Genomic DNA, 50837 nt, shown 5'->3' on the forward strand with positions numbered 1-50837 from the left:
GAGCACTGTGAGTTCTGGGCTCCACAGTATAAGAAAGACATTGAGGTCTTGCAGCACGTGCAGAGAAGAACAGTAAGGCTGGTGAGGGGTTTGGAGGGCATATCATATGAGGAGAGGCTGAGGGAACTGGGGTTGTTTAGTCTGGAGAAGGCTCAAGGGAGATCTTATTGTTCTCTACAACTACCTGAAGGGAGGTTCTAGAGAGGCTGGTGTTTGTCTCTTCTCCCAGGTAACTAGTGATAGGACAAGAGGAAATGGGTTTAAGTTGTGCCAGGGGAGGTTTAGGTCGGATATTAGGAAACATTTCTTTACTGAAAGAGTGGTGAGGCATTGGAACGGGCTGCCCAGGGTGGTGGTGGAGTTACCATCCCTGGAGGTGTTCAAGAAGCACTTAGATGTGGCACTTCAGGATATAGTTTAGTGGTTGTGGTAGCTGGATTACAGTTGGACTCTATCTTGAAGGTCTCTTCCAACTTTAATGATTCTATGATTCTGCTTGCAGATGGGAGCTAATGGAAAAAATATTCTGAACACTGAATTTAATTTCTAGGATTAAGGATTATCCTGATCTAAAAATAACATCTGGCTTTGGATTCATAGAACAATGCAATTTAAACATCCACCTTTGGAATTTAATTGTCCTTAATGTGACAATATTTGTCTTCATCAGTATTTGCAAAACATACACAGAAAAGGTTTCATTATGTGTGAAAATTAGCATGTATTACCTATAACCCTGATACAGTACTGAAAAGAATGGTGTTAGCTACTGTCATTATTTTAAGGAAAAGAACAGCTATATAAATAGAAAAGCAAAGTAAGTTGGGTCTCTGGCAGGTAATTATTTTTAATAATTTGTAACTAGGTCATTAAGTCTGATAGAGTTTTTCAGCAAAGTTAGAGAAACAGATTTGAAGTCAGAAAAAAATGTTAAATGTTAGTGGAAATACCCTTTTCTGAGAAAAGGCATCAAAATCCCTTCTGTTTGGGTTACCATCTGTAACATAGGTATATATGAATATATACCACTTTATATGGATAAACTGCAATGCTACACCCCAAAGCATCTTTTGAAAATCAGCCTCAGCACTCTGACAGATGTTTTCAAATAAATGGCAAAATGGGACAATGAAAACATTAAAAGAACATCCAGCCTAGACTCTTTTGTGCTTCATCAACTTAAGTGCTTGTGGTAGATATGGTCATACCAGCTCTGTGTACCTCCTTATTTTTTTTAACGCATAACATGCTTCTGTCTATATATAGTTTCCTGCCTATTCAAGTGTTCATTGGGCTAAAGGGCTCAACAACTGAAAAGAGGGTCAAAGTTGTGCAATCAGATCAGTGCCTTGTGCTGCCTATCTGCCAACCATGGCAGACAGCTAGGTCTTTGGCTACAGTTCATGTTGGTGCTCAGGTTGAGGGGTCTATGACTTGAAGCCTGGAGAGCAGGAGCTGTTGGAAGGCAGATATATGAAGGAGTAAGCCAGAACAATGTGCTTTGGGATACCCCACTGCATGCTGAACAGAGAAGGCAGAAATTTCCAGATCAGTCTGAAGGCTGACCATAACAGGGAGGTGGGATAGACCAGGCACTAGTCTAAAGTTTTGGCAGAGTAAAAGCAATTGTCTATCAGCAGCTTCAGTTTTAACCAATTTCTGCTGGAAAACAAATGAGAAGAAATTTCATAGAGTTTACAAGTTTGTGTACTCATAATAAACGTAGCTTGTTAATGAGTATGGCTGGAGAAAGCACAGACAAGTTTATATTAAGTGACAGGACTAAAGCAAAAATCTTTCCTGTGGCTTTACTAAATAAAATAGAGGCATATGGGAGCTCACTGAGGAAAAGGGTCTAAGTATCAGTGTAACATGAGGCTGCAGTAGCTTATGCCCAAGAAATGGGATCAAGGACATCTCAAGTCAGTGACCATAGAGGGAGCAGTGGAATTTGCAACTGCTTGTGCTCTACTTCAATTTCTACTCCTTTTTCCTGATGTTCTTGCCAATAACAGTTTTGCTGCCAGACTTGTCCTCTGGCTTCAGTAGATGATTCTCTGCTTTACTGCAAAGAAACCTTTTGATCCTTGCATGCCAGTCTCCCTGCACTGTACCTGCTGAGGATTCCTTCTTTAGCTGGCTTTATAAAAGCCTTCCTGCTTGTTTGAGTTAGGCATGCAGTACCCATTCTATTCTTGTCACCTTGGAAAAATTGTTCTTTCCCTGCATTGCCTCTCTTAATGTCAGTGTTGCTGTCCCTTGGAGGCTCTGCATCAGAGCTGGCCAAGAATGAATTGTTAGCACTAGAACCTTTCCCTTCAGGCCTTGGATTGTTGCTTTTAGTCACATCTATTGCTGTGTTGCTAAAGCAGTGATGCCACCTGATTGCAGGAGCTTTTTCTGGGATGAATTTGGGTGTTACACAATTCCTTAGAAAGAAGCTTAAAGCAAATACTTTAATGTATATTAAAATAACTCCTGCAGGAGAGGGCTAGCTCTTGAATATCTGCATATATTCTGAGATTTTAAAAAAAAAATCTGTATTTGATTTATTTTTTCCTCCTCAGATTGTTATCACTGTGAGGAATTTCCAGTTATGGAGAGTTCAGCAGTGGCAGGCAGTGCACTCATGCTCAGCACAAACACTGTCATCCCTGATCTAGAGGGAAAAGAAGACAGGAACTTGGAGAGGAAAGAAATGGAGCGGGGAAGCTGCAGGTCTGGCTGGAACTGTGGGGAGGTGAATGCTGCCACCAGCACCATTAGGATGGACACATTGCAAGAACAAATGGGTAAGACCTTAATGTATTCTGGTCACTCTGTTCTTAATTTTCTTTGTGTTTAAATTACTGTGTTCTTTAAGCATTGCTGTGCACAGAGAACTGTCACGTTTTCCGGCTGAGTATTTTAATTAATCTACAATCATTAAATGCAAGAAAACAGCTCTATTTCCCCCCTGGAAAAGCTGCATGGATTGGACTATTAAATTATCTACATTGAAATTCACTTTGGGCAAAAAATGGATTATCTATTAGAATCATAGAATGGTTAAGGTTGAAGGGACTTTAAAGATCATCAGGTTCCAACCTCCCTGCCATGAGCAGAGACACCTCACACTAGACCAGGCTGCACAAGCCTCATTCAGCCTGGCATTAAACACTTCCAGGGAGGGGCTTCCACAGTCTCCCTAGGCAACCTATTCCAGCACCTTACTGCCCTAATGGTGAAGAATTTCTTCCTGGTGTCTAGCCTAAGTCTCCCCTCTTTCATTTGAAAACCATTCTCCCTTGTCCTATCACTGCCCACTGGTGAAAAGCCCCTCCCCAGCTTTCCTCTAGGCCCTTCAGGTTCAGGTACTAGAAGGTCTCCCCAGAGTCTTCTCTTCTCTAGGCTATTACTTAAGCTGAGATGAAAATTTTCATAACCCAAGAGCCAGAATGCTGAAATGCAAATTCTGTCTTTAAATTTTTGCTATAATTGCTAAGATTCAGAAGCAAAGATGTGTTAGCCTGCAGGTTTCTATTTTAATAAAATTCATAGATTTCTGGTTTTTGTCAAAGCATATAATACTATATTTTTTCTGCAAATGAACCATAATTGATGCAGTAAAACCATGTGAGTCATAAACACTTTTTGGGCGGAAGGGTGGAGTGGTGTAGGTGGCTGTCTCTCAAAACCAGTGGCCAGATTCTTACTTCATAGTAGGCCCAAGAGCTTTCTGAATGTGAAAATACTTCAAGCAATTATTGAAAAACTATTACATGTCCTATAGCCTCGACAATGTCTTTCTGTTCACAACAGCAGCTCTGCTGACACCAGAGAATACAGGGCACAGGCATCCCAGGGTGGTACAAAGTTTCTTTAGCTTGCCAAGAAGTAAGCAACTCATCTCATTAATTAGGAATGAGGCATGGAGTTCATGTTAAGTGTTTGAATCTAATTGTAGAACTTTAAACAGCCTCAGTGTTTAAAAATGTATTTTTAGTAACTTTTATATTTTTGCTCAAATTTAATAGCAAACTATTGTTTGTAATTAAACTTCCATGGGTAATAAAATGCTTGCTCATAGTTTTTTGCTTTCTTCTAAAAGTAATAGAAATTAGGTTTAGTTTTTAAATAAATAGTACCTGCTGGATATTCATATCTCAATAAATATCTTTCAAGGCAAGACCAAATCTGGTAAAACTGAAATAATACAAGTTCATATGCCAAAACCAAATGCTAATTAACTATTCTTAACTATGAAATGATGATTAAACAATTGATAAGGTGTTGAGAAAGTTTTGAAAGTTGGTCTGTTTGTACTTCTGAACAAAACAAGAAAAAGCAGAACTACAACTAAGTATGGTCCCAGAAACTGTGGGTGACTAAAATTTATCATGTTCCTTAAATACAGTCATCCTACACTGCAGTAGATTTTAAAATCAAACAAAAACTCCCAAACCCCTGCAAACACTCAACCAAAACCCAATGAAAAAACAAAATGCTTGGGAACTGATTTTTTTGTTCTCGTATACACTAAAAACTGGCTTCCAAGGTGATGTTTTTACTGCTTACTGCCTTTTTTCTGAAGTAGGAAAATCCTGTGTTTATGTATCCTTATTTGTGTGACTTTGGTTATGTAATATCCATAGATGTACTCAAGGGAAGATGCAGAAGACTTAGAAACCATCATGTCCTACTATATTACATTTTTTTCTTAAAAGTAGAGCTGCAGAGAAAAATGTCTTGGGGTACATGAGAATTGCCTCAGCTTCTTTCTTTTAAAAATTAAAGATCTAGTTCTCCCACTTGTGTTCTTAGAAATATGAAGCCTAGTCTTCACTGAAAAAGAAAAAAACATTAAAATATTTAATTTGTGTTACTTCTCTAAAACTTCAAATCACTTGTTTTTTACATTACCTTGTCCCATGTATTACACTTTTTACAAAAAAAAAAAATTATTTCTCTCCATGTATGAACTGGTATGAGGCAGTTGTATCATTGCCAGTTTATACTAGTGAAGCTTCAATGGAGGTTACTTTTTAGCATAAGTGCAAGGGAAGAGAAAAAATGAAGTCTGAGTCTTGCTCCTTCCCAGAGGGGACCCCAGTTTCCTGAGGGGCCATTTTTCCACCAATTCCCCATCATCTTGAAGCTTCACATCAAAATGAGGAAATCAAGATTTAAATTCCTCTCCAGCAGGGTATTACATTGCAGGAAGGGGAAGAAAGTTATTTTCATTTAGCAATTGCCTAGTGCATTAAATGCTCTGTAAGTGTGGGGTGTTGTTTTTTGGGTTTGTTTTCTTGTTTTGTTTTCACCCAAAATGGTTTTTGTGCTTAGAAAATGCACTTAACCAATCCTTTTGTTTATCATAGAGTGTTCTGAAAGTGAAACATGCACAAAAATCAGTTCAAGGACCCTTCCCAATCAAGCAGAGAATTTTCCAACTGGTAAGATAACTTCCTCAGTCTTCTCTTAGAAATATAATTCTTTTCTCATGGCTTACTATTTATTTAATTGAGACAACTAAATCAACACTTGCAGTTGTCACTCCTGTAACTTATTATATACTTTGGGGTACCTCTGAAGTGTCCAATTTCTACATAAGTTTGGTTGAGAATTTCTCATAAAGAGAAAAGTAACTGCTATAAAATCCAGAAAAAAAAAATTATGGATTATACTGTACTGGCTAGTAAAACAAAAGAAAAGCAAAAAGTTCATTGCTTATTTGATATATGGTTTCAATTCTTCAACTGTCTTATATTTTTTTGTGGTACTTCTGAGTCTTTATATTTTTTTAATATATTTTCAATGAAGTTGCAGTTGAGTACAGCTCTTCAATAAGTAGGTATAACTGCCTTCCTTTCTGGAGAGCTTACGGTCTGCTCTGTCACATTTCCCTTGCTTATGGAGGAAGAGAAATAGCCATTGAAAAACAACACCAGGATGCACTCTTTCTGGCTTGACCTGACAAATCACATCAGTGGTAGACAGTCTCCCCCAGGCATACAGTTATTTGTAGTTACATTATTTGTGCTTATGTAGCTGTCTCACTCCATAAACAATTTGGGTAGTTCTTATCTGGGGATATGGATCAGAGCTCACAGAAGCAGGAAGGAAGACTGCCATAGGTGCAATGGGACCACATTCGTTTCCATTAAGCACTCCATTAAGCTCATATTTTGGCAGAAGCGGACATATTTCAATTGTTTTAATTGAATGTGATTATTATTTTGGTGTTATTAATATTAATAAAGACTTGTGTCAGCATCTTTTATGGCTTTAGGTAAAATGAAAAGGTCAACAATACTGTTAGCGATCTGAGAAATACTCTACTTTTTCTTATTTGTACTAACAATTGACTATATGACTGCAGCTTAAACAAAGAGGTCTTGTAATGCAGTAACACTGCTTCATATTTCTGAGACACCCTTCTTGACCTTGAAGTGTAATGAGTAATTTAAGTGCAAGTCATCATAAAACTCCATAGGAAGCCCTCTGCAAACAGATTTAGATGCAGCATATTAGGCTACAATGTGAAAAATACCTATTTTACTTGATGAAAAGGTGAAAGTCAGGAGCTGGAAGATAAGCTGTGTATAATCTCATTTATTGCTGGAAGTGTGACCTATTTGCACACTAGCAATTGGAATTCTGAGTGAGTATTATTGGCTTACGCGTCCATCTGGGTATCTGAAAACTCCTGAATATTATTTTCTGTCATTGAGTTAAATTAACAGACATGCAGAATGACAGCAGCTTTATCAAACAGCCTCTATCTGAGGGAAGCTAGCTAAAACTGTAGCCTCAACTGTGCTAAAAGCTTCTCAAATAGATGTAATGATCTGAGAACAGGTAACTAGCTGCTTTAGATATGGTTGGTACTGCTCAACCAGCTTGGTTGAGAAACAGCTTTTTCAACATTCAATTTACAGAAGCCTTCTGAAGTAGTGGGAGTCTCGTATCAGATAACCATGAATTTAAGATGAGCATAAGGAGTTGCTCTAACAGGCTGAACTACCTGTATTTTTTGTGATTCCAGTATCTGCCTTGATTTTTAATATACATGGGATATTTAGAATTCTGGTTGTGTTCTCAATGTCCATAGACCTGTCTGATTTAACAAATTACCAATCTGCTTTCTTCTTCCCTCTTCTCTCCTCTCTACCCCCAAGTTTCTCGTCTCCCAAAATGTCTACAGACTTTCACATCATTCTCTGTACAGCTGTAGCCTTTAGTATGCAGCTGAAAAAATAATCTTGTGTTTCTTGCTGGGCTGCTAGCTCTCTTGGATAAGAAAATTGAAAAAGAAACACACAATGGGACAATTTTCTGTGTCTCTAAACCTGAAAATAATAATTTTTAATGTGGATGGATTCTGATTTTTTAAAGGGATTTTCTGGTTCTGCAAAGCTGATTCACAACTTGTAGCACTGTAAATGGATCAATTTTTTCTCCAGATATCTCCTTGAAGTTAACAATGGTAAGACGAAAGAGTGGATGTCCTGATCCTGGACTCCAAAGACATCTCAGAGGGCAGCTCCGTCTTCTGGAAAATGACAGCAGGGAGGTGACAGCAGTTTTCAGTGTGAGTTGCTTGGGAATTGATTTATTTATTCAGAGAATACACTCTGTGCTACTGAAATAATTGGTGAGATATTTGGGTCCTGTTTCCATTTATATACTGTATGCTTCAATTGGAGTGACCAGAATTTCCCATGGTCCAAAATCATCTGAAGACATGAGTAGTATTGAACCATTGAAAAAGACCTGAACAACAAATTGGTGTAAAATAAACCCAGCTAATGAGGTATTGAAGGGTTTAATGTTAAATACATTCTGCTTTTATTCATGTCAAAGGAAATAATGCTTTTCTGGCTTTTGTTTTATTTCAGTGGGTTTTATTTGCCCTCATATTGATTCTTCACTTCAGTTTCCAGTCAGTTGGAGTAATTTCTTATGCAAATTACCCAGGAAACCCACTGCTAAGCCTAAGAGGAAGTCTGAAGGAGAACAGCATAAATATTGGACTTCCCTAGGGCCCAATAGTCATAGCTTTAAACAGCATGCACAAGGGTTGATGTATTTTTATTACTGTATTTAATTTGATTGTATATGGGAAACACATCCTCTACAACAAATTAGGTTTGCTACAAATACAATTTAAAGTCTCCTTTTTCCTTTTGATGAAAAAGCAGGATGATACCATTTGACCTCTGATGTCCTTTTTTTGTCTGAGCTATGAGTTCCAGCCTCCTTCACTAGCAAGCCAAACACTGAAGTCTTAATTAGTTATGTCTTTATGGTGGTATCAGATGTGTGTCGTTCTACGTTATGTTCCTTTCATGTGTTGTGAACTCCTCACCACCATCCTGCTGATTTTTGTGGCTGGGAAAACAGTCTGTACTCCTGCTGCTCTGCTCTGGCTTTAGTTTAGAGGCAGAGAGAGAAAGGGAGAAGGAATCAGGAGAAGGAAGACAGCATACAAATAGATTAAATTTATGCCCTCATTAGAAACAGACTAGGAAAAGGACTTTGAAGGAAGCAAGATTTATAATGATAAATTTCCTTAGAATGTTTTGATATTCAGCAGTGCATAAAACCCTTGAGGCTGAGATATTTTAGCATGTGTTGGCAATTTATTAATAGATTTCAGTCTCTCGTTAATATTTAATCCAGTGGAGAAAGGGGCATGCAGAAGATCAAAGTGGTGATGAGGCATATCTCTTGAGGAGGCTAAAGTTGGACTTCTGTTTTCAAAAGGAAGTTACTATTTTAATCTGTTCATGTTGTGTGACTTGAAAATATGGAAGTTAATCAGAATTAATTCTGAGATCTTTTAAAATAATGGCATAAGTCATAAAAACAGTGGGTCAGCTCCATCTTGCTCAGGTTACAGAAAATGTTTGAACAATTTTTATTGGCTTTTGTTTATTTTTTCTCCCAGAGTTAGAATCGGCTTCTTGTTTAGTCCTTAAATTGTTTTAAGATGCATTTTGATTTTAATATGACAGAAGCAAGAATACAGTCCAGGATAAATATACAGTAGCATTATACTTACAGTTACATCTGATTTATTCATTGAGATATTGGTTCAGGTAATTGTTTCATAAATTGCCAGAGTGCTTTGTATTTCCTTGAAAGACAATAGCCACCAGCATTGGAGAGCCCTATTTTTAGGCTGCCAACTGAAGTTCAGCAGACTGTTACTGTTCTTTGACTACATCCATCAAAATGTGCATTTCTTTCACTTATTTGAAGGCTTATGTAGTTCTCCCTTCTAGCATTTCTGAAATTCCTTAAAATCCATCATTAATATGTACAACAATCATTGCTCACCTTTATCAAATGTATGATTTTATGCTACTCTAGCAACAGGAACCAGTACAAATGAGGAGAAAAGGCTGTAACTGCATCTTTATTAAAAAAATAAAACTCCAGTATATTTAATTGTTCTAACCATGGGAAGAGTGAACTAGAGAATGACTATTCAATGACAGAGCTCTGAGGCTAACCTTACAGCAGGATGTTGTGGATCCTAAAAACTTACAGGAGTTCAAGAGACCTAAAGAAATATTAAGTAAAAAAAATGCTAAACCAACAAACAAAAATAAAACATTTCCTGTATTTAATATTAATGCTCACACATCTGGCAAAGGCAGTTTTCAAGCTGTAAATGGCTCTGTGATAGGGTATTATTGGAAAGTACCAGTAGATGCCTGATTGGCTTTCACACTCTAGAGAATACTGGCCAATAGACACAGATGTGATTGAACCAGACATGCCTTTAGACTCACTTAGTGTGGTCAGTCCTGAGGTCTCAGTTTCTCTAAATCAACCTTACTGAAACTGTTAGTACAATTGGTAAGAAAAAATCAGATTAAAACTTGGTTTACTGTACATTGTAGGTATGTGTTAACAGGTATCTCCTCCAGTTAAATCCTGGATGATTTTTTTATCCTTCTTAGAACATAGCATTTTAGCATAGGTGTTACCTAGTGAGAAATTGTCCTTGAGTTCAGTGTAATTTGAATTAAAATATTTTTTTATTATTTTTAGGAGCTCTCTGCCAGACTGCTATCTATTCATAGTGATCAAGATCTAATAGTGGTGACATTTAAAACTTTTGAAGAAATCTGGAAGTTTCTAACCTACCATTCACTGGGTAAAGCCATTTCACCATACAACAGTTCTGGTTTTTTGTTCCTCTGTGCACAACTTCTGATTGACTGAGAACTTGCTGAACAGAATTTTGAGATTCTTTCTATTAACTCATAGAAGCAATAATGTTCCTGACCTGGGTACTAGTGATGGGGCTGGAGAGACCCTCCAGCCTCCAGAATATTTTGCCCTTGTCCCAAAGCAGAGAACAGTTGTTGTTTCTGGCAGATGTCTAAGTTAGGTACTCCACAATCATATTTTTGGAAGCAGTCTATTCAAATCCAGGTGGCTTTGTCCTAAAATCTAACCCATGCTGCAGCTTTAATGCTTTCACAGCTTTTTTCTGCTCACTCTAGACATGTCAAGGTTGCCCCTCTTTCTTTGCACCTTGCTAATACCTATTTAGAGACTTCCAACCCACACTTGCAGTCAGAATTGTTTTCACTAGGAAAATCAATAATACTCAGTTCTAGTTCCAATAATCCTCAGTCTTCACAGGTAAGGGCTCTGGCTTCATTGTTCAAGTCAGAGTGCAAAGGCAAAGACTGGGAAAGGAAAATCTACCCACTGAAGGAGAAGAGCAGGTTTGAGACCATCTAAAGAACCCAAAAGTGTACAAATCATGAGACCTGACAAGATCCATCCATGGCTCTTAAGGGAGCTGGCAGATGAAGCTGAAATGCTGCTTTCCATTATATTTGAAAAGTCATGGCAGTCTCAAGTTCCCACTGACTGGAAAAGGGGAAACGTAACCCCCATTTCCAAAAAGGGAAGGAAAGACTGGACTCTTCTAGTTGTTCCACATCCTTCCTGAATAGTAGTGAGCAAACTGGACAGGGTTGGTAAAACTTCAGGGGAAATGTAAAGTAAAACAAAGATTTGTTTGTATGCCTTGCATGTTTCAGTTTGCTTTCTAAATCCAAGCATGCATTTTGTAACTATAGGCTACCATTGATTGAACTTCCATTTTTAATATCCTGTAGTTTCTCAGGTCTTTTCTGAAGAATAGTATTTGAATCAGGTCTTTATTTCCACTTTGTTCACTTGATTTGTTTTCTTCTGTGTATGGAGAGCTTGTATGCATTACTACTGATTTGCCTGTTTCCATCAGACCAAGTTAAAATGAATTTTATTTTTTTATTTAATGTTTGCTATTTACTTGCTATTTTAAAATGCTCCTGAAAGGACTAGAAAGCGTTCCAATCCAACTTTGCAGAGAAAGGATAAAAACATTAAATTTCTTCTTAGGCAAGGCCACTGATAACAGGGAATTGACTAAAAAATCTTCCAAATAGCATGGCAGAACCTTAATCACTGATCTGCCCACCTTCTTCATCATAGCTTTTTCAGCAGAGGATCTGCTAATGTACTAATGTTAGCCCTCTAAGTAATCTACAATCTATAGCATGTTGATTATGCTACATCAATCCAGATCTCCCTGCAACTGTCATAGCTTTTGAAATCCTAAGTCCTAATGTAAGGAATCCCAGTTCCCAAGATCAAGCACTACTTTCTTGTGATTTACATCATCTCTGTCCCAAAGAAATTCCAGGAATCTGATACCCTGGCACAGTATCTGCATAAATAGGCACACCTGACTTGGGCAACAGAAGTTTATAGTGATTACTTTTCAAGATTTTCAAGATTATTTCCTGTACTTGTTGCTCACAGCTTGCTAATGGTTACCTCTTTCAGATCCCAAACCTTAACTATAGGGAACCCTTGTAAGGGGAGAATATCCTCTGTTTTCTGCAGGATTAGATACAGAAAAATGGTGTGCCTTTTTGGTGTGGTTTGTCAAAGCTAAGGATTAAAAGTAGCTGCAAGGCATGTGACTTGATGGATATAATTTTGCCAGTACTATGTAGTAAAATGAGTTCTAGACTGTCGTTTTAGCAATAATGGAATTACATAAATGCTCACCCCAGCCTCTGACTTTGAAAGGCTGTTTTCATGTGTAGTACTGTAAAACACCAAAGAAAACAGATTGGACTTTTTTTTCTAGGTTTTATAAATCACTGCATGGAGAACTTATTCCTAGACCAATCTTTCTGGCTGTATTCTCAAGAGGAGGAAGAAACAGGCATTGAAGTCTGTATAAATGAAAAGTCATTAAATTTGATGTACAGAAGCCTGCTAGTACAGGAAGGTAAGAAAGACTATATGCTAAGGCTAAATTTAGAGAAATACCTTTAAAATCCTAAAATCAAATATTAAGATTCAAATACTTAAGTTAAAATTTAAATTTATTCACTCAAATGCACCAGAAAGAAGAGATAGGGACAAACACAGATCTGGTTCAGTAGGATCATTGAGGCATCAGAGAAACTGATGTGCAACTGGTCCATAAAGGATACAAAAAGGAGTAGGCAAGTATATACATTCCCACTTGCTTAATACTATTGCAGATCCTGGAGATGTACAGGAGAGGGATTAGACAGTTGCCTGGCTCATGGCCTTCTCCTAAATAGCCTCACCTGCTGCCATGGCTGGAGATAGAATGATGAGCTAGATGGATTGTTGATGACTGCAATAGGAACATGCAAAATGTTGTAGCGGAAGAAGCTTTTATACTTCATTTAACACTTCAGCTCTGCATACTTTTTTTTACTGAAAGAGAAACCAGACAGAAACAAATGCATATCTGGTAATCAGAAAATTCTTGTGAAATCTCAGATTTAAAGTCTCTAATTGAATATTACTGATGGTCCTGAAGCCAGTTTTAAAGCTTGCATGGCACTAAAACATTACATAAAATTACATCTGCTTCACTGTTTTTGGTTTTTTAGGGGCGTTTTTTGTTTCATGTCCTGACAATCTGGTAAGAAAGATACTGGTTACAGACAATGAAATAAACACTTACTTTGAGACTGGGGCTTTTACTGAAGATGTAACAGGTGGATCTATGGATGGTGATGTGACTGTGCTGTCTAATGCTTCTCTGGAGCCATTGATTCCTTTTCATCAGTAGGTACCTGACTCTACCTATTCCATATGCATCTATTTGATATGCACGTCTGCTTAGACATAGGTGTCTCTAAATGGCAGCTTGCTATGGAGTGTCCATCTGCCATTAACACTGAAACAAAAGCTCTATGTTCTTCCATACCAGACATTTGAAATTAACCCAGAATAAGATAGAGTGAAAGTTTTCATTCTTCTGGATGCTTGGAAATATGGGTATTAACAGGCTAGCAGTGTTTATATTCAGGACTGTTGACAGGACCAATTCAACTCCTTAATGCAGTTTGTAAGTTCATGTCCAAACTCGTAAGTGCTATAAAGCCAAAATTACATCAGTGGGTTTACCTCAGGAATTGCCATAAAATCCTCCATTCTTGGTGTTCTTAGTTGTTAAAAAGCTGGACTTCTGTTGACCTTGGGCAGGGAGAAATTGCATGACTTTCTCAGATAGGTTCTCTTACTGCTAATGCTGCTCAAAACATAGCACTGTCTGAAGTGTATGGACAATGCTGAAATTTAAAGGTAATTGTGGGAGGGTTGCATGTTTTCTAAATGGATTTAAAATACCACAGTTAATGTCACAAAATTTCATGAAGTGTTTTACAGACTAACTTCAGTTTCTTTTTCCCCTTTCAGATGGCTTCTTAAAGGTTGTTCTAATCCCATTGACCTTACATGCAAAACTGAATCCAAATCCACCATGAAAGTTGGTAAGAAACTCCATGCAAACATCAGCATTACAAAAACCCCAAATTTATGTTATGCTTTTGTTAGGACAAGGTTCAATAACCCTTCTTTCTATTGTATTAGGATAAGAACACAGCTGCCAAAATTGTTGCAGTAAAATTAGTGAGAGCACAAATCTCTGTGTAAGGGAAGTTATACTTATTTTTACTCCTAAATACTGTATTATGTAAATCAATAAAGTAGTAAAGAGTAAGTTGAGGATGCTTCTGCAGACTGGACAACAAACTTTAAAACAAGAAAATGCACCACTGTGTAATTATTCTGGTTCTTTCACAACTGTATATAATACTGCCACATGTGTCAGTATTGACTAGTATGTAACTGCATATTTATCCAGTAGGGATTTCTTAGTTGTTTTTTTATTTTTTTAGTCTGGCCCAAGTTGAGAGCCCTTTATAAGACGGAAAGTGGGGATTTAAAACACTTCTTTTCTTTGCTTCATGATTGAATTTGCTAGAATTTTGTCTTAGACTTTGCTTTCTAATGACTATAAAAGGTGGATTTTGATGCTGTTATTTAAAGCTCTAATTGCTCAAACCAAACCAATTAGGCTTGGATGCTTTAAATCTTGCCACATTGGAAGTGCAACTCACAATTTCCAGGAATGTTTTTTGCTAAATATATTCCACTGAGTTGCTACTCTATTATCTGTATTTGTATTGTTAAATTACTATATCTGCAAATATTTTTCTTATTACCCAGCAATGGGATCTTGCCTTGCTGTGATGAATTATCAAAGTATTGTGTTGGAAGAGATGAGTTTCCAGGAAGGGGACAAAATTGAGATCATTGGCTACTTCATTGAATGCATGGAATGGTTTCTTGGAAGACATGTGTTTACTGGCCAAATAGGTTTTGTAAAGACAAGTCATGTTAAACTGGACTTACCTAAAAATAAGTAAGTGATATGTATTTAACTTGTAAAGAGCCTTAGTCTCTTAAGCTTTAAAATGCTGAATGCTAAACTCAGGTTTGGGATGGGTTTTTAGTTGTAATTTGGTGGGTTTTTTGTCATAGTGTGTATAATTCAAAACAAATGCAGAAACTGGAATATGAAGCCTGCTTCAGTGTTGGAAAATGTTATTAGTCTGTACCTGAGTAACTGGGAAAAGGGGTTTCTGTAGTTATACCTGGTTCAGTTTCTATTCTTCGGATCACAAAGTTTAAGTTTTACTATTGCAGAAAATCCCATTTTTACTGGTCTTTCAAGATCCATGTTAAAACGCTCAAGTTCCATTTTTGCTACTACTCTCAATTACAGGCCTTAACTTATTTCAAATGTGGCTTTTTTTTTTTACAAATTGCTCATAATGCAGGAAGAAAACTTTAAGAACTGTTAACTACAGTATGCATTGGCACCATGTAAATAGGCTGCTCCTATTATGTACGGACTGTTTGCATGTGGAAACAAGGATTTCTTAAATGTTATTTGCAGGTCCATTTGTGTAACTTAAGGCTTGTATTAGAAACCAATACCATCATATCATTAAAGATTTGTGATTTTTAAAAACTTATGTCAGAAAATGCTATACCATGACACACAGACATAAAGCTTACTCTATGGCAGAAACTTAAATGCAATCATAGCTACTATAAGTTTGTATGTATGTTTATAAATATGAGTAATTTTGAACACAACAGGAGCTATAATGTAAAGATTGTACTATTTCTCTAATAAGCTCCAATTTGACTGACGCAGTGAGCTCCTCAAGCTGAATCACAGAATTTTAAGGGACATCTGGAGATCATCTACTCCACCCTCCTGCTACAGCAGGTTCACCTGGAGCAGGTTGCACAGAATTTGCTTTTAGACACCTTCAAAGTTGTTCCTTTTTTTGTTAGACCACAAGACCTGGATTTTCTTGAGGCAGATGAGCTATCATTTTTTTCAAATGACAACAAGTTGGAAGAAGTGATACATTTGTTGAAACAAACCTCCATCACAGATGTTTGCTCTGTGTACCGAATTGGTAAGTATGACCTCTACTCCTTTTTATTGCAAAAGATAAATGTGCAGTTCCTATAACTCATATTTTTTTCTATTCCAAAAAAAACTTCTGCCTTTACATCTACTTTAAAATATCTTGCTATTCAGTTTGGTCATAGGTCTGGCATGTAAAAATGTATATCATCTTTGCTACTTTACTGCTACTTTTCCCAACAGAGCATTGACAAAACTTATCTTGTCCTTTTTTTTTGAGTGAATTAAAGAGCAGGGTTTTAAAATCTGTTACTGAGCTGAACAGTTCTTCAAGCTTTCAAATGTTAGTACTGTATTACAAAAGGTAGCATGTTAACCTAAATGTTGCTGGCTTTTCATTAATCTTAGAAATGATGGCATAAGAATTATTGACAGCTAATGTAAACATACACCTCTTTGTGCTTGATTTGTCTTCAAAAGGTATAGAAAAATAGCAAAACCTATTAATGCAAAAAAATGCATTTAGCTACATCATCTCTGGCACAGCTGTTCTTTCTTAGTGTTCATGCTTTACATAAAATAATTAGGATAACTGGAGTTTCACCTTTACAAACTTAGTGTAAGGTAGTGTAATATAGTTGCCTTGCTGAATGAAACAGGAACAGCAATTTCTTATTGCAGCTTTTGTTTTGTGACAGTGCATATGCTTGTCAGATATCCAACAATTTTCTTTTCATTAGTGTCATCCTAGGAGACAGGCCCATTAGGCTCCAATTTGAAAGGAGCCCGTGTGCAGGTTTGACTTGGGTGCATTGCCTTAATTCTGCAAATCAGTGTGTGTGTGAACAATGAGGCATGTCAGACCTGAGGTGCAAAACGTAACTCGTGTCAAAGTGCAAAATGACTCCCCATCTTGCCATCCTTGCCCAAATGAAAAGCCTGGGAGCAGAACTTCAGACCTATTTTGTACTAAAACAATCTTGTGGGCTTAATGCACATATTGGTTTTGCCTGTTGCATGTTCTTCAGCACACCTCATCTCCTACCTAATCTTTTCAAGTGCCAACTTCTTTTCACAACTTCCCCAGCTATTACTACCTTCTTCATCGTGTTTTCTCAAACTGCACAATTTGTCAACATAACTTCACTTACCCAGAGCAAGTGTGTTAAATATTCACTTGATGCTTTGTTGTGTGATCTGAGTAAATGGGTTTTCAATTTTTTCCACCTACATCAATCTAATAAGAAGTGTTTACTTATGAGCACTTCCCCAATTAGATATTCAGAGAATTCATTTATGACTATTGTAAATATCTGTGGCATTTGTCCACCAAAGTTAGGAAATCATTTAAAGGAGATCAAGAAGTAAAGTCAGTGACAAGTCATTCTTAAAGGGTAGTAAAATTGCTTTCTATCAGCTTAAATAGACCTAGTTCTGTGAGCCTCTGCTTTTAGATATATCCTTCATACACTCAGTACCACTTTTATTTTATCTAGTGTATAAAAGACAGTGAATATAATCCTGAAATGCAGCATTACTGAAATATCTTGAGAAATACACAATAGTAATTCTGAAAAATTCTACAGATGTGCTATGTTAAACATGTAAAACTAGATCTATAACAGTAATGTCTATAGAATTTAAAGATTAAAGCCTTTTAAAAGAAGAGAGATACACGTGTTTTTCATCTGCATGCTATTGGAATGGCCACAAAGTCTGAAACTTATCTGCACAAACTACCCTAAATAATTATTCACCCACCAACCCCATGAGTGACTCTAAAACTTGTTTCAATGATATTAAGGGCTTTTTGTTCTCTTCCTTTAGAGATGGGTTGTAGGGAATGATTGTATCTATGCTGCCTATTTGTATTTTAACGCAGCAGTGATGCTTCTCTAGTGCAGGACAGGTTGGCTTTAATTCTAACTGTGATATGCAGGTGCATCCCCACCTTACTGAGCAGTGGCAGGTGTGTGATGATAACCATGTAGAAAGCAGTGAACTGGATGAGTAGGAGAGTAAGTCCCTAGTATCTGTTAGCTTTGGGTCAGACTTAGAAATTCTACTCTTCTAAGTTTCCAGGACATTTCCAATTCTTCTGCAATAAAGAATTCTGAAGTAAAAAACCTTATTTTAGGATACTTGAAACTGAAACAGAGCTAAGATACCATAACTAACATGGCTTTTTTCTTTCTCACAGACCAAACAGAAGAACCAGAATTTCAGAAAGCTCATGAATCTGGTAATAATTCACATGCATACAACTTCTACATAAAATTAATGGGACTTCTGATAGTTTTGATATCTTTGCCAGCTTTTCTCTTACGTCTCTTCACATTCTAACTTCTTCTCTCATTGTTTGCTTTCCTGGGCATTGCTGTAACCCCTTCTCTCACTAGGTTTTGCTGTAAGACATTGTGGGTTTTCATTGCTATCAGATGTCTTTCTTACACTTTGCTATCCAATCGCAAGTTGCGTTGCTTTTATTGCTGTGATGCACACACATGCACCTCCACCAACACTGCTTAACAGGGCAAAAAAACCCAGTTTATGGCACCTGGCAAGTGCTGACTTGGAATTCCAGTAGATTTTCTGTCTACTAGAGAACTTAATCCCATAATTATATTTCCCAAAGGAGATAGTTTGATGAGGATGCAGAATTACTTTCCTTCAGAATTTAGTTGATAAGCTGTCAGTACCATTACTTGTAATGTACTACACTTTTCTAAATGCCAGGTTTTGTTTTTATAATTCTGCTGAACAGTTTCAGAAATGAGATTCTAAGAAAACTGAGCTCTACATCTGCAACTGCAATAAGCTCCTGTTGATACTATGACTGCAGCCTGTGCCCCTAGTAGTCCCTAGCCCTGTGACCTTGGCTGGATAAGTGAGAGTACTAAAGAAATGATGCATCTTGGTCTTTTTTAAATTTCCAAGATATTCAACAATGTCAGTATTAGGGGAATTTAGATCAATGACACCATCAATTACCATAAACTTGGTAATTTTGAGAAAGTTAATCTGTGCCAGTAGAGAGGTTTGGATACATCACACAGGTGTGGCTGGCCACACAGATAACATGGACAGCAGAACAGGAACTTTGCAGGCACCCTCACATCACCTATGTGAGACTTCAACAACTCAAACGAGCTCAGACTTACACATCCTTCCTGGCTAAAACTTCTATCAGGACATAGGCATACCCTTAGTCAACCCACATGCTCAAATTCCCTTAGTCCATCCTGCATCCATGCCCTGACCTTGTGTGGTGGTCAGCCCACTCCCTCCACTCTTGGGTCACTGGATGTAATTCCACCCCTAGGCCACCCAGTAACCTGAAGCAAATCAGATATGGATTGTTAAGAGCAGTGTACCAGAGTGTTGTGACACCTTGACACACCTGGTTTCTGCTCCCCTGTTCTCTGGGGATAACACTGATATCTGGTTTGCAAGCAGTGGCCTGGAGAATTGAGGGGCCATCTTGACACACCTAGTGTCTGCTCTCCCTTTGATCAACAGGACAAGTGGGGATGATCAATCACCTCCTGACTGCCTAATATGTCTGTACTTGAGTTGTGACCCAAATGGGGATGATACCAGAACTTCAGAATTTATTGAGATCTGGGCATGTGCAACTGGTGGACAAGTACAGGAATATTTTGCCATCCAAGTTAGGCTGAAATGGAAAAGTACCCGACAAATGTCTATTCTCTTGGATTCCATAAGCAGCAATTCATAGGGAGACCCTTAGAGCTCTCCTGGATTGCGGCAGGTTATGACCAGAATTCCACCATCCTTCCCACACACACACACCTGAGCTAAAACATCACGCAGGTGTAAATCCTTGAGGAATGTCTGCTGACAAAACTGATGGAAGGTCAGGGTGAGTTCATCATCCTTGAGTCTTGGTTATCACCTGTTAATGAGAGCTGATGCATTGTGAGCATTTACTCCATACCTGAAGAGGGACATTTTAACTATAGGCTAGACTGCCATCCACCTCTCTACCTGTCTAAGTGTCTGCCTTTAAGAGTGTGAGTGTCTATATATCTCATAGATCCAAATATTCTTGTGTGTTTGTATATTATGTGTTCATGTGCATATATAGTTTAGTTTAGGATACCTTGTAGTAAGTTAGGGTGAGCCTTGTCATTCTTGAATCTGTAAGTTCCTGTTTTAATAATGTAATTTACTGAATCACTTGTCAGTCTTTAAAATGGTTATTGATTAGGTGCTACTAAAACTCAAGCTTTCAATTAATAACTCCTTAATTGCTGCTAAATCATGACTGTCTAAACACCCCATCTGTTACACCTTGAATCCTTTATCCAGCCTCCAGTTCAGATCTTGGGTCTTTCTGGTCTTCTTTTGCTTACCAACTAGTCTGAGTTGCAATTTACTGGCAGATCTCTCTCATTCATACACACAGAACAGAAACACTGAGGATACACTCCTGCAGAAACCAATTTGAATTAAAACTGGACTTCAGCAGGATAATTGTTGCATCAGGCACAAGGCCTGGCTAAGCAAGTGTAGTGATCAGCAACCTGCTTACAAGTGGCAAGTCCTGTTTATCTGCACTCAGTCTCTCACACCTGTTCTTTCCTGATCCTTCCTGATTTCTCTTTCCCCACCTTTGGCTTGTCTCCTCAACATAAAGTGCAGTATGTTTACGTAATTTTTGCCTAACAGCATCTTCTAATGATACTGACCTATTAAAGGTGATGTGTTTGTGCTCACATCAAGTTGTGATCTGTTACTTATTTTTAATTTCAGAAATTCAGTGTTCACATTCTAGCACGGGATCCACTAGCAAGAATGGAAAGATAGAAGAATTCTTGAGGAACTTCAAGAATTTGGAGGCCGCTCAGGCAGAAGAGCCAACTACAGAAGGAAAGGATTCTGCTAGCTCTCCAAATACAGAAGTCTTTCCTCCTCCTGAAAGACCTTGCTTCCACATATGTCAAGATGATGATCAAGCATCTGACACTTTTGAGTCATTGTTACTCTTCTTAAACAGGAAAGAGTATGACAGAAACTTCAAAACACTGTATGATTACTCTTACCCATTTATCAACAGCATGTTTTATGGGTTTTCAGAAGAAGAAGAACTAGTTAGCTTTTTTAGATTAGCAAGGGAAGCAGCAAAGAAAGCAGGTATGTCCTGGGCTCTAGCAAGGTTGTGCTTTGTCCTAGGCAGGCTTAGTATTAAAAAGCTGAAGTTTTCCCAAGCTCGGGTGTATTTTGAGGAAGCGTTGGGAGCAGTAGCTGGAGGGTTTAGTGATTTGCACTTTGTAATTGCTCTTTATACAAATCTAACAATTATCTACTTGACACAGAAGAACAAAGAAAAATGCGCCCATATTTTTGACAAGGCTACATCTCTTCTCATGGGGATTCCCAACTATATTTGCAGTGCTGACCTGGAGTCGGACATTCTAAAGTATGCTCTGAAGAGGACAATTCTGAGGCAGAACAAGCATGCAGAGGCAAGGGCATGCTTTCTACTAGCAAAACATTACAGTGCACGCAAACAGCATGAAGAGGCACTACCATTCTTGGAAAGGTTTCAACTGTTGCTTAATGAGCTGGGTTTACAAAACAACTTATCAAACAACTGTTATTTCAAACTAGCACAATTGTACAATGAAAAGTGTTTGCCACACATTGTATTAAGCTGCATAAAGGTCACCTCTTCCCAGAGCTCCAGTGCTTTAATAGATTCCTTGAAAAGGATTGATTTAGTAATCAAAAATGCTCCCAAGCTCTATGGTGTGAGAAAACTCAGACAAATACACCCATCCCAAATTGTACCTTACCTCATACAAGCACTTTCCTCTGTGTTTATTAACGAGCAGCAAGGACTATGCTGCACTATTCATCTTAGCTTAGCAAAACTGTACAGCCACCACAAACAGTATGGAAAAGCTATTGTTTACATGATGAAAGCACTGGACTCCAATGTTTCTGCTAAGCCAGAGGAAGCTATTAACCATCTGGTTTCACTTGCTTGGTTATATATTCTTTATAAACAATACGATGTGGCTTTAGCCATTTTAAATGCTGTTGTAGACTCTTCGTGGAGCACTCCTCAACAACTAGGCATAGCTTATAACATGCTTGCTATTGCTTTGAAAAGAACAAACAATACAAAAGAAGCTGCTGAGAGCTACTATAAAGCATTGTGCCTTTCAGAAGAGACCAATATGACCCATAATCAAGCTATAGCCCTAGCTAATTTTGGGGCACTCTGCCTGCACGCAGCAGCCAGCAAGCTGGCAGAACATTATTATATTAAGGCAGTGAAGTTATTCTCCAGACTTTCAAATCTGGACTGTGGTCAAGACTTCATCCAAGTCCTCCTTCAGTTGGGATGCTACTATGTTGGTAGAAAACAAAGAGAAAAAGGAAGATTTTATTATGAATGGGCCTTTTTAGTTGCAATGGAGATAAGTCATCTGGAAAGTAAGTATGGTGTTATTCCTCTGAAAGTTAAAAAATGTACCCTGTTTGGGAATGTTTGTTATAGAGGTATGTCATAGTTGCTCCTAGGTATGATAGTCATTCCTTAAGAGGCATTTTATGTCTGGTTATGTGATAGCTATCAAAGTGATTGAAATCTTTGCTCTGTCTCATAATGGTGAAGAAATAAATACATGTTGGCTTGCTCTTCTGGTAGTACTTAGGTTTGTCAGAAATTATAGAGAAAATGAAATGTTAAGAAAGAAGCTAAATAACTAATAAAAAGTCTAGAGATTTCTATGCTTGATAATTTTTATAGTTATGGTATCATTTGCAGTGCAGTAGCACCAGATTTGAGTTTAAAGACATGAAAACAATTGCTAATCTGGATTACTTTTGCATAAAATAGTTGTATACAGAAGAACCATGCTTTATTTTTTCTTGCTACCATGATTAAGGGAGCTTATACAGGAAAGGTAAGGTGAGTTTTATTATTTTATTTTGGAGATCAAGTTTGAAGTAACCTATTTGTTAATACTGTGGGTGAAGAAATTCAGTGGAATCTTTGTGTTATTATTTTTAAATTGTTATTCATTGACTGGGCTGAAATTTGTGAAACAGTGTGAGTTATTTTAAAACTGATATAACTTTCATCTTTAAAATAGTGATTCATGTTAGTCTTTCCAATCTATTCTCCTAGGTCAACTACAAGCAATTAAACTGCTGTGTCAATTCTACAGTACAGTTGCTCCCAATGAGGCTCAGTGTGTCATCTACAATGAGTATCAACTATCTTTAGCTAGAAAGATGTCCAACAAAGCTCTGGAGGGACAAATTTTGGAAACCATTAGTCAGCTCTATTTATCTTTAGGAACAGAAAGGTAAGACACGTTAAATGACTTTGCTTTTTCTCTGATTGCAACCTTTCTATCCCACTAAAGAATATCAGTTTTCTGCCACAGCTGAATATCATGGAATTTTTCAGTCTGCTTTGCCAAAACACTTTATTAGAATTGAAGGTTCCAGTGCTAGTTGAGACTTCTTTTGGGGGTCTTCTGGGCTTTTTTTAAAGTAATTATCATCTCTGTAGGGAGACAAGATGTTCAGTGGGGATTAGCAGTACTTTAAGAGCCAAATTATATTTAAAATCTATGTAAATACACTGTGAAAGTGTTATCTGTTATGCAGCTGTTGATGAGTGCTACAGCTCTAGGATTATTGCTGGCAGGTGACTTGTTTGCAAAGATATTTTTGACAAGACTATTTTTCCATGAGAAACCAAATGGCATATTCCAAACAGGTCAGACATCAAATTGGCTATGTAACTGTTTCTCTTTGAGGAATTTCTTTTTTTCTCCAAAGCTTATATAAATACAAAGACTATGTGCAAATCTGCATAGTGTCAGTCTCCAGCAGTTTCTATACAGCTTTCCTTTTCAGAGTACCATTTCTTGTTTTATTGAAAAAACAGACTGCACAACTCAATTTGCAGTAACTAACAGGTGCTGGGAAAACTTAGAGGTTTTTCTAGACAATTTTTCAAGTGTTTTTAAAGACAGCTTTTTCTGATTTTATTTTCTTTTGCTACTGCATCTCACTTCAGGTGGTTACTGTAAATTCAAGGATTTTCAAACATGCCTAGTAAGGATAGAAAAAATATCCTCAGTTGTGGGAAGATTATAAATGCTTATTTTAGTTCAAAATGTCTGCAGTCCAAACATCTTAACTTTCCTAATGTCACCTAATTTATTTTGCTTTGTTCACAGCTGTTTAATGAGATAGCTGGTGAAAATCACTTGTAGAGGCTCAAGGCAAAGGAGTTGTGTAAGATTTTTTTACTACCTGGAATTTGCAGAAGGATTTAACTAGCTGGAGGAGCTGCTGCTTTGTGTGCATATAGTACATGGAGTTTATGTATCCTAGAAGCTTGGCTCCCAAGTAATGTTAGCTCTGTAACCTCAGGAGACTATCAGATAGGAGCATGTACTCAATTTCATATTAGAGCATACTATCACAGTATTCTTTAACAGTTCTGAGTAACAAGGATGTCTGTGATGAAGTAATGAGAATAGTGATGTCTGTGGTGTCACCACCTCCATTGTAAATTACTGTGGCCATGCCAGGGGACACAGCCTATCCCATTCCAGCTGCTGTGCTGGGTTATGGGTTCATATATGCTTCTTTCTGCTGTAAAAGCAAAAACTCAGAAGGAGGGATATAAATGGCATTCAGTAATTGAGTTGAATTGGACTACTTTAACTACCTTGCCTTTCCTTATCCTAGCAACTTGTCAGCAGAGAAGACTGAAATGTCAGGCTTGTTCAGTGGTTCTTTACTTCCTCTCAAGTATAAAGGGAGTGACAGGTCTTTTCAATTTCTGTAAGAATCAGCAAGTAGTAAAACTTTTTTCCATCAGAGGAGATACCCTGTTAAGAAAGAACTGAAGCCTTGGTAGGGTTAAGTATGAAGGAGCATATCACTTCTAGATTTGTTTCAGATTTCTTTGGAGGTCTAAGCAGAGTATTCTAAAGATGCACTGTGAAAGGATTCACTGTAACTGTGTGGTTTGTGTTAGATTTTAATGTTTGTGCCTCTGTAGCCATAATTGATAGAAGAACAAAAGATGAGGAAAAATTTTTCCACCTGTCACTAACCTGAGGTAGGGGAAGGACACGTCTAAATGAAACTATCCTGAAATAATATCATGTGATAACACTAGCAGGAAACAGATTGAGCAAAAAATAGGAAGAGGAAAATGACTGCACTTGCTAGTTACTAGTGCAATGTATCTGAGAAAGTATAATTTTATATTGAATAGAGGAAACAGATTGTTTTTTATAATAACATAAAGTGCTTTTTTATTCTTAAGGAAAGCATTCCCACTTCTGAAGAACCCCTCAGTCATTAGCAGTTTTCTTCTGTTTCAGGGCTTACAGGTTGGCTTTGGAATGTACCAAAAGAAGCCTTGGGATATTTATAGATCTCCAGAAAAAAGAGAGAGAAGCATATGCTTGGCTACGAGCAGGAAAGATATATTATGTTCTGAGGCAGAATGAGCTTGTGGATCTTTATATTCAGGTATGCTGTCAGCTCTTAAAGGCATGCACATGTTAACATGGTGCAGGTGGCATGGGAAGACAGTCATTCAACATCATGATCCCAGAGATTTTGCTAGCTGATGTTCCCAACATATAGCAATACCATTTATGTAATGCTTAACAGCTGAAAGTCTCGGCATTTTCTATTGGTTCTCCATTTTAATCTGGAATGATTTAGGGCAGTGACTTTTCTTAGTGCCTGCTCTGTTGTATTTATTCAGCATTGTCTACTAGCTCTACAGCACCACAGCAATCAAATCACGTATCCATGCTTCATGCTAGTGGATAATAGACAATAATCATCTTAGCATGTGGGCTTGTGGGCCAGGTCTCCAGAAAAGAGTAGCTTTTTCAGGAAGCATTTCCAGAACATCTAAAGTTTTCCTTCTGAGGCTGTGCATAGCATGGCATGGGGCCAGCTGGAGCTGCTCCTGCCTCTGCAACTGTGAAACCAGAGCCATGTGGCTCCCACACCTCAGACCCCCCCTCAACCAAATGGGACCTGTTGCTGCTTCTCCTGCTGTGCTAATGCAGACTGAAAGATGACCTGAAATGGGGTCTAGCTCTTATAGCTGCTGAAACTGGAGAATCCTGAGCCTTTCTCAGAGCTGCACTGACTTTCATCTGTATTGCTCCTAGCCATTCACTGAAGTACTTGGGGAAACAGTTTATTGCTTTTGTAAAGGGACTAAAAATACTTCTCTCCTGTACTAAGGGAGAGTGCTGCTGCCTTGTCATGCAGGATGTATACAGAACCTGATATAGTAGAGTCTTGGCTGGTGTATGAATGAGTGGTACCAGAAGATGATCTCTAAAATAATCAGACATATGTTAAGATTATTTGAAAAAATTCTACAAAGCAGGGAAACATAGGAAATGTGTTCATGTTTAAAATGTACCGAGATACAATATGTGGGGCTACTTTGATTACTTTTTGTCTTAATCAAGAGATAGAACTTTTGAATACTTACCAAGAAAACTGAAAAAAAGTGTTTACAAGAAGTGATTGTGCTACAGACCTATTATTTTTGTTTTACTAAATGATATAGGTGATAGCTTCCAAGCCAGTCATATAGTGGTAACAAAGCCAAATTGGCATGTGGTATAATTTTATCAATCTTTACTTCCTCCAGGAGGAGGAGTGGGCCAGGAACATGCATGTTTGTTTATTCTATACTCTGCATGTATGGAACCTCATATTTAGAGCACAGTCAGTGCCTGTCCACAAGGAAAGTCTCAAAGTGGGAAACTGCCCACTAAAAGGTGGTCCACTGCCAGTTATTTGTGAAGGTCATTACATATTAACTTGCATGTAAAACACAACTTCCAAAGTTGTGATGCAATGAAGTCCTAAGTGCCTGAAGCCAAAATAGGCTGAAAATGATTGCTCCCTTTGGGCTTAAGTGGAGAGCTGGACTTGAATTAATTGAATGCAATTTGAAAACTGAAGATCACAAAGTCAAAGCAAGATTCTTCCCCTTTGGCATGTGCAAGTCCCCTTTCTCAATACTACTAATGCTGTCAATAACTGTGTCCTGGTACTCTTGCCCTGGGGAAGATGCATGCTGCCTTTCATGAAATCCTTTGCTAATACAGGATATCTTTAAGCAGAGAATGGAGTAGCAGAGCTGCATCTATTTACATAATTCACAGGCTTTATATGTACACTGTTAGTAATATTTAACTTGCAATTAGAATTCATTTCTCTAAGTTATTAAAATTCAATATGTTGCAGCTATCCAAAGCATTATGGTTTTTAGAGTGCCATGTGCTGACAGAGGAAACGGATTACTATTGCCAGAAAAAGGGAGACCATAACACTGCATGTGCCCAGGTCCTTGTGTTCCTCCAACATTTGTCCCTGGTCTATTCAAACCAGGATAACAGAAAAAGCATGGTCTCATAAAATATAGCCTCTATATCTTAAAATGAGAACACTGAACAAGATAGTTTCAGTTTTGTGGTGGTTTTTTTTTTTAACCAAGAAGTAACTGAGACTCTTTCCCTCACTCCTTGTTTTCTTTATAGGTTGCTCAGGATGCTGCTCTTTACACAGGTGATCCAAATTTTGGAATGGAATTGTTTGAAGCTGCTGGAGACATATTTTTCAATGGTACTTGGGAAAAGGAGAAGGCAGTGACTTTCTACAGGGTTTGTGCAGTTTTTCTACTGCATGGATAGTTGTGTACCTTCCCCTGCTGAACCAAAAGCTGATTCTCTCAGCAAAGAGGTTATAACCTATGGCAGCTGATAACTTTGTCATGGTGTTAACAGTTTTCACCTGTTGTAACTCTTTTGGATGTAAGGTATGCTATATGCAAAGAGCAAAATAAAACCAGAAGTTGCCCAAAATGACTTGAATGGAAGCCTGTCAGTGCACATCTTGGAGTTCAGCAGTACCTAAGCCGTACTTATGCATTTCAGGACAGGGCTCTTCCACTTGCTGTTAAGACTGGCAACAAACCCACTGAGCTCAGACTATACAATAAATTGGTGGAATTGCTGGTGACTCTGAAGGCTTATGAGGAAAGTCTGGAATATGCACGAGCATCTCTCATGCTCAGTGTAAGTTTAGGTAAGACAATTTCAATTACACCTTAATATTACTGATATCTCTGAAAGGGCAGAGTTCTAAAAAGCTTTTTTCCTTGGAATTCAGTTAGAATCATTGCCAGGATTTTATAATGATAGTACAATTGTTATTTTTGTTTCCATTCAAGAATGAACAACTTTATTGCTGTTTCTTAACTCCAAAACCTTTGGTAGAGCAGAGAATTAAACCTGGGACTCCAAATCCAAACAGTGTTCATCAGCTAATCTGTAATATTAATTAATTAATTATATTGCCCCAAGTAGCTTTTGAGTATCATATATTTCTTTCATATTTGTTCATAGCCTTGCTGGTGAACTGACCTCAGAAAATAGTCCAAACCTATAGAGCTAGCTTCCAAAATGACTCATTCAAATTTGAGAGCTATTAGACTGATTAAGTACCTTCTCACATCTCTCTCTGTGCATGGACAGGTCCTTTTGATAAATCTGAAAATCATCTTTTTGTTATAACTTTTGATGTAAAGTAGGTACTGGGATGGGCAAGGGAGTCGTTAATCCCATTAGCTTCTATACTTTCAAAATAATTTATTTGAATTCTTTGTAAGTATTTGCTGGATGTGTATATCTATAAATGAGAGATATGAATGTAAGGTTTTTTAAGAAACTTTAAGAAAATTCCAGAAACTGTAAAATCTTTCACAGGGAAATTTGGGAATTCTATGGAATTTTTCTTAAAGGATAGGTTTTGGCCATGCATCTATTGAGCAAAATTAGTTTTAGTCAAGAAGAGATTAGCAAATACATAGATGTATTCTGCTTTGAGACAATTTGACTGCTTTGTCTTTGGTTTTATCCTGACTCATACATTATCTCATTAGGAAACCAGCTAAATGAACGAATAGCTTACCATCGCCTGGCTGCCATCCACCATCATTTGGGTCACTGTGAACTAGCTGAACACTTTTATTTAAAGGCCTTGTCCCTCTGCTCCTCTCCTCTGGAGTTTGAGGAGGAAACACTGTATTATGTCAAGGTGTACTTGATCTTAGGAGACATTATATTCTATGACCTTAAGGTAAGAAATACTAAAAAACCTGCTGCAGACAGTTGTTGTATTGAATAATGTTTCATAATGTCAGGTTTGACCACATTTTATTTTTTTGCATTTAGAATCTAAATAATGGGAAAATGTCCTGAAGTCCAGAATCTCTATTATTCTTGTTTGATAGCTGATAAATTGAGCCTCAATGTCTTCTTAAACTAGCCATAATATAAAAGGGTACTATCTTTGTCTCATTTCAGGATCCCTTTGATGCAGCAGGCTACTATCATTTGGCACTTGCTGCTGCCATGGATCTGGGCAATAAAAAAGCTCAGCTGAAGATTTACACAAGACTTGCAGTCATCTACCATAACTTCCTTGTGGATCGGGAAATGTCTCTCTTCTTCTATCAAAAGGCAAGAACCTTTGCAACTGAGCTGAATGTTAGGAGAATAAATCTAGCTCCTGACCAGTGTTACAAGAGTTCATAAGCATCTCTGGAAAATTCAGTGGAACTACTACAGAAATGGTTCCTCTACCTAGAGAAATACTGCACTGGCTTTGCAGGAGGATGCAGAATGCATTCAGTGTCTCATGCATGTGCTGCAAACCAGAGCTCAGCATCCCAGACTAAATAACCAGCTTTATGATAGTGAACTACATTTCACTGTCTCCAAGATAAACAGTCTTATTTTTTAAGGATCAGCCTGTAAACTAAACCCCAAACCCAACAGTCTTTTTAAACTAGTTTTTCTTTATCTGTTTCTACCTAGCTGGATACTGGAAAATGATCAATGCATAGACAAATAAATACAATGCATACAAATATTTAATAAAGTGTTACCAGAGGAAAAAACTCTCCATACAAATTGTGGCTTTCTTTGCATCACCTCATTCTTGTATGACCTGAATCTATCTTACTTATTTGACATCATAAAAATATGTGCACAAGCATGTTAGGTAGGGGATTTGGAATTGGTGTGATCCAATCCCTTAGGTATCACCTCTTTTCCTATTAATCTACTACAGTACTTACAGGCACTAGTTAAGATCTAAATCCTGAAAACACTTGCATGTTGTAATCACTGGTTTTCAGAACTACAGTCTCTAGTAATATGTAAGTTGTAGTTTTGTGAATTTCAGTGGTACTGTGAAGGCCCACTTTCCTTCTTTTCAAAGACAAATTATCAGTTTAACTGACCCTCTTCAGAACTGCCACTATTGTTGACACTGACTTCTTACAGCATTTTCTACCATCTTACATATAACTACATAACTTTCAGAAAAATGTACTACTCCACTTTAGTTGCAAATATTTTTTATTGTTAATTTTTATAGTTCTAATTTTTTTTGCCTCAAAACATTTTCATAGCAGAAGTGACAGATCATGCTGTATTTTTTGAGAAGGAATGTCAGTGTGATAATCTTGAGATGAAATATTCAGATACATTTTGAAATTATGCCTTTTCATTCTCTGTAACAACATACACAAACCACTAGTTTATTTCTAAGACATTACAAAGAATGGAAATAAGGAAATGTCTTTGCACACACAGTCTTAGTAACCAGCTAGGGGCTTGTTGGCTACATATTATACTTAATTTGTTTATACTGTCACACCTGGGGAAAGATGAAAAAAGCCAGCTTTTTTTTGTTCTGGTCTGTGTAGCTATGTACTCACATTGCTTTGTTTCTTTGCCTAATAATCTTTTCCTAAAATCTGTCATTTGCAGTGCACTCTGAGCACTCTTCATACATACATTGTAGATATATATCTATAATGTGATATACACACAGGTATGTGACTTTTGTAATTTTCTTGGCCTTGTGAATTCTTTCTTAGTTTTTTTACTTCTTCCTTACAGGGAGAGAGGTTACTTATATATATATAATCTAGATTGACATTTAGGACTCACTCCAGGGAGGTGGGAAGTGCATCTTTTTTCTGAGTGCTGTAAGAGCCAGTCTATATAACACATATTTGCCACTAGCATGATAATTGTGACTTCTTAATTGCCACAAAGAGATTTGACTTCTTAGGTAGACAAGATAACTCACTGCAGCCCTGTACTTGGCTTAAAGGTCCAGAAAGTGAAGTAGGACTTCAGCTCTATACCTTTGAGCTTAAACATTGTATTTATTTCTAGAAGGCTCCTTCCACGGTAAACATTCTTTTTTCTCTTTTGACACTTTAAGGAGAACTTCAGTGCTCCTGTGTTTTCAGTTTCATGCTGAGGATTAGATGGCTAAAAATAATGAACATGACATTGTCTTACTTGTGAATGTGGAGCATCATTCAATATAACTCAGCACTTTGCTTTCAAAAATAACAAAGATTTACATTGGGTAGTGAATCAGACCTCTGGGGTTTTGGTTGAAGAAATGTGTGTACTGCTCAAAGCAATTCTGCACATTTTAATTTTTTTTTACACAGTTGGACTGGAACTAAGGATTAATTGAAAGCTTCACTTGTTTGGGTGTCTTAGGAATTTACTTTTGAAGACTTGGATTCAGACTAGTGTCATGTTGTCCCACTAAGCATGGAAAAATAATTATCCCTTATCCTTTTCCTTGTCTTGAACTGAAAACTCAGCAGAAGTCCTGTATCATCTCTGCAGAGCTGGGGAAGTTGATGGCACTCACTTTGTATTCTGGGAAGGGGAGTTGCACTTTGTAATCTGCAATTCAATTCTGCTGACAAGACTTATTTTCTTTCTTGCATTGCTACTTTATCTTGTTTCTCTGATTCCACAGAATTCCCCCCACCACCACCTTTTTTTTTTTGGCAGTCCAGGACTTCATTATTAATTCACACTTTAATTATGAATTGTGCTTTGTTGGTGTATAGCATACTGAATTTCTTGGGCATGTCCTTCAAGCCAGCTGAACAGTATGCAAAAATGTATCTGGTTTTTGAAAAAGCAGTACCTGAATTCTCTCTCCTTGCTCTGACAACACAGGATTTTTGTTTTCCTACTCTGTGGTAAAGTGAGTCATAGGCATGGGTTTTCAAAGAGTTGCACTCCTTTGAGATGAATAAATGGCAATTTAGGTTTTTAAAAGCTGTTAGACCTTTAAATACATCTTTTTCTCCAGGAAAAGAACCATTTTATGATTCTGTGATTGCAAATGCACTTGGACAGTGAAGTTGGAATTCAAAAATTCTGGGAGGAACTGAATCTGGGCTAAAAGATTTTAATGTTAAGTTCTGTTTCCTTTGAGGAGAAGTGGTAGAATTCATATTCTCTTCAGGAGACACCTGTCAGATAGCCCTACTCTCTTTAGCTTCAGAGAATGGTCAACTGTTTAAAATGCAAAATTCTGCAGATGACTGAAATGAATCTTACCTGGTGTGATTATTTGAGATATCATGAAATTCTTTTCCCATAGCTGTTATATAAATTATTGGTTTTGGCTGGATAACTGGTAGAACAGTCTTCTAGTTCAATGAAGCAGAAAGGCAGAACAGCATGGAGTCTTGATGCCTCCTAGACAGGGTATAAAAAGCATACCTCTGCAGTGTCTGTTTGTTAGAAAAGACAGTGAGGGATCCAGTGTTTGAATAATAAATGAAAAAAGACATAGGAAGCAGTTGTAGAATTAGAAGCCTTCTACCCAGAACTAGTTATAGCTAGTCAGTAGGAAAAGTTTTATACTCTTAATGAGCTAAAAAAGCCTCACTGAGCTGTTGAAAGCTCTGCAGGCACTGACACACTGTTGGTATTTCTGCTTGATTTGAAGTTACAAGGTTCTGCTTCCAGGAAGGCATGAACTGGCACCTGTGAGCAGCTGCAGACCTAGAACCCTGTCAGATATACAGCCAGATGTTTGTGGTGGTTTCTCACCCAGGCATGACATATGTTGCCAAGAGTCACCACTACATTTTTAAAATGAAATGACAAAGAGAACGGTAGCTATCTTGCTACCAAATACTTAGTTATTGGAAAGGGGATTTTTCTCAGCCTGTAGAAGCTCATGTTTCAGAAGAGGAAAATACAGAGTACCCTACTCAGCAGGCTGGGGGCTTGTCCTTGTCTCCATCTTTCTGTTGTAGATAAGAAGGCATGCCAAGCTCTGCATGCTTTCTGGGTGCATGTAAAAGGGAGTGCAGCCCTGTCCTCTCCTGGCTAAGGAATTCACTTCAGGGTGAAGGAAGGCTAGGCTGCATCTCCCCTGCTCTGAAAGGCTTCCATTAAGCACCTCTGCATAAAATAATGTCTCCAGAGTAAGAACTGGCACACAGGATTCCCAGTCATTGGCTATTTATTAGTATCTTTTATTTTTACTAGAGTAGGAATTCCACTGCTTTCTCACGCTGTCATTTTTGCAACTTTGTCCTCCTTAGACAAGTTAAGCCTGCAGTATCTTGATGTGTTCAGGGCCTAACCATTCAATCTTAACCCTGCTTTTTTTGCAGGACTAAGCTATAGAGTTTGCTAGCCAAGAGAGCCTCTAGCCACGCGGTGGCACCCTCTAGCTTTCCATCAGTGGCCTCGAGTACGGATGGGTAAGAAAGGAATTCAGAAACCTGAAGTAGCACACTGTTCCTCCATTGCCCTTCCGTTCCACCTAAAATCTAATACCTCTAAAAATAAATACATAAATATTTATACTAAAAATACCAAAGCCCATTAAAAAAAAAAAAAACCAAACCAACAAAACAAAGCACACACACAAAGAAAAACAAAGCATGACTCTTAAAAATGTCTGTAAAATAATGACCTGGATCCTAGAGAAGGGTTTCAAGCCCCTTTACCAGAACAAGAGAAGTGCAGATTTTCCCCACACAAGCATCTGTGTGCTCTGTTGCATAGCAAATATACTCCAAGAAAGCAACAGAGCACTTGCAAGGAGAAAAAGGAGTTGATTGTAATAAATCTAAGCTACTTTCTAATGTTGAAAGTTCTGATAAGTGATTTGGCCACAGACAGCCTAGAAAATGTTGGCTGCTCTGAGGCAGTACACAGCTTTATTTGGTAACAGGAAAACTGGAGTGCAAATACAGAATATTGCAGTAGAGAAGGAATCCAGTAAAGGAAGCTAGAAGCAGGCACATGCTGAAAACTGCTAAGTTTAAAATGGTTGACTTTCGACAGCTACTTGTTTTCTCAAGAAAAATGCCATATGAATTGCTTTGTATGAGCTTGGCACTAATGTATTCTAGGCAGTGACATTCAAAATCCTTAAATTACAAAGCAAACAACTTTTTCTGGAAATGTACCATAGATATTAGCAGAGTTAGTAAATGTTTTTCCACCTTTTAAAATTTGCCTGCCTGGATTTATTGTCTGCTGATGTGCAAAGGAGATGTTCCTCTAAATATTTTGCTTCTAATACTTTTCTGCCTTAATTTTGCCTTTTCAGATAATAGAGGGAAGAAAAATGTTTCATTTCCCCAAATATTTATCTCCTTCTGGCACTTTAATAACCGAGTGGCAGATTAAGTTGCCTTTGCAGTGCACAAAATGGATTGTATCTTTGCATGAAAAGGCAAACTACAAAAAATAACTGTACAATACTTACAATATCATACAACTGATATGCTGAATTATTTTAGAGATTTATGTGATGGGAAATTCTTGAAAATTTTCAACAGGTGTTTTTCCTGATGTAGCAGATGTACAAAATCTGCCCAAAGTACCCTTTCTTTGCCAAGTCAACAGCAGGGAATGTCACCATTGCACAGAAAATATTTAACACTTTGGTAGTTGGAATGAGTAGGATAAATTGAGTGGTTTTGCTTTTCTAAAAATAATATGTATTCTTTCTAAATATTTTCATTAGCTGGTGTTTAAAAAGGGAAGAGAGAAACTTCTCAGAAGACAATCTCTTCCCAAACTGGGGAAAGACTTTCTCAAGAATTAGACTATTATCCATCTGCTCATATCTTGCTGAAGTGCCTGGCTTTTCTATATATGCAGTAGTTAAGTGTTTGAAATGTGACACCTGTTTGTTTCTCTCCCTTGAGAAAGAGATTAACACAGCACCAGTGTAATGGAGCACTTTTTGTAGTGTCAGAAAGCAACAGCATATGGGAATTCAGATGTACAAGGAAGCACATAAGAAGTGATTGAAAAGTGACCTTGAACCAAAACAGTGCCTCCTTTTCTGTAGCTCTTACACATTCTGGCCTTTGGTCATGAGTAAGTGGAGAGATGGGGTATTTTTAAGAGAATTGGTGGCTTAGTGATGTACTGAACTGCCAAATTAAATCCTGCATTTTTCCATAATTTCTCTGTAGCAATTCATATCCATTTAATAATACACAAAACTTTCCAAATACAGCTATACAGTTGTCCAGTGGCAAATCAGCGAAGTATCCATATTTGCTTGAAGTGAAAATGTAAATTAATGACTTCTAGTCTAATTTTCTTCTAAAGAGTATTTCCAACCTTGAATAACCTATTGTTTATTGAGGCAATTTTATTCTCAATTCAGTATTTAATTACTGAGCATCATTGTAAAATATGGTCAGGATGTTTCATCTCATGTTTTCAAAGTTGATGTTAGTATTAACTATGCACAAGCATCCAAATTATAAACAAACAGAATAGTAAAATAAATACATCCTCTCTACCTGAGAAACTATTCCCTAGAAACCGTTACTTTTAGAATTTTTAATTTTTAGCATAATTCTCTACTTATTTCTTTGGTAGATTGGTCTGATATGCATTGAAATTATCTTTAAATCCTGGACCTTTGTCTCATACTGGTCAAGACCTTCACGGTACAAAGACAACTAAAATTCCTGCATTCTTGTGCTGGTGAATTGAACTCGAGAGAAAACACTTGTAAACTGCTTACTAAGTAATCTGAAGAGTGGGGTTTTGTGAGGCTCTGCTGTAGGTCTGTCAATTATACAGTGTATAAAAGTTCTCTTTTTTTGTTCTTCCTACATACCAGAGATAACAATAGTCTTGCATACAGCTGAGTAAATATGTTGTTTGCCATGAAGTAAGAATATGACTATAATATTTTTCTTAATCATCCAAGACTCTCCAAGTCATGCAGTCATTCTTCAAGTTTCCCATTTTATTTTCTTGATAACTGTAGGTTTCTTAAAATCTTGAAAGACTTGTAACTAGTTGTTCTTGAAATGCAGAAAGGAGGACCCTGGGAACTACCAACCTGTCAGCCTCACTTCTGTCTCTGGGAAGATCATGGAACAGATCCTCCTAGGAGACATGCTGAGGCACATGGAGGACAGGGAAGTGATTCAGGACAACCAGCAAGGCTTTACCAGGGGCAAATCTTGACGGACCAACCTAGTGGCTTTCTACAATGGAATGACTGCATCAGTGGACAAGGGAAGACCTATGGATGTCATCTATCTGGACTTCTGCAAGGCCTTTGACATGGTTCCCCACAACATCCTTCTCTCTAAATTGAAGAGATACAGGTTTGATGGGTGGACTGTTCAGTGGATAAGGAACTGGCTAGATGGTCTTATCCAGAGGGTAGCGGTCAATGGCTTGATGTCCAGATGGAAAATGGTGACAAGTGGTGTCCCTCAGGGGTCTGTACTGGGACCAGTGTTGTTAAATATCTTCATTAATGATATTGACAGTGGCATTGAGAGCACCCTCAGCAAGTTTGCTAATGACACCAAGCTGGGTGGTGCAGTGGATATGCCAGATGGATGGAATGCCATCCAGAATGACCTGGACAAGCTGGAGAAGTGGGCCCAGGTGAACCTCATGAGGTTCAACAAGGCCAAGTGCATCTGGGACAGGGCAACCAGAGATATTAATGCAGACTGGGGGAAGACATGCTAGAGAGCATTCCTGTGGAACAAAAGCTGGACGTGAGCCACCAATGTGCAATTGCAGCCCAGAACAACAAGTGCATCCTGGGCTGCATCCAAAGTGTAGCCAGCAGATCAAGAGAGGTGATTCTGCCCCTCTACTCTGCCCTGGTGAGACGTCACCTGGAGTACTGCATCCAGCTCTGGAGCCACCCACACAAGAAGAATGTGGACCTGTTAGAATGTGTCCAGAGTAGGGCAAAAAAAAATGATCAGAAGACTGGACCACCTCTCTTACGAAGACAGGCTGAGGTAGTTGGGGCTGTTCAGCCTGGAGAAGACTCTGGGGGGACATTATATCGATCTTCCCATACCTGAAAGGAGCCTACAAGAAGGCTGGGGAAGACAAGTTCACAAGGGCATGTAACAATAGGACTAGGGGTAATGGTTTAAAGCTAGAGAGGGTAGATTTAGGTTGGACACTAGGAAAAAGTTTTTTAATATGAGGGTGGTCGATCACTGAACAGGTTGCCTAGAGAGGTGGTGGAGGCCCCATCCCTGGAGAGATTCAAGGTCAGGCTTGAAGGGGCTCTGAGCAACCTGTTCTAGTGTGAGATGTCCCTGCTTATTGTAGGAGGGTTGTACTAGATGACCTCTAGAGGTCACTTCCAACCCAAGATATTCTATGATTAACTACAAGAAATTTCAATAAAACTGGTGTTTGTGTCAGCAAGCATATAGGCCTAAAAATCTGTCCTTCACAACCAAATTTTAATTAATGTCTTTGTTTCTGACATTTTTTTCTTCTTTTACAGACTAGTAGAATTTTTGGGTAGAATAACTTTGGTAGATAACGCTTCCTTTTTCTTCCTACCAGTTGATCAACATGTATAAACTTGTGTCTGTGATTTTTCTAGGTCATGGAACAGACGAAGACACTTTCTTATTAAACCAGAGAAATGTCCTTATTGAACCTTTTACCAATTACATTTGCTATATTGCTTTCCTTTTTTAGACACCATTTTTACTTGTGTTTAGGTCTGCCAGGCTTTTCATCACCCTTGCTGAATCCTGGGTGTCTGCCACATACCAGTTAACGTTGGAAAAAAATCAATCCTATTTCTAAGAATGAATTTGGAAAAAAGTGCACTAATTGGATGATGTTTATTTTGAATCAAATTAAGTCTGGTTACCTGATCTCTATAAAGATTTAGTGCCCAGGAGCACTGATTTACCAGCAAGGCAGGGTTGCTTCAAGAATGGACTTTCTCCTATCAAGAAGTATTCCTGTCATAAGCTTTTAAAAAATTGCAGCTTGCGTAGGAAATATGTTTTGACCTGTACTGCCAAAATTCTGTGCCTATTGGGTAAGCTTGAGCTACTTGCATCTTGTGGGGGTGAGCAGGCTCTGCCATGTGTATGCATCATGCTATTACAGGGGTGAAACAAATAAACCCATGAGACTTAAAACAGAAAAAAATATAATTAGTTTGAGAATTATGAACAAAGCTTCTCTTCTGCTCAAGATGAGGAAGAATGAGAAGGGAGCTACTTTTGAAGATGCTGCTACATCATATCCAGTCTCCCATTCTCACAGCAATCATATATTGGAAGCTTCAGAATTCTCTGTTGTTTTTGTTAGAGCCCCAAATGTCCCTTTTAGTTGGCAAAAGGGAAAACTTAATGCAATGCACTGGAAATGTTTCTCTATGGCTTTGGTCTCTGTACTGTACAAATATCTGCAATTTTGCAAGCTGCTTATCTAGTGCTTCTGAACTTTAAAATCTATACCTGGATTACCCAAATGTATTTGTTGATCTTTTCTGAACACTCTTCTATTTTAAAATGACTTTTGATAAACTAATCCTGCATTAAATATGCTGGATATGGCTTATAACAGTTTATATCTAATATATACTTAGACTGAGCATTTAGAAATACTTAGATTGCTGCCTCTGGATCTCTGTGTTCACAAGTTTTTATTTTGCTCAGTTGCTGAGACATGGAATTCTGACTTGGACAATATGCTACATTCTCAGGCCACATAAATCAGCTAAACTCCATTAAAATAAAAGCCCCAAATCTGGGTTGAATTAAGAATTTGAGATTTGGCTGAGGGTCTATATCTAACATGACATTCCCTTGCCACAGGAGATTAAAGCTAAGTGCTGAGGTCGTGCATAGAGGTCCAAGCTGAACGGACTCCTGGAAATGACTGTATGTGGGCTGAGAGAGTGAATCTTCCTCCCACCTGATAGCTGCTGAGCAGCCCTGGTGGGTGGCTCTGATTTCCCATGGAAGAGTCTGAAGGAGCAGGTTATATGGGCATGGACAAACAGGAGAGACTTCCTCAGCATTGTGTTCATATGAAACCGTGAGGATGTAGAAGTTTTGGCATATTCCTACACATCCTTCTTGGTTGTCCTCTCAGTGACCTTCCTATCCCCTTTACTGTTCTACAAAGTTCAAGGTTCTCTTGGAAAGAAGTCTGGAGAGGACCCGTTTTACAGGATATGGTTTATAAGACCCATTAGAACGGTCTGATTCTGGTAGAAAGTCACAAGTGCATACTCTAAAATCAGTCTCCCTCTTTCCTTATAGTTCAACATCTTATTTTTATCTTCTGAAAAAAAATCTATAATCTTTCATTGACTGATTAATCTTTCTGTAATTAGAGTCTTTTCCCATTCCACAATTCATTGGCCAAGGTTCTGTCTGCTTTGTTTACATGTTCATGAAGCTAATACTTGGCTGATTTTACTGGAATGTGATTTTGACAATTTCTGCTTGCATTCTTGCTTACTTCTTTTGTCATCTTATGCATAAAACTTGTACAGTTAAGTCTATCAGTTAGACTATATGAGAGACTATCAACGAGAGGATAATCTTTATCCTCCATTGAATTCTGAATATAAGGAAGACAGGAAATTGTGACACTGAATCTTTAGTTCCCCTGAATTCAGGTAAAATATATGGGAAATTATAAGTGAATTTTATTTCTCAAAAGTGTTATCAAAGCATATTTTCACAATTTCCCTTTAATTTCAGAAATGTTAACTTAAAGCTGAAACAGATTAATATAAAGGTTCAGATTAAACAAGGATTTTTTTCCATATATTTCCAAAAGCATTCAGTTAGTTTAAAATAGACTTGTGAGCATCTAAGAGACTATGCATTTGGTGTTGTATTAAAGTAACAATGCATGTGGGATATTGAGCTGTGCTTTTCCATTGTGGTCAAAGTAGTTTGGAGAATACAAAAATAATTAAAACATGCTCATGACACTTGGAGATCCTTTTTTTTTTTTTTTTCTTTCCCATTTTTATCTAATACAGTGTTACTAGACTGCTTTTAATTATTTACACACCACAAAAAATCAAGCATAATCTCTAGAATAAATTATGCAAAGAGTTCCTTTCAGATTACAGAGAAAAAGAAATCTGTGCATTGGACAAGCACAGAAGGGCAATGAATCTTTAATATCTTTACTGCATCTTCAAAAGTAGTACTGTAAACAATTTATTCCCATAGAATTGATTAGTTATGCCATAACAACCAAAGAATAAAGTCATTAAACCCACTCTTGTACTACCAGTAACACACTGTAAGGGAAGAGGCTCAAACTGGTAACTGAAGAACGTGTGTACCAATAAGATTCAAGCATTCATTAGCTCCATTCCCATGTGTATCAAAAAAAGTACAAAATGCACAAGAAAAAGTATTAAAAAGTACAAAAATTTACAAAAGCATGGAAGATTGCATAACTAAGATTTGGTATGTCTGTTTTCAAGATCTTACATAATTTTATTCCTTTACTTCAGCTCAGAAATTCTTCATGTTTGTACTTTTGCAAACCTACAAGTCATGTTAATATTTTAGCTCCATTTTTGTTTTGCTTAAAGTGACCGCAAAACTTATTTTCATACAGTAGAAGGAGGGTTGGGACGCTACAGAAAATACGTGAAAACAAAATGAACTGTTACACCTCATGGAATAAGTACCAAAGTTGCAACCCTTCAGCTGCACAGGCCTACAAGTTTAGTCAGCCAAATTCAAATGTCTCAAATAGGCAGACAAGCTCAGCCAATGCCCGAATTGTTACTATCACGCTTAGCTGCTGTATCCTATATTACAGGGTGTGGTGGAATAACAGTGTTTACAATCATCCATATCCTGAGGCAATACTTCTGGCTAAACGGTGAGAAACAAAACAGACTGAGTTCATCCAATTTTAGAAAACATCTGAAAATAACCTGAAGCAATTTTTTCTTCTTTTCAAATGCTCAATCCATTAAGGGGAGGTGGCTCTTCTTTGCTGGGTGGAGTCAAGTATCACTTTTCATTTGGTCCATACTCTACTATACATTAAAATCTTGTCCATTCCTTAACTTGATCTTTCATGAATAAAAACAAACTAATAAAAGCCTCTGGAAGAACTTACCATGCAAATAAACCATTTAATTTTTATAGAGGCTTAAATCATCACTTAGAAATAGATTTATGCACTTGTAATTGAACTTATTAAAATAAAAGACCTTGTTACAGATTTATTTCACACACCCTTTTCCAAAGAACATACAAATTTGCTTCAATCCCAAGAGCCTACTCTTGTATAGACTTTTTTATTATTATAAAGTGTCTACTAGAAAAGCCAAAAGTTGCCGTGGTTTGGATTTGACAACGCAATTCCTAGATTACCATTGTCTCTATACTTTACGAAATCCATAGTGGTCATTTAGGTAGCCACCTATTTTCTGGAACCCCAAGGACCTCAGAAGTGGGATTTAATAAAAACAAGGCATAATATAAGCCACTGGAGTAAGACGGACAGTAGGAATACCAAGATGATGGTAAACTGTCTTAAAGCTCACATCAGAGTTTGCCAGGGTAATTATTTTAATGGGACAGTGGATGAAGGTGAAGTAATAAATGCCAACCTATATGACATAGTGTCATATCATGCATCCTCTTGGGCAAGAATATACAATGTAAATGTGATTTCCTAAAAATCTGAAAATAAGTTCTTGGGCTTCGTACTCTCAGAATGAGAAGGATTTAAAAAAGCAACCTTTAGAGAGAGAATTTTGGGCCTGTTTACATATTTTGAAGAAATCTGGATGTCTATAATTTGCAGATGATGGCAAGTTGAAAGGGGATAAATGCACTGCTGAGGGTGGGATCAGAATTCAAATCTCTTTGAGAAAGGAAACTTGTGTAAAAGACCTGTGCTATGGAAAATAAATGTGGAATGAAGAATAGCTGACTGAGTAAATGAAGAGGATGAAGGATTGTAATGGGTGACAAGTCAGACATGAATAAACATTTTGGCTGTAGTGCAAAAATGGCAAGCTTCAAATCAGTAGAAGTGTCAGGGACAACATACAGAGAAATTTATTCTCTGTCCAGTGAGACCTTGGATGAAGAACTGTATCCAATTTAGGCACAACACAAGAAAGATGTTGACAAATTAGAGTACAAAGAGGAACAATAAAACTGATAAGAAGTTTAGAAAATATGAACTTTGAAGAAAGGTTGAAGGAACAATGTTTGTTTAGTCTACAACAGACTGATGGCAGATATAGCAGTCTTCACAATGTAAAAGCCTCCTCTCATTGGCAGGGGAAAGGAAAATAAGATTTATATTGTGTATTTTCATAACAGTAGAGTAATGAAGTACCAGGATCTTTTACATAAGGAGAGCCTTCTTCATTGTAGCTTTTTAAAAACAAATTAGATAAATATTTAATTATTTTTATATTTTTTTTTAAATTTGGTATTCTTGTTGTGGTTATTTCACCCTCAGGGCACCAGGGTTGCACTAGATTCCTAGAGATCTTTCTGATCCCTTGCATTTTCATGCTTTCAGGATTTAATTTAACAAAATAGAACAGCTTAAGCCATGGAGGTTTCAAAAGACCTCTGTCTGTGAATGTCCCAGAGCCTAGTGGATATGAGCCAAAGGAGATGGTGATTCAGATTCTTTCATGTCCAGCTGTCCAACCACTAACTAAAAAGGCATTATTTTATGTGGTTGTGTTCTGTAGGGACAAACCATGCTTACATCACCGACGTGAAAGATAGGGGAAACCTGTTTTCTTTCAATTTTGTAAGGGTATAGCTGTTTCTTTGGCACTGTCAGTGCTGATGTGTATTTGACCAGTGCCAAAGCTCTAAGCATACACGGGATTTAATCAGGCTGAAGAGTTCAGAAGAGGTTTTGAATGGTGGTTGTACCAAAACACTGAATAGAAGCTTAGTAAGGAATCCCATATCCTACAGTGACTGAATGGGTTTTGGTCTACCTAAGCTAAACAACAAGTCTTTTTGGAAGATTTAGCTTTTTCATTTTATTATTCCTGTGCTCAGACAAGCTTAGTGCTTGTGAATGAAAGCAGATATGACAGCAAGAGACAGATACGATTTCTTTATCTGCACAGGCACAGCATGAAATACAGTGGCAATGCTGATGCTAAAAGGCTTTCTCAGTTTATGGGAGGACAGTTTACTCTTCTGGCTGCTGCAAAAACAATTACTTAACAGGACTGATGATTCTCATATGGGTGCCTGTCCACTAGGAAATGAGATTGAGAGAGGAGTGTAGGCTGTCTCTGACATTTTGGACTTTAAACCCATAATTTAGAACAGAAATGTAACATCCATTGCATGTTACTGGTCTGTTCAGCAATCCATTATGACTACAAAACATTTTTATAAGCAGAATACTTTTATATGCACAGATTTATATGCACATATTTAGCTGAACATAAGACTCCCTGAGTTTTACTGAAAAAATTCCCAAATTTTACAGTATTTACCAGGAAGAATGAGATTCTATAGTAGGTCAAGCATGACATAATCCTTTCCAGTTATTTTTCTTGTTCTATGTTTCTCCTGGCTTACATCTCTTTTCCATGCATCATCCTCAATGAAAATACTTCAAAGTACTACTGTATGAGGTAGACAGACAAAGGAATAGGTCAGATATTAAGCACCTGACACCAAAGCTCCAAACTCATGATCAGCTGCTTAAAGCAGTCTTAAATGCATAGACATTTGCAGTTTTGGCCACTGGATTCTCCTGACTAGATGTTCTTTATGTGGTGTAACCATAGTTCCCACATCATGAGTAGCTAAAACCTTGTGTTTAAGTCCTATCAAGGTCTGCTAACAAGATATTCCTTGGTTATTTTTGGTTGATACCTCAATTCAGAAAGCAGTTTAAAATTTGCTTAATAGGTAAGTCTTTTAAAAAGATGAACTGTAAGAGGTTGTTCTTCCTAACCATCAGGCACTGATAATTTTGGGGAAGAGCTAATAGAAAATGGAGGAAGTTCTATCTTTATGTTTCTAATAAGCCAACAGGAGTGTGAAATGATACTGAGTCTCTCCAGCTTTGTGGTTTACCATAAACTGATGGACATCACTATTGAATATCCTAGTACTTATGCTAAGGTCCCAGACAATCATATGTGGGCTTTGCAGTTCCAAAAGCAGGTTCTTATTGCAAGAAAAGGTTTCTTTTGAGTCACACTAGTAAAACATCAGAGCACTTACCATCTGCCTACCTTTGCTGGGTCTCAGTTGTATGAAAAGTACAATGATCCCAGTGTTGTAAACTTCAGCCTACGTTGGCCTTTCCGCTTTGGGCACTGTGGCTGGAAGTTGATGAAAACACAGGCAAACATGCTAAAGACTAAAAGACAACTGCTTTTTCAGTGACTACAGTATTACTCCAGTAACACTGTGAAGTCTGCAAAGATATAATCAACCATTTCATAGTCTCAAGTCAGTAATATGCACAATAAATTATCTTTGTCACCACATACTTCCAAAAATCTAGACTAATGAGAGCTTTTTTGTGTTTAACTGGCAAAGTTCATGCTTCTGCACTAATTTTGCCAGCTGAGAGATTTGCCATTGAGTTTGGTGTCCTATTTCAGGTATAAAACAAGAAATATACCTTAGAAAATACACCATTTTTAGACACTGAGTTTGTCGCTTTCATTGCCAAGGAAAATATTTTTAAAATCGAAAAACACGCAGGCTTTATTTTAATACTTGTTGAAAAAAAATTTCCACTGCTACACAAACACAAACACACCCGTGAGCACAAATCTTCAGTGAGGTAATGGCAAAGCTCAGAGGCAAGTCTGCAAGGACCAAGACTTGCTTGTGTGAACAGAAAAATTTAAATTTACAGGCTGGGTGGCTGACTGCTGTCTTCCACAGGTGCTAGACATAATTTAGCAATAGAATTTTTTGAAATACAGCATTCAGGTTTTATTTCTGTTTGCTTTTATAGAATATGCCCTTTGGATCATAATTACTATCATCTCATTACTTTTATTGAGCTCATTTTAGTGGATATCTCTATTTGTGCCTGAAACTAGTGCAATGAAAAAGCTACATGAGGCTATGGTTCACAACCATCATGTTTGCCCTTATGTGGTGTAAGGGAGAATAGGGTCCTGGTTCTGTTATTAAGAACACCAGCTTATTACTGTAAGCAGTATGTTTGACCTGAAATTATTTGATTTTTTTTTTTAATTAAAAATTACTTTTGTTTTGGTGAAAAAGTTAAGAGTATAAAATATTGGGGGGGGGGAAGCATTTAGTATAATTTTTAATTTTAGATATGAGCATTATTTTTGCATTTTTTAAATACATATATATTTATATTTTTTAAACTGGTGTCTTAGTGAGGACAGAGGAGCAAAGATCAGTTAATTATTTTCTTCCCCCTTCTATTTTCACTGAAAATTTACTTTTTTAATGAAGCTGTAACTTGAAAAGCCAACTATTCCAAATGCACCCTCAGGTAAAATAGCTATTACCATGCAGAGAAAAGGACATGACTTCAAGAGTATTACGTCTGTGGGTTTCATAAAAACAGATTTCTGAGGACAATTTGATTTTGCTCCAATGGAAAATTTCTGTGGAGTTATGAGCCATTTTGAGTTACAAAATGACACCAGTGCTGATTGTATTCATCCATGGAAAATCTTGACTTATGTTATTAGGCCTAAAGGAAAGCAACAGAGAAAGTCACACCATACTAAAGCTTCTGAGAAAGTCACAGAGCTTCCAGTGAAAGCAGATTAAGTAAATACCATAGCATGGGCTGAAGAAGTCACTATTTCACAGAAGTTTATGGGTACAGAAATTCAGATCTTCATTTTGTCCTTCCATTCAACAGTCTGGACAATTTTAACCAAGTTATGCATAAGGCAGCTTTTCCACCAGCTCTTCGAGAAGGCAGACACACACAGTCTCCTTTCCTGATACCTTACACAATGATGTCCTAAAACACTTATTGTGAACAAGGCTGTTACCTCCTATGGTTCCCTGGGAAATGAAATGTCTTACAGTGTAAGATTCCAGGTAAAAAAAAAAAAAAAAAAAAAAAAAAAAGGATGTATTGCCATGTATACATATCTATTGGTTTTCTATCTACAAGAAAACAAGATACATTTTTGCTTAGATATGTGTTGAATAAAAGGTAACACACTGCAGAGCCTAACTGAGTGCTGCTTTATCAGTCTCTGACAAAAATGAGATTTTTTAAAATAAAGAACAAAGTAATGGTAAGTTTTGGATAGTGTAATTTTTTTTATTTATATCCTCAGCAAGTTTGCTGATGATACCAAGCTGTGTGGTGTGGTTGACACCCAAGAGGGAAGGGACGCCATCCAGAGGGACCTTGACAGGCTGGAGAGTTGGGCCAGTGCCAACCTCATGAAGTTCAACAAGTCCAAGTGCAGGGTCCTGCATCTGGGTTAGAGCAACCCCAGGCACAAATACAGGCTGGGAGGAGAATGGCTGGAGAGCAGTCCTGAGGAAAGGACTTGGGGGTGGTAGTAGATGAGAAGCTCAACATGAGCCACCAGTGTGCGCTGGAGCCCAGAGAGCAACTGCATCCTGGGCTGCATCAAAAGAAGTGTGGCCAGCAGGGCCAGGGAGGTGATTCTGCCCCTCTACTCTGCTCTGGTGAGACCCCACGTGGAGTACTGTGTACAGCTCTGGTGCCCTCAGCACAAGAAAGATATTGACCTGCTGGACAGGGTCCAGAGAAGGGCCAGAGAAGATGATCAAAGGCTTGGAGCACCTCTGCTATGAAGACAGACTGAGAGAGTTGGAGCTGTTCAGCCTAGAGAAGAGAAGGCTCCAGGGAGACCTTAGAGCACCTTCCAGGACTTGAAAGGGGCTACAGGAAAGCTGGGGAGGGGCTTTTCATCAGAGAAGATAGTGATAGGACAAGGGGTAATGGTTTTAAACTGAGAGAGAGGGGATTTAGGTTAGATATTAGGAAGAAATTATTCACTATAAGGGTGGTGAGGAACTGGAATGGGTTGCCCAGGGAGGTTGCTGATGCCCCATCCCTGGAGGTTTTTAAGGCCAGGTTGGACAAGGTTTTGTGCAACCTGATCTAGTGGTAGGGTTCCTTGCTCATCGCAGGCGGGTTTGAACTTTATGATCTTTAAGGTCCCTTCCAACCTTAATAATTCCATGATTCTATGAATCCATGATTCTGTTTGGTATTTTTTTTAAGATAATCTCTTCCTTCCTATGAAATCTATGACAGTACTAGACGAAGGGATAATGATCCTACTATGACAAAACAGAGAACATACCAAAAAACAGCTTCTTGAGCTTGTTTAAAACTATGTATACAATCAAAAAATGGTAACAATTTATCTCTCTATACCATGTCAGATAATTTCTAGGTCAAAACCAAAATGAAAGACCAGAATTCCTACGACAGCAAAATTCTTCATTTTGCTCCACTCTAACATGGTAATTTTTGGAATAATTATTGCATAGAATAAATATTCTCCTATTATCAGGGTTTCAAACTCATCAGTGAAGAGAGCTGATCCAATGCCAAATGGAAGCAAAGGAAAAACTAGGACACACTTGAGTAAGAGTTGAAACAGTCCTTGGAGGAGTGAGCCTGTTGTAAATAAAGTTGCTTCTTTAGAGTATGGCTTTTCTTGAAAGGATGCATATCCCACAATTAAAGCTGTTTTCCTAAGTGAGGTACACTAACTGCTGTGGGCCTTAATGAAGCAGACAAACTGAGGGTCCTATATTATTTAATTTGTGGCAAAATTATGGTTGCTACATCTCAAGTAGTCTACTCACAGCTACTTGCTGAACAGCTTTTAGTAACAATCTTCAAAGAAACAGTGAGAAGACAACAAATATTTAGAATATGCATCACTTGAATATCAAACTAGGATACTGAGGAGAAAGTTGGCAAAAATAATGGAAACCTTGCCTGTATTTTCTACAGGAGTGATATCAAAACAGTTCACACACATACACTGAAATAATTTTAGGTTCTTTCTTTCTGAAATTATACTTTTTTCCATCCCACAATCCAATTGGTATCATCATTTTGGTACTGGTGCACTGGAATGGAATTGATGACACAGGAGGATCCTTGCCCAACCCAAACGAGTCTATGTAACCAATTTTTTAGCTAACACAGATTTTCCTGCTGATCTGGTAATCTTTGCTATGCAGAAAATGTTCCTTTCTTAAGGGAAGACATATTCCTTACATTCAATAAAACACAACCCTTTGAATGCAAATAAAATGACTAATGCTTCTTTAAGCTTATAGTGGTTCCATGCAGTAACTTAAATGAGAGGCTATTAGTTCATCTGTGACTGGAAACCAAAACCAAATGGATTAGCTTGTTTGAGTTTGCACAAAATACAGCTATGAGTTATGGTCATGGTTCAGAATACATTTCTTTTTCAGTTGCCTGCTTTTAAGCTTCACTTTCAGCTGTTTCATCATACTAGGCTTTTAGAAAATTGTTGCTTCTAATCTCTTCTAAAAAGTCTCACTGAGAGAGGGAAGGAACAGATGTTACTTTCAAATGTAAAACTGTAGCTAAAAAAAAATAAACAAGTTTGCTAGGGCAATTCATAACCCTACATTTCTATTACTCTCTCTTTTGTCAAATTTGAAATAGAGTAACAACAGGAAAAAAGATACACTGGTCTCATTTTAAAAGCATGTTCTTCCTTTTAAGTCTTACATGAATTTAGGACTAATGAATGAATGAATGTGATGGTGCCTTGCTGTTCATTGCTCTCTGTGTGTAGATGAACATGTCCAGTAAAACAAACTTGTCATAAATTTGTCATAAAGAGACCAACATTGTGAGTTGTGAGGGGCTTTATCAGGAAATAGGCAGCTAGATATCCAGCTCAGTCAGGACAGTACAATTTTATGCATGCCAAGAAGCACAACTTTACATGTGTAAGGAAGTTTTAAAAGGAAAATTACATGTACTGCGTTTCAACTCATAAATGCACATTTTGGTTGTAAAGAGCTTCTGTTCTAACAGTTCTGGCAGCAGCAGTGTGCTTTTGAGTCCCACTCCCATTCACACTGGAGTCTGGAATGGTCTCCACTGCTGTCAGTGAGAGTGGATTTGTTGGATATCCAGCATGTTGTAAGAACGCTCTAGCTCCTGTCAAATTTCTTTGAATCTGGTAAACAGTGTGAACAATCAGTTCCTGGCAGAAATTCCTGAAAAGGTTCATCAAGACTCCTAATACAAACATCTTTTCCACTATGCAGTATGCCTCCACTGTAACTGTTAGGGTGACTTCCCCAAGCCTCAGCTGTTAGGGTAAGTGCCATGCTTGTTTGGCCTTTGCTTGGTCTACTGGGACTAAAAGGACAAATATTGTCCCACTACAGAACTTTGGAGCTAGTTAGCTGAATCAGACTTCATTTATTGTGTTATCAAATCTGAGTCTTAGATACATCTCTAGTATCTACTATATTTTTTTTTTATTTGGGAGTAGGCATCTAACTACAGGATGGAGATACCAAACAGCTATTAGATGCAAGTAAGTTTTAATCTGAGTAGCTTAACTTTTATTTAAAAGGAAATAATGCAGTCTGGATAGTGTCAGCTTGGAGGGCTATTCAGTCTCCCAGGCTGTTACCTTTATTACACATAGCTGAGTTGGTTCCCATCAAAACCCACGGAAAGAATGCCAGTGTCTTCTGTGAAAGATGAACTAAATGCTTTTTAAACCCTCAAATGAAAGGGAATAATGGAATAACGGAACTGTCAGAGTTGAAAGGGAGCTCTAGAGACCATCCAGTCCAACTCCCCTGCTAAAGAAGGATCACCTAAAGCACATTACTCAGGGCTGCATCCAGAAAGGTCTTGAATATCTCCAGAAAAGGGGACTCCACAACCTCCCTGGGCAGCTTGTTCCAAGACACAGTGCATGTGTTTCCTCTCACCTAACTTCAAGGGCTGAATTCAACCGTCTAAGTATCAGGGTAGCCTGTGATTTTTAACACCTTAATATATTCAAGACATCTGCACAGCTCTGCCAGGTACAACAGGATGTATGAGAGAGCTATGCCCTTCTAGACTGTCAGCGCCTTTTTGAAGAACAGATGGATTAACCTGGAGCAGCTCAAACGGTAGTAGATCCACGTGTGCAATTGAATTGATTCCTAAATATTGCAATATACATGTCTACATGTAACTTGGGTATCCAGGCTAATCCTAACATCAATAGAATTACTATATCACTAAAATACAGAGAGTTATGTCTAATCTGAAAGTAGTCACTCACGTTTGATCAAACGAATGGCACATCTTAAACTCAACTGACAATATTAATCAAATGATCTAAAAGTTCCACTCCTCTATAACTCAGTCTGTAGTAAAAATAGCTAAAGACCCTTTATTTTGTGGTTGATCACTGACACTAAGCCTAAGTTTTTGTTTCTCTGCCAGTGCTTCCAGATTGATACAGTTCTCAGAGAACTGTAATGGCTCTGTGCCTCATATAATTTTCTGTCTTCCCCAAAGTGAGTAAAGCTGTTTCAGTTTAACCATAGCCTTAGACATCTAAGACGGAGCTGTCAGACTGAAGAGACAGATTTTTAATGAGAGAATTAAGTTCCCTTAAGTTTGCCTTTTCACTAGCTAGCTCAGTTTCATCTTTCTAGTTGTGCCTTGAAAGCTGTATTTGTGCTGTGGGACTGGTACATACTGGAGAAATTTTTGCGTGCTTGTATAATAAAGAATCTAGTGATCAGCTGTTGATTTAAAGGTTTCTTAAATTGTGAGGCACTTTCTTCAACTCAGCCACGATACAAACTTAGGTTATG

The 50837-nt window shown here is 37.7% G+C and overlaps 1 protein-coding gene across 3 annotated transcripts; it reads left to right on the forward strand.

Annotated features, from left to right (window-relative positions):
• Window positions 1–2574: 2574 nt before the first annotated feature.
• Window positions 2575–29789, forward strand: SH3TC1 (SH3 domain and tetratricopeptide repeats 1). Of its 3 annotated transcripts, XM_051617776.1 has the most exons (17): window positions 2575–2792; window positions 5361–5435; window positions 7446–7573; window positions 10045–10150; window positions 12152–12295; window positions 12936–13113; window positions 13747–13820; window positions 14560–14755; window positions 15700–15827; window positions 17979–18020; window positions 20555–22243; window positions 22941–23121; window positions 25168–25318; window positions 27367–27489; window positions 27763–27913; window positions 28770–28966; window positions 29194–29789. In XM_051617776.1, exons 1-17 carry the CDS (start codon window positions 2597–2599, stop codon window positions 29422–29424), a joined length of 3990 nt encoding a protein of 1329 aa, XP_051473736.1. In that variant the 5' UTR covers window positions 2575–2596; the 3' UTR covers window positions 29425–29789. The 3 variants fall into 3 exon arrangements, 2 of the variants coding, with proteins under 2 accessions (XP_051473736.1, XP_051473737.1); XR_007889343.1 differs by lacking the exons at window positions 28770–28966; window positions 29194–29789 and having other exon boundaries at window positions 27367–27644; window positions 27763–27860; XM_051617777.1 differs by lacking the exons at window positions 2575–2792; window positions 5361–5435; window positions 10045–10150 and having other exon boundaries at window positions 7496–7573.
• The last annotated feature ends 21048 nt before the right edge of the window (window positions 29790–50837 follow it).

The sequence above is a fragment of the Apus apus genome, chromosome 4, assembly GCF_020740795.1.
Source record: "Apus apus isolate bApuApu2 chromosome 4, bApuApu2.pri.cur, whole genome shotgun sequence".
NCBI classification, from domain to species: Eukaryota; Metazoa; Chordata; class Aves; order Apodiformes; family Apodidae; genus Apus; species Apus apus.

What these genes read in the sequence shown, in the direction of transcription:
- SH3TC1 (XM_051617776.1), top strand. Translation starts at nt 2,597, where the DNA reads ATGGAGAGTTCAGCAGTGGCAGGCAGTGCACTCATGCTCAGCACAAAC. An exon ending in AGGTGACAGCAGTTTTCAGT is followed by an intron (nt 7,574 to 10,044) that starts GTGAGTTGCTTG and finishes TATTATTTTTAG; the next exon opens with GAGCTCTCTGCCAGACTGCT. An exon ending in TTGTGGATCTTTATATTCAG is followed by an intron (nt 25,319 to 27,366) that starts GTATGCTGTCAG and finishes TTTTCTTTATAG; the next exon opens with GTTGCTCAGGATGCTGCTCT.